Raw genomic sequence first — 72089 nt, 5'->3', positions numbered from 1 at the left:
GGCCAATCAAAATTGAGCAACACAATGTCTGTGTTGAATGGTACCTATCCAACCCAGACATGTTAACCTGTGCTCAATACCTACATACAAAAGGAAGCTTCTAGCATTCCTTGAACCCGAATTGACAAGAAATTCAGCACTGCTGGAAGGTTCAACAATCTTACAATTCAATTACTATATAAGTTTACAATTCTCTTTAATTAAAAATAAAAATATTCCTATAAATAATTCAATAATATAGGAAGCATCCTATATCCTCCCTACCTTCAATGCTAGAAGCAAGGCTTTCTAAGTAATAATACGGGCAAACTACTAACATTCAATTAGCAAGGGGCTTTATTAATAATGAGGACAAACTACTAAACATCAATTAGCAAGAGGCTTTAGTAATAATGAGGGACAAACTACTAACATCAATTAGCAAGAGGCTTTAGACCTCACCTACCTTTTACCAGAAATAAAAAAAAATTTTTTTTATACAACATTCACCTTACAAAGTTCAACCTTGAATATCCCTTAAACCAAGCAGATCAAAGAATAATTTCTTCCTACAATATGTTTACTTACAATTACTTACAATATGTTTACCTAATCACCTACAATAAAAACAAGTTAAATTCAATTTAAGTTCAGAATATTTAAATTAGTACATCATCAATTAAGTTTACAGTTTAAAACACTAAGTTACTTCTCTAAACATTATTCTATTGAAAACCAATAATTTATTCTGTTAATTTAATTACACTACATCAAAACAATCAACATTTTAGAATCACTATAATCTTGTTACCTAACAGTCTCAGCTATATATAAATCAAATATTTACATTTAATGTTTGGTTAAGTCCAAAACTGATGAACATATGTTTTACAAACAAAGTTTAAAATGTAAACAAACAAGAATTATTAATGAAAGTTAAATATATATACTATGTTTCTTAGCATTAATTAGACTACTAAAATATTATATGTTGTTACAAATTTTTTGAATTTTAAAACCTTAATTCTCAAAGTTTGTTTTTGCACATTAAAAGTACATAAAGTATAATAATCTATTTTGAAGTTATTATCATTAAGTCAGAAGTTTAAAAGATCCTTAAAACTAATTACTTACTTAAAACAAGTTTACCTTAAACAATCAATAAACATTACTCAGTACATAAACAATTGATTAATTTTGAAATGAATTTAAGCAAATACAATGATCTAATATAACAAATGATGCAAATACAATGATGTTTTATATTTATTATCATTAAATCAAAATTTTAAAAGATCTTTAGAAGTAATTATTTAATTATTACAACTTTAGTTCAACAATCAATAAAATATTAGTTCCATACATAACAATTGATTAATTTTGAAATCATTTTAAGCAAATACAAAGATTCATATTTTTACATAATTCATTAATTTAAATGTAAAGTAAGTATTCTAAAACTAACTATTTCGATGAATTTAGAAATGGAAAGTCTGTAGATAACGGTCCCTGGTTATTGATCGAGAGCAGTTAACAATCTTATCTCGGTCCTTTGTTTGCGATGCCCACTGATAATCGACAGTCCGCTTCCGAGACAGCTTGGACGGTAACGACGGTATACAGCTCCTGGCCAGGTCGCTCATCTCCTGCACCTCGTACATAAACCAATGACTTTCGTTCCCTGATGTTGCATTTGTCTCTCGTTCTCTGCAATCGTTCCATATGAAACATTTATTTAGAAACCCTTTAAAAGTATATCTGTAAAGGTTAAATTATAAAATGTCCCTTTTTATTCACTCATTACAATTCTTTGTATACCCCCAAAACGTTTAAGTTATTTCATAAATACATTTATTTCGTCAGTCAACAACTTCATCAATCCACAGCAAAAATCTTTACCATAAGGAGCTTTCTACAAGATCATCTCTTCTCATCTTTAACTGTGCAGTGCAGTGCTTTTAAAATAATGTTCTTTCTTTAAAAATTTTTGGTAATCATTGTGGTGCAAATTAATACAAGTTAAATTCTTTTTATTTTAATTTTAATCCAGTGCTAGTTACTTGTTAAGTTATTATGGATAACCAATCCAGGTAACAATTATATATATATAAGCTGTATCCTTTTTCACTAATTATTTTAATCTTAGTTTAGTGCTTAAAATGAGGTAATATCATGTTGTTCTTTCTCACTTTCACTGTGTAAACATTTACTCAGGGTTGTTGGAACATTTCATGTTATAGACCACAACCTGGGATTTTCACAACAAATACAGATTATTTTTCCATCCAAATTTGTTATTACAATAGGTAGGGTAGGATTCACATTCACCAAATATATATAGTGTGTCTGTATGCGTGAACTAAACACATGTCTCATTGTACTTTCACTCATATAGTAACATGTAGGTAGATTTCATAAAACATTAGTAATATCTATAACTAATTGGTTTGTTTATAAAATCTCACATTATTACATTACTCATTAATCGTACAAGTTTCATGTATTAAACACTCATAGTCCATGTCCAACCTTACCGCACACATGTCTCATTGTACTATCACTCATATGGTAACATGTATGTCGATTTCATAAAAACATTAGTAATATCTATAACTAATTGGTTTGTTTATAAAATCTCACATTATCACATACTCATTAATAGTACAAGTTTCATGTATTAAAGACTCACAGTCCATGTCCTACCCTGAAATTTACACCATACACTTTCTACACCTATATTCATTTTACCATCATTGTTTTACCAGCTTCATGTTCATGCTGTGAACTCGCTTATATATATTTGCATCTCTCAGATCTTGCACCACAAAACTGACATCTGAAATTATGGCAATAATTTTGTAGGGTCCTTCGTAAATGGCATCCAACTTCTTTCTCTGAAAATTAACTTTTACAATACACAATATCACCCTTCTTAAATCTAACATTGTTACCATATTTACTTAGTTTCTGATTTTTCAAACACATTGTTGCTTCAAATTTTTGACTGCACTGATTAATTTATTTTTATTCTTTCCCCGTAATTCATTATCTATTAAGTCCTTCAAATTCCACCTTCAAACCTAAACTATTATTTGGTTTATAATTAAACAACAGTTCAAACGGGGTCGATTTTCACACTTTCATTAAATGTACAATTTAGTGATAAACTGAATTTTTTGCAAATCTTTAGCCCATCCTCTTTTTATTTTCAAAATAATAAACAATTAAAACTTGAATTAAACTTCGTAGGTAGACACTCCCCTTTTAATTAAAAAATATTTTGTATTCTTCAGTAGTTAAAACAAGTTGCATTGTCATCCCAATTACACATTCAGGTAACGAGTAATTATTAAGTAATACTATTTTCTAAGGCTCTTAACACATTACCTGATGTTATTTCCCGCCGTGGAAGGCCACCAAGTTTAATTTATTTCATATCTTCTACAATCATTATATATTGATATCCCTCTAAGATCTTCCACATTGACTAATACCTTTAATTTAATAAAGTTTGTCATTAATCTTTTTCTTGACTCTACGGGCCACAGACCGGTTTACGATAAATACCCCTAAATTTAAATTCAAACAACAGTTCGTCTTTACTAAGTACGTCCACCTTTAGCGACATCGTTCACTAATCAAAGTTCAGTACTGTTCACAAAAAGTCACTTTATATTAAAGTTATTCCTCACAGAAAGATTTTTTATTAAAACAATTTTATTAATTAATTTAATCTTCCTTAAAAGTTCACACAAACACCAATCACTGTTCAAATCTCCTTCAACATCAACCGCTCAATTATACCTAGCAGAGTTGCGCAATTATGTAACGTGTCTATAGTAAGCTTATTACTATAAACTAATTACAACTATTTTTGTTTTAGTATAAGAGAGATCAATGGAATTCAATAATAACCTCAGTATAAATTAACAGTGATTTTTTAATTAAATTTTAAATCAATAATACAGCAACGCCAAGCTATCTTTTTTACTTAGAATTTATTCTCAATTATTTCATGTTTTTAACCCATCAAAAGTTCACAAGTCCAGTCTTAAAACTAACAATCAATCAATCATTCAATAATTGTGTCCTTCAAGTTCTCAGTGCTAATGTTTCAACACAAACTCAAAATAAAAATCTTCATTAAACTTCAAAATAAAATAATCTTCTTATAATATAAAATACAACAAATAATAAAATACGACTTCTTCTCAAAATAAAAATCAAACAAATTAAGATAATATTAATATTCTAATTTATGAACAAAGACAATGTCCAACCAGTTAAAGTCAAAATTGTATCAATTTCAAACTACTTATTTTCTGTAAATTTCCAAATTTACAAATTATTGAATTATCTAGAATTATCCGCTTGGCTTTGAATGTTTAAATTTAGGAACTTGTTAAAATATATATAGAATCTCAAGAAGATTAAATAAATTTTCTTTTGCAGTAGATTATTCCTGATTAAACCAAATTGAACAGGAAAAGATCATCAAGTAATTTTTCTATTTCAATATTAAATTCTAACTTTCACAGTACCTCGCACATCTGCTGAAGACTTCTCCAAGTAACTAAAATGACTATTATAGATTAATTAATTCAAACTTGAGACTTTAAATTTTGAAAAAAAATTTTAATCTTACAACTCAACCTTCATGCCGAAAAATCAATACGGCAAGAGTAGGCTAAACCTTAATACGTCTACACTCTCTGAGCACACAGCAAAAAGTCTCCTGAAAACGTGGTTGAAGCCACCGGAAGGATCTAGAAGTCCCTCCCACCATCTAATCAACCTAACATTGGCCAATCAAAATTGGAGCAACACAATGTCTGTGTTGAATGGTACCTATCCAACCAGACATGTAACCTGTGCTCAATACCTACATACAAAAGGAAGCTTCTAGCATTCCTTGAACCCGAATTGACAAGAAATTCAGCACTGCTGGAAGGTTCACAATCTTACAATTCAATTACTATATAAGTTTACAATTCTCTTAATTAAAAATAAAAATATTCCTATAAAATAATTCAATAATATAGGAAGCATCCTATAGTAGTAGTAATCAATGTAATGTTTAGTAAGGGAGGCATTATGTACTACAATTTTATAAATACTATAGTTAGTAGTATACAAAACGAAAGCGCCTAAATATATATTACTATCACCCCAGAGTCAGCAGTGGATAGAGGAATATGATATAACTTTACTGATTTCCAAGTTTGTGTAAGGATCATTGAGTTATTACCCTTTGTTCCACGTGACTGTATAACTTTATATCAGGTAAATGCAATCTGTAGTATAAATATTATCTTATAAAAATGTGATTGTTATTTCAATATTAACATGCAACTGTCCCTCACATTAGTATAAAATGTAGGACTTGTGGTAACATTAAGTTAACGTCATTAATTGGCATAAATAACGAATTAGTTCTGATAAATCTCTACATATTAACTTAAAGTTGTTATTTGATAAATATATGAGTATATAATCACATAAAAATCGTATTGCAATACATATTTATAGCTCAATAGAAAATATAAATTTGCTACTTATTTAACAAAGGTACGTATATAGTTTTTATCGCCCTATTTTTTATTCTGGATACAATTATAAAAAAAAGAATAATTTGTTAGTTAAAGAGAATTGACTATGACTTTTTCATTTCTGCCAGTAAAATCCACTGCAAGGTAGCGTAATTTGTGTTCATTTGGTTTAACTTTATACGCAGGCCTTGGTTTTTTTGTATTGTCTGTAAAGTTCAAAAAAAATCTGTAAATAGAGCTAACGATATTATAGGAACTATTATTATGGGATCTGCTTAACCATAATTTATTTAAAAAAAGTATTATTAGAATAACTTTTGTAACTTGTTTTACAACAACAGTAATAATCTTATAATAGTAATACCAAATGTAAAGTGGAAAATTATAAGTTGGTACTGTTTTGCCATCGATAATATCACGTATACAGCGAAAATGTTTTTAGGGACTAAATTACAGTTAATAAAGGTTTCCGTCGACGCAGAAGCTCACAACTACTATAAATAACAGCGACAAACAACGGTTCTCCTCTAGTTTTCCCTCTAGAATAATTACCCACTATCTGGTTCCAGCGAGTTTTGCTCCACACACTTCAACACATGGCTTCGCATTTACGTGATGTTCCGTAAATGTTCAAGAATCTAATTAATATACTTGGATTAATAATGTATTTATTTAGAACTACTGTTTTCAGTTAACTTCAGTTACACGTAATTCTGTTCCCACATAAAATTACATTATAATATATATAAAATTATATATTTTATAAAATGAATATTAAATTATAAACATATAATGAGAAAAATATATAGACAAAAAATAGTTTTTTATGACATTTCAATTTAATTTTTCGAACTTTGCTTTATATTTCTGTCCAGGCAGCTGTAAAAAGGTTTCTGCAAATAGACTGACAGTATAAAGAAATTATTAAAATATTTGTAAGCACTAGCTTTTGAAGTATCTATTTATGAAAATCAAGCTTCCTCATTTCTCTGTTCATGGGATTCTTATATACTAAAATAATATATATAATCTCTTAGAGTAGTTTCAAAAGATAACTAAAATTTTTTTACCAGTTATATTCGTCTGCCTTATAGGATAATAAAAGCTTGCAGGGAATGCAATTGCTTTCAAGCTACTCATTTATTTTCTTGTAAAAACTACCACATACATATCAACTGTGCTACTTTTTTAAAGCCGCTAACACATGCACGCATCTTTCGTTGATTATTCTTAAAGTAACTTTTAAATTAATTGTCCCTTATGATGAAGGACTTAAGGTAAAGGTTGGATTTTTCTCTTTCACCTCCGCCACTATCGATAAAACATTTTTAGTTTGGGGAAGGGGTAAATTAATTTGGTATGAAATTTTTAAACGCTATTCTGTTCTATTCTAACAAGATCAATTATATTTCTATTCCGCCGTTGTTTAGATGTCAAAATATACGGGAGTTCTCCTTAATTTAAGTTTTGATTGCGTGGTGTCACTTAGCTAAAGAAACATTCATAATTTCCTTTAATTCACCTTTCCGTCCATGAATGTTTTGTATTTATACTAATAGATTGAATTTTACAACTGGACCAAAATGCACTTCTCTAATTCTTCCCCCACTACAGCTGAGGCAGGATTGAATTTGTCAAATGAACATATACACTTACTAAACATTTTGATTATTTCTTGTGGCCTAGTGTAATTAATTATATCACATAGTTATAGATGACAACAATGGGCTAAAAAAAGTTTATGATACTTTTCTTACTAGCATCATTCTACAATTAGTAATCCATAATATAGTAGTGGTACTATTTTATGTGCATTTCAGGTACATTTTTCGTTGGACGGATTTGCCAAAACTCGGTATGTACAGGTTGTATATTTTTAAAAGGCCTAATATTGCCCTAAAATGAAGGCATTTAAAAATAAAACTTTTATTCATTCTTTAGAAATTTCAATGTCTCACTGATAATAAACGGCCTCGTAAAATTCAAATTTTAGACTATTGTCTTCTCACATAACTAATTTTTTCATGTTGTTGTTACGATATTGCTGAAGACAGCAAATATGTACCATATAAATTTCTTTATAATTAAATGTGCAAAATTATCTCACCACAACAGCATTGCTTTCATGAGGTTATCTTTAGCTACAACTAACCTATCTTACCCTAAGTTCAAATAGAAGGTTTTGTAATGTCTAAAGCTAAAGAAGGACTTAGCTTTCGCGTGATCCTGATCCTCTAAATTCATTACGCGAATCAATAACTATATTTAGGTTTCAAATACGGTTGAAACTATATGTATTTTACGAGTTTTTTGCTAATTCAGAGTTCTCTCCTAACATTATAATAACTTAAAACCACTCTTATTTTACGTAAAGCACTTTGTATCTTTCTAACAAACAACATCGTTATATTAGGGCATCAAAGTAGTTTTATATTTCAAAATTATTGTTTATAAACCTTTTAGGTCTTGATTTAAATTTGAAATTAATTCATAAGAGCCTTCTTATTTAAAATAGGAAAGTTTTAGCTTTAAGCCGTTTTTAAGTTGCGTTAGTATCATTTAACCTCAATCTTATGTTTGAGTAATTATATATGGGATATATGTACAATACAAACAAGGCACCATCACGGATGCACGAAAGAAACCAAATATGGTCATTCGAAGGGGACGAAATATAAAGAAGTGGTTTCAGCAATTTCAAAAGATGTTTAACCCCAATATAATTGAAAACGGAATTTTTACAATTTTGAAGGGATTTTAACATAATTTTAAATAAAAAATAATTAAATAAATGTTTCTTATTAAAATATGGTTTTTTAACAAAGCATGTGATGTGGAATTTCTCTTTGATGGTTATTGGGAGCAATCTAGAAACCATCGACTGATTAGGCGCAATTAATCGTCTGGAAGGTGAGAGAGAGAGAGCCTGATTGCTTGAGATTACTTGTTTGCTCCCATTTAATCGTGATTAGGCAATGTTACTGAAGGCTGTAGCATTTTTTTATATTTAAGTATTTTTATATATATATATATATATATATATATATAAAATATTTTATTTTCCATTGTATTTTATACATATAAAAGTGTAAATTATGTAATAAAAAGTGTAATACTCTAAGATTTATTATTTTATTTGTTTCTCATTAACGATTCATCTTTAGGTAAAATCCTAATTAATGTATTCAAACCCATTATTGACCTTGGTACGACCATTAAACCAAATCTAATAATACATTATTTTTACTTGTAAACTAAGTTATAATAATTCTATATACTTTCTTATATGACAAAAAACACAAGCAATGTCTAAAAAACTCTGACTGTAAAAAAGTGTTGTCTTTATATTATAAATTAAATATTATTAGAATTTTATATACTAAATACCATACGAGAATTTATGTATATGTATATACTATACTATTGATTTAAATTTAAGGAATAATGAATTGGGCACACCAACTTATATCAATCTCAAAACAGCCACATGGATTTAACATTTGCTACATTATTGTTTTCCACTTTAAATCTTAGATTCTGATATAAAAATTTACCTAAATTTAAAATTATTTAATTTTATATTTTATTTACGTTATAATTTTTAAATTAACAACTGATCAAAACTTATTTACATGTCAAAATTGTATTTACATTTAAAACATTTATGATCTGGTGTTTCATCTTTTGTTTGTTTAATTTATTTTATTCTGTGTATGTTTTACAAGTGTAGAACATAAAATTATATAAATATAAAGCAAAGTTTCGAAAAATTAAATTAAAATATCACAAAAAACTAATTTTTGTCTATATTTTCTCATTATATGTAGTTAGCAAAATTGAAATACAACGAAATATTGTACATAAAAATTGTAGTTACTTTTGAAACTGCTCTAAGAGATTTTATATATATATATATATATATATATATTATATATATATATATATATATATATATATATATATATATATTATTTTAGTATAGAAGAATCCCATAAACAGGGAAATGAGGAAGCTTGATTTTCATAAATAGATACTTCAAAAGCTAGTGCTTACAAATATTTTAATAATTTCTTTATACTGTCAGTCTATTTGCATAAACCTTTTTACAACTGCCTGGACAGAAATATAAAGCAAAGTTCGAAAAATTAAATTAAAATGTCATAAAAAACTAATTTTTTGTCTATATATTTTCTCATTATATGTTTATAAATTTAATATTCATTTTATAAAATATATAATTTTATATATACATATATTATAAAATGTAATTTTATGTGGGAACAAAATTACGTGTAACTGAAGTTAACTGAAAACAGTAGTTTTAAATAAATACATTATTAATCCAAGTATATTAATTAGATTCTTGAACATTTACGGAACATCAAGTAAATGCGAAGGCATGTGTTGAAGTGTGTGGAGCAAAAACTCGCTGGAACCAGATAGTGGGTAATTATTCTAGAGGGAAAACTAGAGTAGAACCGTTGTTTGTCGCTGTTATTTATAGTAGCTGTGAGCTTCTGCGTCGACGTAAACCTTTATTAACTGTAATTTAGTCCCTAAAAACATTTTCGCTTTATACGTGATATTATCGATGGCAAAACAGTACCAACTTATAATTTTCAACTTTACATATCGTATTACTATCATAAGATTATTACTGTTGTTGTAAAACAAGTTACACAAGTTATTCTAATAAAACTTGTATATAATAAATTATGGTTAAGCTGAACAAATAATTATAGTTCCTATAATATCGTCAACTCTATTTACCGATTTTTTTGGTAGCTTAACGACAACACACAGAAATCTAAACCAAACAAGAAAATAAATGAGTAGCTTGAAAGCAATTGCATTCCCTGCAAGCTTTTATTATCCTATAAGGAAGACGAATATAACTGGTACAGAGCAGGATAGTACTTAAGCCTGTTATTTTGACTAATTCCCGGTTTTTACCACATTAATGCGTGCGTGCGTGCATGTGCGTGCATGCAGGTGTAATTGAGATTTTATACAATTAAACTGTTTTTTATTTGTATAACTAAAACTATATTAGATATATTTTAGATAAAAATAATAAAAAAATCTCTAAAATCAAATAAGGGAAGTATAATTTTAAGGGAATATTTAATTTCGACAATTTATGCGCCTTATTCTATTTCTTTTTTATTTAATCACTGGGACAAATAGGTGGATTATGGTTAGTTGTTTAAATTAAATGTAACTTTAAAAGTTAGGCTATTGAGTAATAAGTAATAATATATTCCAATCAATTCAACATAAGTTGCATTATAAAATTCCATACATTTGTATGAAATGCAAAAATTTCAAAACTATAAGACGCTAAAGTTATATAATTAAATTTACTATGAAATAATAAATTACATAAACCTAAATTACCCAATAGAGCTGCCTTTTTATAACCTAATGTAAAGCATAAGACTTTGTAAAAAATTTACTTTGGTTTAGGTTATTTTTCTACGTCTAGCTCTGTGGATTTTATACTCTACAGAGCTAGATCATATAATAAATAGCTAGATCTGTAAAAATAAATCTGATGTATAATTGGCACTCAGGTGTATTTCCTTGTATTATTTATTAGATGAATGCACATATAAGTGATGCAATTTATTTCTAAGTATTTTTACGTTAACAATTATTTTGGGGCATAATTGACTTAAATGATTCACATAATTGGAGTATAATTGTCCATTATTTAATATATTTAAAAATCTGTTCTATATTTTGCTGTTGGTCAACACCAAACTCAAAAATTAAATTGTTTGTTTAACCAATAGAATTGGACGTTATCAGACCATACTTTTTTCATTTAGAGAGAGTTTTTATAATGTTCTATAATTGGCTTTGCTAAAGCTCATCCAACTAAAACTTAATTACAACACTAACGTAAAATGAAACAAATTCTAACCATTATACCGATAAAACAGTCTACTTAGAGACATAGAATCAATTGGGATTTCATAATAGGAAATAACAAAATTTTGGGATGCAATAATACAACTTTTAACATAGTCACAAATATTAGGAAGTGACTTTTTTATTATTCGGGAAAAATTTCGTTACGTTTAGTTCAGGTCCTTAAATAATACTAGATAACGGTTTGTTTAAAAACGTAAAGTTCCTCAGGCTTACTGTTCTGCTGAAATGATATAGTACGAGTCGCAGGGAAACGATACTCTGTGTCTATATAAATTATCTAAAAATGCATGATGGTCTCTCTCTCTCTCTCTCTCTCTCTCTCTCTCTCTCTCTCTCTCTCTCTCTCTCTCTCTCTCTCTCTCTCTCTCTCTCTCTCTCTCTCTCTCTCTCTCTCTCTCTCTCTCTCTCTCTCTCTCTCTCTATCTCTCTCTCTCTCTCCCTCTCTCTCTCTCCCTCTCTCTCTCTCTCTCTCTAACTTATTTATTTGTGGTAAAACTATTTAATTCGCATTATTCGATGTATGGCCAATATTTTACATTCCATAAGTAAATAAAATTTATGCTAATAGATTGAAATGTGAAATTAGTTTTTATTAAACCGGTCTTTTATGAATATTATATATTAGATATTTTAATTAAAACTGCCAATCACGATTTTTATTAAAATTTGACAAATTAGGTTGGCGATACAATTTATAATTTCTTTTACTTAAATCTAGAACATTATTTATAAAATAACAGATTTAATTGACTTAAAACTATAAAATATAGAGTTTTGTATTTATGTTCAAATTACGGTTCAATGATGTTTAAACGCGTAGATCAAAGAGCAGTATGCTACTGAGTCCGTTTACTTTGATAGATCAGAAGATGATCAAAGTTCAATACTAAAAGCTAATTGGCCATCCGTACCGGCCTGCTGAGTTCATGTAAAACATTTTGTGCTCTAATGTTTTAAACGTGATGAGGTTCTTATAAAACAAACTATTTTCATCAATGCAACATTTTAAAAATCATAATTTGTGTATACAAAATACAAAACAAAGAATGATATTTTAATCACTTTGTATATTTAAAGAAGTTTAAACGCACATTAAAAAAGTATGAGGAGAGCCTTCATATTAAATCGATTTAAAATGTCAACTTCTCACAACTACTGAGGCCGTTTATTAAAGCACATATGTATAAAGATTATTTAAGCTATCATGTCTAAAGCCATTTAAAACACTATACGCGAATACACTAGACATCTAGCTGTAAGGTTATGACGTTTTATCTTTGTCATAAATAAATAAAATTAAAATTTGTAGTCTAAAATGAATAATAAGTTTCGTGGACTGAAATGTATCATCTCAAAATCTAAATCTTTTTTATTGCAGCGACATTGTATGGCAAACGTCACTACGGGGTTTCTAAAATTCCACACACAATTCACATTCATACTTACAATTTTACAATCACTCCTCTTTCATTACTCGCCAATGCAACTCACTTAGTACAGCAGAGTCAGTCTTGTAATTGGGCGGTCTCCCAGTCGAATGCCAAAAACTCACCCGCATTATAGAATGCTTGAGACACCAAGAAGCGTTTGAGGCGAGTCTTTAACGCCTTAGCCGTTGGGGCATGTTTAATTGAATTGGGCAGTCTGTTGAGGAAATGCACACCCGCTTGCGAGGGTAGGCGTTCATAAACTACCGTTCTGTGTCTCCCAGTCCGGTAGTTTGCTCTGCAACGCGTCTCATACATGTGTATGTCTTGGCCTCTGGTTAAGGCACATTTACTCATACAAAACAAAGTTGTTTCCAAAATGTAGAGGCACGGCAGAGTCAACAGCTGCAATTTCTTGAAAGCTTCCCTGCACGACTCTCTAAGTTTGATTTTAGCGTTTACTCGAATTCCTTTTTTTTGGAGTCTGAATGCTCTTTGATACTGAGTGTTTGCGCAAGCTCCCCAAAGGACCACTCCGTAGGCAAGATGTGGGTAAATCAAGCCGTAATACGCCGTAATCAGTACCTGACTCGGACAGTATTTGGCTAAAGATCTCAAAACAAAAATGACTAAACAGATTTTTGCGTAAACATGGTCAATGTGCTCGTTCCAAGTCAGCCCTCGATCGAGGTGCATTCCTAGGAATTTTGAAGAGCAGACTTCTTCCAGTGTGGAGTCATGTAACAAAATGGCCGGTTCACACTGGTTGCCCGCAGTGCGCAAGGCAACATTCAAAACGTTGGTTTTTGAAAGAGTTTGTTGTCTTCATCCAGTGTCAAAAATTTAGCACAAAGAAATTTGATAGTGATTAATGTTAAACATCAAACAACAACACTACTACTTGTACTATTTTCGATGTGCAGTATAAGTTGTACGTCAACAAATTCAAACATACATCATAAGACTGCACATGCAGGTGAACTATAATATAACATACGGAAATATTTCAACACACAATATGACTTAGATAAAAAAGAAATATACGTCTTATACTGCGATTCTCTCATGGATTCTCCGGTAATTTTGTAGATAAAATTGGCAAAAGTAAAATATTACTCATTAATTTTTGTGAAGAAGTATTAGCACTGCACGGTTTCCAAATTAAAATTTATATCTTGCACATTGTAAATTTTATTAGTAGGAAATTGAGGATTGGAGTCAATTGCAGTGTTTTTCAATTGAGCTATTTACAGTTACTTATTTTTCTTTTTCTTTCTCAAATAATTTATGCTATACTTGTTTTATTACATAATCAGGCAATGACTAAGAGCCTCACTTTTGTCTACAAAACTGTAAGGAAATCAGTCAGCACCTCCTTCCCTTCAAGTTTCAAGATGTGCATGACTATTTACAGCCTTATCTTTTAGATTAGGATTAGTGTTTAGATCATATTTCACCATATCCTGAGGATCCTAATGTAAGTAATACCGCGAATTAAATTAGCACATGTAAAGCTTAGTACTTATACTAATATTAGATATCTGTAAATGACATGGTCACTAATATTAACATTTTTCTACATCCCGCATTGTAATATAATAATACTGAAATATTCATCCAATATTACTTAAAATTTTATCCACCATAAAATCTCATATAACTCAACCAATGAATATCAACATATATTTATTCATATTTTATTTGTATTTTATATCCTCATTTGTCGTAAGGTTTTGCGATCTTGTACACCTAAGTATACGTTAATAAAGTAAAGATAAGTAACACTAATTAATCCTATATTTCGTATTTTAAAACAGTAAAAAAATTCATTAGTGACATATAATGAACATTAAACAAACTAATAATTCTTAAACTGTAATACGTTATAAGCGATAAATTATGTTTTGCTAATGTAAATATTTGTTTTATACAAGAAATTTAAGAATACATAAAACACAATGTTGACTAAAACTGCAACACTTCATTAAAAAAGAATAGTAATATTTTTTGTTTGATATCTATTCCAAATTCAATAATAACTGTATCCTTAATTAAAAGATTGATTGACAACTAGATTTCGATCAAATCTGGTTAAATCATTAAAAGGTAGCCACTGTAATTGCGTTCGCTTTGTTTGACCAAAGTGTCTGCTTCCACACAGACCTTGTTATAAACAAAGGGCTGAGCCAATTACGACCTCACCTGGTTCACCAAAGTTATTTAACACGATAACAGCACTTTTGTCTACAAATAATTTATACCCTTGACCACTTTTGTTCTGTATTTGTTTGTAAGAGAACTATTTTAACTGATACCGAGCTTGTATATTAAATTAACGAGTATTTATCCCACTAGGTGAATAGCCCGTCGTGAACTTTTTTCTAACTTTTAATTTAGGTTCCTAAAAAGACACAGTTTTTACGTATCATTAAAAAATCACATTACAATTTTAGAAAATCATTACAATTATACTTGTAATTTTGTCATGTATGGTCTACAAAGAATTATACAGTTTAAATTAATATTGAGTGGCATGACACTCAGTAATATCAGGTTACAAACCAACTATGGTTATTAGCAACGTGCTACCAACCTCTCTGGAATGTGATATGTTCAGTGTAGTGTTCTCTAGCTTCAATACAAGAGGGGAAACAACACCTTCATAAAAAAGGCCAAACAACACGTACAGTGCTGCAGGTCACCATAAGTTAAGATTTATTAAGCATCTGAAAAGTCAAAAGTTGAAAGGAAACTATACCATGTACATTTTATGATCATAGCTGTGAATAATTGTTGTATACGTATGTTTTATGCATATGTGAATGTTAACTATTTCACTGTTATTTGTCTTGTAACTTATTTTAAAATCGTTGACCCTAATATTTATTTCAACGCACATTTTTCAACAATTTACATAAACTGGGTGTTCGAGTTGTTTAAAAACTTGGTTCTTTTAAATGAATACATTGAGCCCTTTTCTTTGTTCTTTGAACAGTAAACAATCTACCTTAATGCAAAGAATATTCAAACATTTGAAAAAACTAAATTGTATTATATAATAGAAGTAAAAAAAATAATATATTTAAGAATATTTATACAATAACTAACGCATATTTAAGTTGCTTTATAACTGACGTGGATTAGTATAGCATTAATATAATGAAGTAATAAATCGTTTAAAAACCAAGAATAACTAAATATATAAATGTAATTATAGTCCGGAAATTTAGACAATGACCCTTGCAAAGATTCCTAGAAAGCTGAAAATTTGCATAGATGTTAGGGACACCATTTTTATGAAATTATGAAAAGTCCCTATCGATCCCATGTCTGCAAAAATGTTTATTAAGATCAAATTTATAAAAATGGGTTTTTTGAATATTTTAACGAAACGTTTAGTTTTATGATTATGTCAGAAAAAAATTTTAGATCATGCATTTACCTAAAAAAATTGTCCTGACGCTTTTTCCATAACACTAACCATGCAAGGTCACCTCTTTTTTCGGATAAATCTACCGGACAATTACTTGTACCCTTTCTTTAGTACATATTAAAAAAATGCCTGCTACGAAATAAGTTTTAAAGTCCAAAATCATAAATCTGAATAACAAATGTTAAAATGTTTTAATTGCTTTGTTTGTTATCAATACTGCTCATAAATCGTGGTAATAGGTAAGTACTTCTAGGTTAACAAAATAATTTAAAATAAAATATTTTCTATCGACTTTATTATTAATATAACTCTGATGTTTACGGTAATAAGGTATTGAATTTTGTCTTAATCTGAGTTTACATCAACATATATAAAGAAGTTCATTCTGTAAATACTTACTAAAATACATCACATAAAATCTATGAAGTACTTTTAATAATATTACTTCAAAATGAAGGCCGTTATTGCTTTTTCCTACACTTCTACATTCGTGTTTTACCTGCCAAGATAATGAACTTGGCAGGTAAAACGAAAAATATAAATGCAAAATTAATGAATATATTCATTCAACATATACAACAGCATAGACGACATTACTCTAAACGGTTCACCGGATGCCTTTAAACACGGATGCTTTTATAAACCTAATAACTTTATAAAAGCTTATATGTTTAAAAAGGGAGATAAGAAAGATAAAATAAAAAAAAAAACTATACAAATACACATTATTTGCCTTGGTTTATTTTAAAATATAACACATATAGAATACATGTTTATATTTCTATGTCTATCGCCAATTATTATTTAAATACTAGTAAGTTTCAAAAGTATACTACAGCTATAATTCATTGTTACTTTTTCCCACGATTAATGCATCAAATTTAGCAGAATGGAAAGGCTACGAATATTTCATACGATGATTCAATATTGTTAAAATATTCACGATAACATGAATTGAAAACTTAACTTTAGGTTCACTGTAATTTGTATGTTTAATGAAAATTAAATATTCCAGATATAATATTCATTTTCACTTTGAAAGAACTAACTATATTCATACTATCTAATGTCAAATTCATATTCCGAGGCTTTATTTTATTATTTCACTTTTCTAGATTTCATATATGTATTTGACTTTTTCTGTTTATTTGGGTATCTTAATGTTAGAAAGTTCGCATTTCTAAAAAGTAGTATGTCGTTTGCATGAACGAGTTTTATAACAATTCATCATAAATACAGTTATAAGTTGAGTACGGTCTTGCATAAATATAAATAAACAATAAGACTACATTTAAAAGTTACTTTGCCTTTTGAGTTTATTATAAAACTTGTCCGATATTTAAAACTATTTTCTAATACATTCAAAATGTATAATCGTTACTTTCAATATTATTTACAATCATTAATGTCTAAAAGATAATCTTATTTTTGGGTATATAATATTGGTTTGTGCATAGGATATACGACAAAATATATATCCAAACAAAACAGCTGATTATTGATTAGCAACTATTACCTTTTAAAGACCAACAAAAGCAATGTTGCGACAAAGGTGTGGAAAACTTGTCTTGCTCGAGTGATATATGTGATTAGAAATAATTGAAACATAAATATAAATTGCTGAAAGTATCCCAAAGTGGATCTAGATATTTTCACTTTTGTTAGTTATTACTATTTACTGTCATAGCACATGTTTTTAACTATCATAACTTGAAGTAATGACTACAGCGTATGGTCTAGGGGAAAAACCAGACCGTAAATAATTTTTTATTAGTTATAAAATGATTTAGCAAAAATTTAAGGTTTTAACAAACGTTCATGAGATTTTATTGTACTTCGTTGATATATTTATTTTTATTTTATTCAGAGAGGTAGTACGTGGTATACTCAATTATGGGACATACACATAACTCTTAAATGAATACTGATACTTTTATAATCAAAATAGATAACATGACTAGCGATGCAAAGTTTTTTTTCACTCGGTTAGAGGTGCAAATGGAGCAAATCGTTTATTGAGTTAACCGTAGCCACGAGCACACAGGAATTAACTTATACACGATCGTGGCTGCATCTGATTCAATGACAAAACTATTACAGCATACATTATAGTAAGCTTACTTGATTCAGTTAGAGAGTCTTAAGCTTCAAAGTATTGCACAACTCTTTTTATTTTAAAATACACTTTGTATTTGAATTTAAAACATTTTACGAATATACGTATATATACTTTTTTGTTTCTAATATATGATATGACTTATATTATATTTAACATAATTCTACGTAACTGTAAGTAGTTAAAATCTTTTTTAAGGAAGTTTCTTAATTTTTAGAGTGTGTGTAGCATGATAGTACTGTATATGTCAATGTTATAAACTGAGCGTTAACGAAAGATATGTGGAAAAGTTTCATTGTCTGTCTGTCTGTCGGTCCGTACGATATATTGAAAACAAACTGTCCTATAGACTGAACAGCTTACACGATGCTTAATTATTATATGAGCAACATTGTGTTTAATCGTAATGCACGTCACTGAGAAGTATCGTAGCTGAGTGTCAAGTAATATTTTGATATTACGGGTAACAATTACGACAACTATAAGTTGCAGAATGAATAAATGTACACACAAACAGAGTACAATCATATAACGTTTCAACATGTAAGTTTGTTATAAAAGAGGTTATATGTGTGTGTGTGTGTGTGTGTGTGTGTGTGTGTGTGTGTGTGTGTGTGTGTGTGTGTGTGTGTGTGTGTGCGTGCGCGGGCGAGCGCGCGCGTTTGAATCACGACGTATGAAATCGATACCTGTCCGTAATCCAAAAGAAGATTCACCTCAGTACAAAAATTTATTTTATCATAGTTTCGGACAAGTTTTCTGGCCATCTTGGTATCCCATTTTTTAATAAGGCGGCCGTTTAAACTTTAAAAAAATTACAACTTCATTATTTATGATCGTATACAAAATTAAAACCTTTCTTAAATGCATGTTATATTTTCTTTTTTCTATATAAATGTTAGTATTTCGAACAATTTTCAAGATACCTAGTATATGTATATTTAATTACAATAAATAAATAATATTTCGGTTGTGTTAAAATATATGTATACCTTTCGACAAAGCCGGAAGGATCACTTTTATTTGAATAGTGCTATGAAACCTAACTGTTTTGTTATGCTTAGTTACTACCTTGCCTGTTATGCGACGTGTGGTACTCTAAACAAGTTATTACGGAATATTTGTTTATCTCATATAAACGATTGTATATTTGTGTTTTTTTATTGTATACTGCGCAGAGTGTAATACTAACACCGTTTTTAACTTTTGGGTAAAGAACATCCTATCTCCTGAAAGCTTTACAGTAGAATATTCCACAAATGTAGTTATATACCTTAGTGCAGAAACTTCCAATACATATAATACGTACTGGCTACAATTTACAATTAATTTGCTACGAATTGAAAATTCACGTGTAACAGTACAAACATTTATTATTTATTTATTTTTTTTACTTTTTTATTTATTACTTTATTTTGTATTTAATGTCTCTTAAAATTTTAACAAATGTAATCATAAACCACTAATAAAATTCTAAAATCTAAAAACCTTTTAAACAGGTTTCATTACACGGTTTTGTGTCTCCATAAAGGGCAACGTTTAAAACATTGAACTAGAAATGAACAACAGCCACAGGAAGTAAAGCAAGTAGCAGTTAACTGGCTCCAGGAGCATCGACCCTTATCATTATTTTCCCATGAGGGAAAAGTTATCTTTGCTGTTATTTCCTGTTTTTGGCGTGTCAGCTTGCGTCATTCTCAATTGAATTCACTTTGAATCTCTTTCTTTCTCAATATGTGTTAATACAATCAGCGAATTCCATAAATAATCAAAATGTGGGAATATTCTCATTTTATACTGTCTGGATTGGGTTACCTATTACCTTACTACGTACATTTTGTAGAAGGCGAATTGGATTTGTTATTACATAAGACGAGGTAATTTTCAAAATGATTTTAATAATTTGAATGTATTGTAATAATCTCATAATACTCAGATTGGGAATGTGGTTTTTACGTGATTAATAAACGTGGATTTATGCAGTACATTAAAAGTTACCATACTGCTGTTTTTTAAACATTACTTATAATTTTTTATCGTAATCGAGCGAATAGAACCCACAGGTTGACCGACAAAAAACCATCTATTTGAATTGGAATAAACTGATAGAACAGAGTATCGTCAAATCCGACTGAACTCGTAAAAACGCATACAAAAAACAAAACTGTAACTATAAAAGCAACTTAATATACATTTTATAGTACGTCGTATGATAAAATTAATATGACTGTAACTACCTTAGTTACTTCAGTTATTTATTTCCGTATATATTTCAGTATATATTGTTACTTTTATATTCGCTATGATTATGTGAGTAAAAATGTTAGGAAACTTATTATTTTACTTTCAATTTTCTCGTTACCTACAAATCAATAGAATGAGTTCTTCCTTGTAATACAAAAATCTTGTATACCAATCTCGTCTGTGAGATGTTATCAACAGACGTTTTTGCAGAAATGCACAGACAGGACTAAAATATGAACAGATTCATAATGGATTTTCGTCGCAGAGAACATTAGATCAAATATTTCAATACTTAACAGATATTTTTATTTCAATGTTAAATAGCGTTTAACTTTATTATTTTCTTCTTACCAAAATAACCACTTTTAAAAGTTTATTGAGGTTGTTATTATCAATGTTATTGGAAAACTAAGAAATTCATTTCTTAAATTAAAGTCGCAACAATTGAAACACAAGGAAAAAAATTGATTTACTGTAGTTTTTATGGTTACGTAAAAAACAGTTTGAGTCAACGTAAACAATTACAAGGCAATTACTTTCCTTTCCTCGACAGTGCGATGTTTCGTGAATTAAAATGCGTACAGGTTTGTTCGTATTTCCTGTTTGAAGCAACTTAGATTGATTCAAGCGACTTGGGTTAAAGAATCTGATTAGATCACGCATCAAGGCAATCAATATAATGTCTGCTGGGAGGATCAAAATGCTATGCCAGCTATGTTGAGAATAAGCATCTAATGGTTTTCCAGCCATTCCTGAATTGAATGCTGGACTATGAGCAATAATTTTATTATATTTGAATTTATTCTTAACCTATTCTACATAATATTTCTCTGTATCATTGGCTGAGTATAATGAAAGCATATAAATCGAAGGCTGAATAATTTTCTATTTTTGTCTATATGAAATTTTACAAAAGCTCCATTCCTACGCAAATAATGAAATAATTTCTATACCTAGGTTGGAGTAATCTTCACTGTATTACTTATAATTCTATATAAGAACAATTAAACGTATAAAGAAAAATATTCCATGAAGAAAAATAAATTAATTGCAATTAAGTGGAATAAGATATAGTCATAAAGTTTAATGGACTTTTTATTTATAATCCGACATATTATAAATAACTAAAGTAACACTTATCAGGATAGTTAACTAACAATGTATTGAGTTACTTTTATTTGTTAAATAATATCAATTAAAGTAATTTAACTCTTACAGTGATCTTGTAATAACATAAGGAAGAAATTACAAATTATTTTGCCATAAACTTCTAATAAATTACCTACACGTAGTGGTTTAATACCAACAGTAATGATAAGACAGCTTTAAATAATAGATAACATCAGAATGCTAGTACTTTATTAAATAGCGAAATAAAAGTTTGACTCATATTATAAGAGGTTTAAAATATAATGGAATAAATATAAACTTTTCTATGTAGCTATATGAATAATGTTCTTAATATCCTGAACTGGACGGGAACTTCAGAAGAAATTGAACTTTTAACACCGCTCTTTCTGCTGTAACATAAAACAAAGTATAAAATCTACAATCACACACATTTTCAGTAAATAGCTTAGCGCAAGGTATTTACTTATTTCTTAAAGAAATAATCACTTAAAAATTTATAGAGTCCAATATATATCAAGCGGAATACTGAATGTCCGGAAGTGTTTGGATAAGATATATCCTAAATTTATTTGTTGTCTTTGCGTATTAAAATTATAATTGGAAAAATGGATATAGTAGCTTAATAAACTCCAAAATTCACAACTGGTGAAAATCGATCTTCAATCTCTATTGAAGAAGTATTGTTATTCCTAGATATGATTCACAAACTAAAAGGATTTTGTTTTTCTAGAAGTAAAGTGTTATATTTTAAGGTCTAATTGAATTAATACATCATTATTCGCATCACAAATACATACTTATGATAGCTAAACACCATTAAGTGTATCTAAAATATGAAACATGACCTCGTTTAATTTTTCTGTAATGTATAACAAATTTTAAATGTTGAATATTTGAAAAAATAGAAATCACATTTGGACAACAACACTATTTACTTGGAAGATAATGATGAAGCAACTGACAAATAATAATTTATATTACTGATACATATTTTATTACCACTATCACTAATTGTAACATTAATTTGATTTAAAACCATACATTCTATGTCACAAGACACAAAACAAAAACAGACAAGTTATCTAAACATTTCTTTATACATGTTCTTTACAATATTACATTGCACTAACAGTGATTAAATAGTAAAAGTGTCTAGTAAAACTTTCATTCATGCTTTTAATTTATTATTATGAGAGGCCGATCCTCTTTCTACCTTATTCGTGTCAATCCGTATGGGCCACTGGCCAGATTAGGATCTTATCAAAGAGAATAAGGAGTGGAGTCACGTATTACTGATAAAAAATTTCAATGATCAATGGCAAGATTTTAATTTGAATACTAAACCACTATATATGTCTGACATTAATTTTTGTTTGCGCTATAGTGTCATAATAATACGGTAAAACGCCTGGTCTTATGAACACTTGTACACTTATAAAAATACCTTTTGAAGTGTATGATAAAACTTTCTGAAAAATTTTATTTTCTATAAGTACTTACGTAAATACTAACAATAAGTATTTCTATTAAATTTCATATTATTGTAATTATTCAATAAGTATGAACCTTAAGGTACGAGCCGTGATACGAACAACTTTTAAAATAAAAAAGCTGAAATGCATTTATGAATACCACTCGTAACTGCATTTATTGAAATAAACCTAAATACATTTTAATTTACATACCCGAATATATAAAAATATTCTTTAAATGCCATACTTCAACAAATATTTTACCACATTCATTAAAAATCTTTATTAACTATAAAACATAAAAACATTTATTTAACACTTGTAAATAAGTAATATTTCATTGTTATTATTTATAAGTCTTAACCTAGAGCTGCCTGTACTATTAATAAACTCTTACATTTATTTTCAAATTATAACAGTACGCCGCTTTGTTCATATTCATTTTAATAATATATTTAAATAGAAAATCCATATAATGGATTAGAATATAATAGTTATAGAAACATTTCGATGAGCTCATTACGTTTTAAGAGGATTAATGAAGGTTATTTCTCTTCATTAATTCTCTTAGCAATAGACAGGAAAGATAAAATTACGTTCCATTATTGGGCAGGAGTTGTCATTTGTTCGTGCTGAAACGGGCCATTCCTTTGACTTCTTTTATTAGATTCCCTTTATCAGTAAAAGTTTTTGTGTGCAACGAACAAAGAGAAATATTAATGATAAGTATAATAGACTAATCCAATGCGTTCTTTATTAAACAGTTCTCGATTATTGGTTTTTTGTTTGTAAACTACAATCGAAAAATTATTTCTGTACAGTTTTTCCGGGTACAAAAGAATATGTGTAAGATATAGTACTGTTTTGCTTAATGTGAAATATAGGTCGCATGGTTAAATACAGTCGATATTATAGTTAGAGTTATATGAAGAATATTTTTATTTAAAGAAATAATTACAAATAAACAAACTAAATTCTCACATAAAATATACGGTAACTATATAAACTAAGAAATGCGGTAGACTGCATTGTATAAACATGAAAGTGGACATTTAGTAGTTAAAAGACAAAAATTTCAAGTAAGTTGATTTGTTGAAAAACATAGCAGAAATTTTTAACGGAAGAAATTAGGTTTACATGGAAATACCATGAATATGAACTTATGCAGAGAAAGTACTATGAAACATTCAGCTAATATGTATTGTGTAAAACAGGATTCAGGATATTTTCTAATATAAATCTATGAGGGATTTAAATATCGCCAAATACTACCTTAGAAGAGTGATGTACTGCAGACTAGTAATTAAATAAATAATACATAATTTTCCGCGATGTTACAATTATTCTGACACATAACAATAAAATAAATTACCTAAATTAAATTACCTTGAGGAAATGAGAATGCCCTTAGATAATACATAAACGGGCATTATACAATAAGCTCGTACAGCTTGAATAGCCTACGAATATTATAGTCTATGAATAGTCGGTAACATATGTTTTTATATTGTAAATACATAGAAAATACACTACATTGTACTTGGGACTTAATTAATATTTTAACAATGCCCAGAACCATTAATTTAACAATATTTTAACTAATTTCTTTCTCATAGTGTATATCAATGCCGGCCAATCTACGTTACTTAAAATAATACACTTGAGAAACTTTGTAAAAACAGAAAATTAATACTCTAATTTACCCTAGAGAGAAAACTTTCTGAGAAACTTTCTAACTATTTCCTAAATTTCAACTCCATGACTGGCATAATTTCACGATAACCATGCTACATAAATATTAAAATACCGCAATAATACAATATATATATATATATATATATATATATATATATATATATATATATAATATATATATACTAGCTGTTTCCCGTGGCTTCGCACGCTTTTCGTAAGTTTTGCCCGCGTATGAGCATTTCTGGTTGAAGTAAATTATATTTCCAACCCCGATGTAGATTTTACCTTGATGTCACGATCAAGAAAATATGTCAAAAATGTATTGTACATGCATAATGTATTTTATTACAAAGTGGTCTACCACTCAACCTTTAAGTTCAACCAAAAATTTAGTTTGGACAATTATACATCATAACTTAGCGCCTTCAAATAGTGTTCACTGTTTAATATACGTATCTATCTCGTAATTGCAGGTTATAATGTGCAGGCGCTTTGAAAACTTTTTCTTCATTTTATTCGTTTATATTCACGACATAAGCGAATAATTCAGATAATAACTATCCTATCTTCTAAGTTAGACTAAATTACGGATACATGTGAAATTTGATTGAAATTGGTTCAGTCGTTTTGGAGTTTATTGGCAACATACATCGTGACTCAAGATTTATATATATACAATAAATTGTGAAAAAAATATAAGTATCTATTTTGATGAGAATGAAATTAAATATATCGAGGAAGTCTAACCTAAACTCATTTTATATCACTCACCACAAATTAATTCGTTTATTGCTAAGTTTTGTGTGTGTTTATAAACCTCTACGTTAATGATTATATTACACACACACACACACACACACACACACACACACACACACACACACACACACATATATATATATATATATATATATATATATATATTATATATATATATATATATATATATATATTTATTTATTTATATGTTCCATATAAAGTTCATATCATTAACTACCGACCGATATATAACTATTTCAAAATTCTGGAACCATGTTATATTCTAAAACATACTGCTATGGCGTGTCAAATACTTTCGAGAATACCATTACAACGTGTATAATGTGTAACTTAAAACTCAAGTTAATGTATTTTCTTATTACACTAAAAGTATCTCTAATTAAAAGTCGAGCACTATAAATTATACTTTTTTGATAAAAGTGTCTAGGTTAAAGTACTAGGTGCACCAGATTTAAATTATACACTTTACAAGTACCTAGACTAGGAAGGAAGTGGGAATAATGAGCCGAGGTGTTCCTGTGACCTATATTACGTTGATGTCACATGTAAATATAAAGCACTTAACCTTTAGTTAATGAACTGCTCTACAAAGTAACATAAAATCAAACTGGGATAATAACCCTTCCTTCTTTGACATTAATATAACACGGAAACTAAAAACCTTTTGTAAACCCTTATTACATTTATAAGTCACTTAACTCGCCTTTAAGCCATTGCCAGTGTTGTACATTAATAATATTAATAACCTTTACAAACAAATATACAAACATACAAGTTTATACGTACCTATAGAACATTCAAATGTATGTACAATTTTTATTATAATGACAGAGTTTTACCCTTCATTAGGGTTTTTTCTTAGTATTTTCAGATTGGGTTTTCTTGTTATACAGAACTTTATTTAGAATATGTTGAACAACTTAATATTTTTCAATATCTAATCATTATTTAGTTTTTAAATGTTTTTCTTTTCACTCAATATCCAGTTTTTCTGTGTTCTGTCGAATATTTTTTTAAAATTATACTTCTAATACACGTTTAGGTAATATTGATTTTATTTCAAACTTGTTGATTTTCAACAATAGCATTTTCTTACTCCATCGCATGGCGTTTTAATTCATAAAAAACCTGCCATGCTGACAGCCAAGTTACGGCTCTTTGATGAATGACGAGGAAAACACTTATATAATATAATGCAAGTAGATGTATGAGAATGGAAATTTATTTAAAAGCATCGTTGTAAATGTATATAATGTAAGACCTTAGAGTTTACATTTTGTTTTATTTTATTTTATAATTTGTTTCCATTTACTCATAATACAGTAAAAAATTGTTATTTTATTTGTGTAGTTGTAGCTGTAATATACATTTAAAAAAATGTTTAAACGCAGTAAATTAAAAAAACTCAAAAGATTAACCATCTATTTACAAAGACCAAAATAACAGTGTATAAAGAGTAAGCAATCACAATTTCGTACATGATAGATGGCACAGGCGTGTTGCTCACTTACATTATTCATGCTGCATATATAACACGCTGAATAATATACTTTGGACCTGAAAGGATTTACAAGAAGTACTTCCAGTCACTGAATACTGTTAATTTTTGCATCATACGTGTAAAATTTAATATTAATTACATAATTAGAGAAAGTTATGGAACAGGAGATTTATTCCATGTACAAGTATTTTTATCAACAAAATAAATTAATTATATTTTTGATTAAAACAATTATTGTAGGTATATATAAGTCTAGTAAAACGAATTAAATCTATCTGGTTTGATTTTATGCATAACAAGTAGAACCTTCTTTCTTGTTCAGTTTAATTTAGTTTTAGGCACATCTAATGTTTACAGTTTATTAGTACAGGATGCATAGTCAGGAGAGTTGCAGAAAAGCGGATAATCTAGAAATAACCAAGGACACAACTAAGTCTACCGTGTGTTTGGATTGCCAGTAATTACAAATCACCAGATACTAAGCGCTAACTCAGCGCTAGAGACTTGGCAGAGATGGGAAACAAACTTGGCATAGTGGCGAAAAGGAGATTGTCTTTAAACGATTCACAACGAACACTCCACGAAATTCGATACCTTATGAGAATGGGTTGTTGTGCTGTCTAATCAAAGTCGTTGATGGTTGTGTCATAGATTAATGCCTAGTGTAATATCCCTGCAATAGAATACACATTTATAAATAAAACTGGGAATTGTCATCTAATTTTTCCGTTCTATTTCCTATCGAAACATTGCCTACACAGTGCATTTTTGAAACCGGTCGGTTAATTATCAGATAACACCAAAATAGCAGTAGCGTTAAGGATTGGAACAGCACAATAATAAGTGTTGTCAACATTGCTACTATTATATTAAAATCTAATTGTGTGCGTGCGTGCGTGCGTGTGCGTGTGTGTGTGTGTGTGTGAGTGTGTGTGTGTACGTTGTACTCGATGCCGTAAACCACTACTGGAATGATTCTAATTAAAATTTATATGGACATTATTGGTGTGTCTCGTTCATATAGCTTTATTTGTATTAAAAAAATAACGAATATACAATATCCAGTGCTTGGTTAGTACTTTAATGATATCAAAACAAAATTACTGTGGTAGGTTGCCTTCGTTTGCCCAGTGGGAGGCGAAAGATCTTCACTTGGGTTCGTGGCGAGGAAGGTTGTATAAACTTTTCAAAATAAAACAACGGAGTCGAACTAATATATGATTTATTAAAATTGGCACACTCTTTGGATTAGATTAATAAAATAATTAGGTTTGATTAATACATAATTAAGAATTTAGAATTTGGCTTCCGAAAATTTAAAATATGGATAGCGAGAGAGAGAGAGAGAGGGGGAGAGGGCCTAAGTTAACGTCTGTCGCGTTCCGCACAAGTTAGCCGACTCCCCGAGCATCACCTCAACATCGCCCGATCCTCCCGCTGCCAGGGCTCCAGACCAATCAGAGCGCGTTTCGTCTTAGGATGGTACTCTGAGAGGTGCTGCCGCCTAGGCGATTCATTTAGTAATTAACAAAGTACATGGTGCTTTTAGACTGCTCAAGGCCTGCGTACAACACAACTATTGCTGATTTCAGCGCATTCCGTACACGTGGCTGCGACAACACCGGCGTTGTCGCATCACCGCGGGCTTCAATTTAATGCATATACAGGCTGTGGCAGAACTCCTGTCCCTTTCTTCTGAAGTTCTGAAGTGGCCTTAACGCCTATATTTTCCTATATTAACCCGGATGGCACTTGATGAGTACGGCAGCATTGTTACATATTGGGGAGGTCTTACCAGTATAAAGGTGGTTAAAATAATCACTAAAGTAACAATAAGACATTTTCGTAGTATTAGGTTACACTTATTTATTTGTTGAAATTTTGGGGCGTTAACACCGAGGTGTCACATTACTATCAATTTTTACTATAATTTTGAAGACCCATCTTTGTTACCGTTTGACAAAAGAAGGCATATCAGACTTTTGCACGTACATATACATTATTAGCTTTTACCCTTGGTATCTCATACAATTTTAAACTTATTAAAAGGACTTATAGTGTAATAAGATGGAGCTCTTTGTTATTTTACCATCTTACTAGGCATAAATTAGGTAAAATTTATTTTTGAGTTTATGGTTAAGATTATCATGTTAAAGGTAATTTTGACTGACTCCATTACATGGTTTTGGGAGTTAATGAGCATTACTTATTCGAATCAACGAATCGCATTATATATCTAACGTCACAGCTAAGTTTGCTTTGTTCCTATAAAGAATATATTTAAAAGGGTCTAGTAAAACTACTTAAGTCTGAAAGTGTTTACTTCGGACCCTCTTAATTTTGTTTGGATCTAGTATGGATCGGTGAAATAGTAGGGTTCGCCTTCTTACCGCGATAAAAAAATATCTACACATACGTAGGATTGAGACGTTTACTTTATTCAAAACGTGCCTCCTCCTGGCTGTTTAAGTTCACCTCCGGTCTAATCTATTTACGGTGTCACAGTTTTTATTCCCTCATTATCCCAATAAAAAACATATATACATATTTTACCTCTCATGAACCTACTTACGTCAAAAATCGTCAAATTCTAGTTAGTATTATAAATTTTATATAAGTTATTTTTAGTGTCATTTTTCAGTTTGCCTTTTTGTGAAGATAAAGAAAATATTCATGTGTATGTAAGGTTAAGTTTTGCTAAGTGAAAAAATCTGTTTTTTCCCATTATTAGGGAGAAATTCTGATTAAGATCATGTAACATATTTAAAATAATTGTTTATGATAGGTTTTTCGTTAAAGGAGTAGTTTTACTGACTCTACCCTGGAAAATAATAGCATGTTAAGGAATGTTGATTTTCATTTTTATTTTTCGTTCAGCTCCAGTAAAATGCCTCATCACAATACCTAGAAATACATTTGAGTAACTAAATAATAAAGGTTTTACTTTTCACTGGCACAATCAGCAGTATTAGTTATTTAGTAACTGTTACTATGCTATATCCATCATAGTACTTATCCATTACTGTATATTTAATATTTTCTAATATTTTTACGTTAACAAATATTTCGGTCTTCTAGACGAACTAACATGAGCTGAAAGTGCCAAAAATTTCTCAATTTAGTTACATTTAGGTTATAAAACATAATGATTTCATATATCAATTTAAACAAACTCTCCAATAATATAAAGTTTTTATTTTTGTGAGGCCTTTCGTACTCATTGAGTTCAAAAGGCCTCACAAAAATAAAAACTTTATATTATTGGAGAGTTTGTTTAAATTAATATATAATTTCCAATAAGACCAGAGCTTCAAGAATGTATAATGATTTCATTGCTTTTTCAAAATTTTAACGTTTCTCGGGACACTTGTTCCATGTTTCCTTCATATAAACCATGCTAGAATTCCACAAATATTATTAAAAGGAATAATCCTGAGTGGTTTAGTCGTTATCGAGACGCACAAAAAATGCTAAGACCAAATTAAATTTATAATTCACTCTAACCAGAAGTGTTCATACTCGCGTAAATCCTATGAAATTGCATTCGACGCAGTAAGTAACTGATAGTAGCTATGTATTTCAATCTTCAAATCAGAAACTACCTTTTATAGCCTAATTATCATAATTTTGCTAAAAAAACATGCACCAAAGTAACATTATATTTTATATGTAACAATATTGCGTAACAGTGTAAGTAACGATTGACTTATTATTCAGATTATATAATCAAACTAACAGAATGAATCAGTTATCGTTAATAAAAAATTAATTTTTATGTAGTAATGGTTATGTACAACAAGAAATTATTCAATACATTTAAGTAATAAATTACGGGTGGGAATATAGTATATTTCTTTTATCAAAATCTTTATATTTCCCTCTTTTTATTTAGGTATAAATATAGTAATGTTATTTTAAAATAGTGTAAAGTAAAATCAATATTTTTAGTTAATAGAGAAGATGGTAATTGCATTTTCTGAATAGGTTCTTAGTAAATTACCTGTTATCTTATCCGTTTTGTGTCTTTATATCCAGCGAAAACGACTATAACAACTAATGAGAATAGTCATTCCGCTATGCCGTCGGTGTCAGAAGCACGTTTGAAAATATAAATCATTATATACATAATTTTATTATTCATTGAAACAAATATTACTTATAAAACCGTCTTTATTCAAAGACACAACCGTCACTAAATAATTCAACCAAACACTCATAATATAAATTACTATCTGCTTAATTTTTATGTACCAAAACTATTTTTTATTCAACAGTTGAGCTGGAAATTTAAAAGAAAAATTGGTAATTTATTGAAATTAATTATAAAAACTCAATTTGATTTCCTAATAAATAATTAACGAGCTAAAGTAAAGTACTTTATGATCTAAATGTTTCCAGTCTGCATTATAATATAATATGACGCATGATGTTAAAAATTTGTCACCTGCTCCACTTTGTCAATGATCGATTGCGTGTCGCAGGGTAATATATTACCTCTAGTCCCAAGTCGGCCAGGGAGGAGGATAAGATATATCTTGAGTAATGTTCACATTTGACGACAAGACATATACGAGACGGCCAGTTATTGCTCTTAACTTACGTGCTTGTGTAAACCGATAGCTGGTTACTGCAACCTTTATTGCACCTGTAACACTCCAATTTGGAATGATCGTTATACTTAATGAGTTATTGTATAGATAATACGCGTATGAAACTCACAGCATGTTTTATTGAGACAGTAATTCATTAGTGAATTGTTAGAAATGAAATATTCAAAATTTAAAATAATGTTTTTTTAGGAATATGACACTCCTTAATAGTCCAACTGAAAAATTAGGCTATATTAAAGAGAATCAGTTGATTAAAATAAAGTGTATTAAAATTTGTTTTCAAAAAAATTTTAAAAAATTTATTAATTTAAAAAAATATCGAATGTTTATTTAACTTCATGAAGAAGTAGTTTCATGGCCATTTTAAAAAACACGGTATGCAATCATTTTCTATTGACAGTGATAGTTTTTGATGATTTTTACATTCTAAATGGCACTTTTGTACATTATTATAATGCTAATAAAAATTAAAAAAATATTATTTCTGCAGAACATGAATAGTATTTTTGATTATTTGTCTCGTGTAAACATATCAAATAAAATATTAAAACTATGTGAAGTTATATCTCATAGTTTATTATTACTTTCGTTACAGTGATACCTGGTACACTGGCTTGGAGTCCTCGAAGTGATAATCATCTCGGTGACTATGTTTTAGACCTCGATTGTAACAGAATATGTATAGACTGTTCTTGATCAAAAGGACTAGATAGATCAATTTGGTGAATAATAAAGAGTTGTAAAAAGTGACCTGTTGCTAGTATAGTATATACAAATTTCTTATACAAGATTTATTTCTAAATTTTATTTTCTGTAATGACTTAAAACATTGGAATTAAGTCAGCTATAACACTTTTCTTGGACGATAATAATTGACATATTTTAATAGTATGAACGTGTATAGTTCATCTGGATACCTATTTACAATATGTTGATCATTAATTCCGACGTAACGTAAAGTAAAATAAATCAACTGAAGGAAAATAAAAGTTGTTTTTATTTGATTCATTACTAATTTAGAAGTTTATCTCGCATGAACCAATAATAACGAAAGGTCCATTCCTGTCCCCCTTCCTTTTTATTTCCGCCATCTTGTTTTTGTCTGCCGTGACGATTACCATTGGCTAGTGCCCTCTGGTCAGTCGTAGGTGGTTAGTAGACGAATGAAGACGTATTGTGACCTGTATTCCGTAGTTCAGTTTAATGATTAGTGTTGTGAATAGTTTTTTATTAAGTGCATGTTTATAGAGTTAGTGGAGTTGACAAACAACATGATGGTTTTAATGAACCATGGTTCTTTGATTTTAATGAACAAGTGAAACTGATGTGCAATAATTTTGATGTTATTTTTGTTGAGGCTAATTGTTGGGTGAAGAGGCATCATCTAGCAAAGGATGGAAGACATCTTAAAAAACAGGGAACTAACCAGCTGGGGGAAGTTGTTTTTGAGTGTTTTTACTGCAATTGGTGACCGGATTCAGGGGTTTCTCACTGTTGATGCAAACTTGGACATTAATGAAAGTATTTTGGTCAGTGATAAAACTATTTTATCTAAGACGGCCCAATCTAAAACCCTCTGTTTGTGCCTCCCACTGCCAATAGTTCTTTTTTAGAGGCGATGTCTCGGGAAACTGTGTAGATAATAATCGATCAAATCGCAATCTTAAGATAATTCATCACAACGTGCAGGGTCTCTCTGGAAAAATAGACAGTTTTCAAATATTTATTGATTCCGAAGATCCAGATATTGATTGTTTTATCTGAACACCACCATTTAAGAGATTATCAGTTTGAAGTAACATCTTTGCAGGGTTTTAATGGCATCACAGCTTTCTGTCGTATATCTCTTCAAAAAGGAGGGGTTTGTATATTTAGTAAACCTTCTATAAAATCTGAGGTCTAGATGTCTCACGTTACTGTCTAGAGGGTAAGTGTGAACTTGCTGCAGCAAGGTTTCAGTTTGGGTAACAATCAAACCCTCCTTATTGTCGCTGCTTAAAAACCACAGCCATTTTCTTCCCTCAATGCAGGAGCACGACATTTTTTTATGCACGTCTATCGGATTGTCTTGCAAAAGTGATGAGTTCAGAGGGTAAAACAATTGTTTGTAAGGTGATTTTAATGTCGATTTATCTGTTTCTGATATTAAAGCTGACAACTTGTTGTACATGATGACCTCTCATGGGTTGGGAAATAAATTCACATCATACACTAGAGAATTTAAAAACTCAAAGTCTTTGATAGACCATGTCTACACTGATCTTCCTGATGCCACTTGTATGCCTCTGTTTTAATCACGGCATTGTCTGATCACCATGCTCAGGTGTGGTAATTGTTAAGTTATCACTTCCTGGGAACACTAACCACCCCAGGTTTTTACTTAGGCGATCATTTTCGGAGGATAATATCCGTATTTTCAGTATTTACTCATGAGAGAAACTTGGTCCACGGTCTATGAGGCAGATAAAATGGACGATAAAATGCGTATTTTTGGATCATCCATAGCGTATTATTTTGATCAAGTATTTCCTGAGAAGAAAATTAGAATTCGTAAGAATGTCTCTAAAGGAAAAGTGTCTCTAAGTGTTGATCAACCTGAAACTTCGTGACGAGGTCATCCAGTGGTATCACTTGACTAAAGATTTGGATTCTTCTGATGTGAGAAGACAGCATTATTTATCATTAAAAACGGCAATACAAGTTTAAAAATTAGAATTGCAAAATCAGCCAAAGTGCTGGAGGAGATCCAGAACTCTTCAAATAAAGCAAAAACTGTATGGAATATAGTGAACGAAAATAGGGGTAAGAAAAAGCACCAATGCTTCATTCCTCAAACCATTAAGGATGAAGAGGGCGTTGATGTGAGTGATCCAAAGCGGGTCTCAAATATTATTAATAATTTCTTTATAAATGTTTCCCATAATGGTTTCACTTCTACTGGGGGATTTTTTTCTGATTATCTTCCCCTGCTATAACAACCTATTCTTTATTTTTTACTCCTGTTTGTAGGAGGGAAATGTCAGACATTATAAAATCTTTAAAAGCAAAGCCATCCTCAGGCTATGACAACATGTCATCTAAACTGCTTAAGTCATGTTGGGAATCCCTTGCTGAACCACTTGTGCATCTCGTTAACTGTTCTTTTGAAAGTGGAATCTTTCCAGATGTGTTAAAACTAGCTATCGTAAAGCCATTGCACAAAAGAGGAAAAGTTGATGATCTCGATAACTTTAGACCGATCTCCATTGTTTCAACGTTCTCTAAGGTTTTTGAAAAGGCAGCTTTAAGTAGATTATGGTCTTTTCTGATTCAAAATAACATTTTTGTTCAGCAATCAGTTTGGATTTGTCAAAGGGGGGTTCAACTGTCAATGCTATGTTTACTTTCATTGATAAAGTCATTCAAGGCTCTGGATAGAGGCAAGTCTGCTTCTGGTGTATTTTTCGATTTGCGTAAGGCATTCGACATGGTTCCTCATGAGCATCTACTAAAGAAGCTTGAGAGCATTGGTATACGTGGTGTCGCAAAGCAGTGGTTTTCTTCGTACTTGAAAGAACGTCGACAAGTTGTAGAATTGCCTTTTGTGGATGGAAACACTTTGAAGCATTGGCATTCTGATGTGCAAACTGTTAAGGCGGGTGTACCCCAGGGTTCCATTCTGGGTCCTCTTTTGTTTTATTTTATATATTAATGATCTAAGATAATGTATCTCAGATGCCCACTTGTGCTTGTTTGCGGACGACACATCAATTGTGATAGAGAGGCCAATGTCGTGTTGAAATCATGGATGGTCAAAACCTTTGTAGAATCTAACCGGATAGTCCAATGGTTCCAAGAAAATGGATTAGTTATCAACACTAATAAAACCACATTACTTGAATTTGCTATCACAAGAAAGCACAATGATGACCTTAGTGTTTGGGTTGATGATGTAGAAGTCTTTTCTGAACAAAGCGTTAAGTTTTTGGGCTTATCTATTGACAGGAAATTTAAGTTTTTCCTGTCATATAAGCGACGTGGCGCAGAGGATAAGTTCTGGAATATTTGTACTGCGTAGGCTTTCTCATTTTGTAAACACTGATGTTCTACTTACAACATATTATGCACTTAATTTTTCCTTTCCTTTCTTATGCGGTAACCATCTGGGTTCCGAGAGATGCAATACGCATTGTATCTTTGCCTTGCAGAAGAGGGCAATGCGAATTGTTTTCTGGCATTCGTCAAAGAGTGTCTTGTAAATCTGTTTTTAAAAAGCTTGAAGTTCTGACATTTCCTTGTGTTTACATTTTTTACACTTTGATGTTTTTTAAGCAAGAACCATGGTATTTTTCAATCTCTTGTCCCTCAATCTGGATATAACCTGCGAAACAAACAAAAAACTGATTATTCCTTATCATACTTTATTCCACTACCTTCTTTAAGCATCACACCTATTACAGTGCCATATCATTGTTTAAAGCTCTCCCTGATCACCTTAAATCTAACTTGGATCTAAACTATTTTAAAAGAAAGCTCAAGTCATTTCTAATTGAAAATTGTTTTTTATTCTATAGAAGAGTATATTAAAGGTAGATAGAGTACCATACATAGATTGCTAGTAGTTTTTAGTTATATTTACTTTGACGCAAGCCAATGCATGTACTTATGTTATTATAGCAAATAAAGAAATTTTGACTTTGACTTTGACTTTGACTATAGTTGTGATTCCTGACTTAGGCGTGCCACAACGCTTTGATGAGATTTGTTTATTTTAACCTAGTTTGTAATTATGTATTAGGTTAGTTCTTTTACCTGAAGAAGAGATCAGATTGCAGATCTCGAAACGTAGTGTTATTGATTTCTTGTTTCACTGAACGATGGCAAATGTCCGGAAAAAAAATCCTGTTTCCTTCAACAATCCTTCCATCGTCAAAAATAACCTTCAAACAAATCAAAATACATTGTACTAAGATAGGTAAATTCTATAAAATTCGATAATTCTATACTTAAAAAAACATGGATAAAATGTAGAGCTAACAGTACGTTATAAACATGTCACCATTTACCTACAAACCAGAGGGTGGTAGGATGATGTCTGGACGATTTTAGACAAATTTTACTTAGAACTAGAAAAGTTATAAAAACGAGTGTAATCTTTAAGTAGTGAAAATCTTTGTTTAATATAATAATAGGCTTTTCGCATAGACCCCTGATGTTTTCGAGATTAAAATCTTTGATTTAGAAGTATGATTAGTCTATATGGAGGCCATCTAAATGAAGACAATGTTTAAAGCAAATGCTAGTTCTATTTTTCAGGAAATCAATCTCGAATCATCGAAAACGAATAATTACCAAATATTCAAATTCAAGAAGTCAATCAACTTCCAGGATGAATTAAATGCAATTGATAGAAAACAAAAAAATATGAACCTACCACGATCAAGGAATTAAATTTAAATGGATCCCCTTCATATATCGTATAAATGAAATAAAGTACCATGAAATTTAAAAGCTAACGTCCAAAAAAAATTGTTTTCCTAATAAATGCCATAGTCCTATTATGGATGTATAATTTACTCTGCATGATACACAAATTACGACATATTACAACTACTACACTACTGCATTACATTCTCTCTATAATATATATATATATATATATATATGTATATTATATTATGTATACGTATCTATATCACAGATTTACAGTGATGACGTATACATTTATAAAGAGTATCGTATGACACTTAAAATTATACAATGAAGATAATTTAAACGATTTAAAGATTTCAAATGTTGTTTATACTGGATTAATTAGTCAGTTTTGAAATTTCTATTAAAAAAACTATTAATTTGTTTAATTTACTGGATAGTATTGTGCGAAGCTATACAGACGATATATAAATGACCACTTAACACTCGCTATAATTATTTTCTGGCGATATATTGTAAACAAACGCTTATATAAAGTATCCAAACCGTACCAGTCAAAATGTGCTTTCTTCTCTGCGTACAGTCGATTTTAAACCACGTTTGGAGTTTTTTAATAGTAATCAGAAAATGTAAGTACTTAAACTTTTTCATCATTAAAAATAAATTATGATGTAATAAACCAATCGGGCTACGCCATGTCTCATGTTTTTAAGGATCAAATTACAATTAAGGACCTGCCATCAGTGTGTAATGTCAGAGCGACGATAAATAACAGCCACAAACACTGGTTTCCGGTTTCCTCCCGGGAATAATTGCACCCTTTCGTACCAGCGAGTATTCTGAAGGAAATGTGATTCCTCCCGGAAAGTTTCCGTTACTCATTGTATAAGAATCAAGTAATAATGTGAAGAATTATAGCCAGAATTGGTGGCTCCAAGCAAATAAATACAATAAATTTTGATTAACTTTAAATATAATTGTGAACTGAGAGGCTTAACATGTTTAACTTATTTCCTCAGTACAAAGACGGTATAAAATAATTTATTCCAAATAATATTGTAGCTTGCAGAGGAAGGGAGAGTAGGCTTCATAAATTCATACGTCTTACACATAGGCACAGACTTAAGGAGTGTGCGAAATATATTTTTTAAATGGTTACATTTTTTATTTCTGGAACTAATTTAACTTTGCATTGGGATTTATAAAGTGTTAAATTAATTTTTTTTTAATGTAAACATTTCTTTTTTTTAAGTATTATTTTTCATAGAGTATTCAAAACTTTATTCTGTCATTATAAAAGCAGAAGATGTACTGTTCCTCCCCAAGTGTTCACGTAATTATTGAAAATTTACTGATAAATGTTTATTGAGTTGAATGATTTGATTTTTAAACGGGCTTTTAGCATAATTCAGTATAGTTGTTTTTTTACATATATTTTTATTACGAGTTTTGGAGTTAGTGTTATTATTCTATTGTAATGGCTTAACCAATGTAGTATTAATTTTTTACGACTCCTGATTAAATATTAGTCATAAAGTGAGAATATTAGGATTTAATTTAAATGAGCAACATTCTTTACGAGCTTTACAGAAACCCTTCGAAAGGAAAGTTCGAACGTTCAGATTTTGTAACTCATTCTGGCAGAGAGATTGCTATTTCTTAAATATTTAACCAACTTCACTATTTAAATAAGATTCCTCCTTTAAAGCGATAAATAACCCAACATATAACGAAAACTTGTAGTATGATCTTTTATTTAACCTAAATTATACTTATTTGTTAGTTTAGGTTACCTATCTGAGAAAGAGATCATATTGTAGATCTCAAAAAACGTAGTGTTTCTGAATTTTTAACACTGAACTATAACATGCGTCTGGAAAAATCAAGTTTTTTCACACTCCAACAATTAATAATTTGTGTCTCGTATAATCGTACGAATAATAGGAATGGATTGGAACATTTTGAAAATGTACAAGTGTAAAAATCCCTTTTGAAATATCCATAAACGTCTATATAATCGTTTAACTAAACTGTTATTTGTTTAAACATACACATGAATGTAGTTGATTTGTGTATTTAAGGTTAACACATGTTGCGGAATATTCACACAGTTTCAATACCGCCACTTTACTACATACGTATATGTGAGATTTTTATGGTTTTGTTATAAAATTATATTAAAATCATTTGGAACACATGTAGACTTATTTTTCATTCTTCTTCTCTTTCTGGAGCAGATGTGGTTAACATGCGTATATTTTAATAATAAGAGGTCTGAGCTCTTACGTACAAGTATTGTTACATGTTGTATTGTGAATAATAATCGACACGAGATATTGGTTGTTTTTCTACATATCTAAATATATTGGATATATAAAGTATATTGAAATATATATTTTTTATGTTTCAGGTACAGACCGTTATGAAGTCTTTCGTAACAATAATTTATACGAGTTGCTCAACAAAAGTCGTAAGTACCATTATAAGTTCTAGTGGTAGTATAGTAGAAGTGCTGTGTGTGCCTTGCCAATTTATGTTTCCAACGTCTGATATTTTGTAGATAAATATTTGGAATGGTTCTAGCAGTAAAAAACGGTCATTTATGCTATATCCTTAAAGTTTTATGAATCATTTCCATATAATTTACCTGTTACCGTTAAAAGTTCGTGGTTTAAAATCGCTAATATTTCATTGTTTAGTAAAGAATCTGTAACAAAATAATAAACATATATTAAAGATCTAATAATCTTTCTCGGAATATTAGAACATTAGTAGATTCAAATTAGACGGTACTGCACGAATATTTAGTATTTAGTTGGTTTCCGATTCATGCAATGAAATATATAATCTAAACGTATTTTTTCAAACAAGAAACGTTTTACTTTTGTTACAGATACAGTTACACAAATGATTAACTGTGTTATTTCTAGTGAGGGTCTATAACATTTTTCTATTATAACTGTCTGTTCTATAATAACTGCACATCTGAACTTTAATCAAATGACTGAAACTTTAATCATGAATAATATAAAGTATAATAAGTAAAAATAGCTTACTTCAAAATATAATCAAGGCTTATTCATAATAATACACTTCTCGTACAGTTTGTAATTTTGTTTGCTAATGGATGCGAATGTTGAATTCAGCTCAATTTAACCTTCCGCTTAGTAGAGCGTCTGAAATTGACAATGTCACAGATAAAACTCCTCCAATATGGAGTTCACGTCCGCCCGAATAGATCCTAAAATGAATTAAAAACTCAACATTCAGATTGAACCAACCCTACCCACCTAATGTTTAAAACGATTACTCAGTTGTGCTTTTGGCTTGGGCCTAACCCACCGCACACAACTGTGCACCAGTTAAGACGATAATACGTCTTCATCATGCAAAGATTTAGTTTTAGTATTCTATGATACTAGCTTTTGTCATGGATGTGAACATCAGATTCAAGGGTTAAGCCCGTGACAGGGTCAAATATCAGACGCTCTTAATGAATGTAAAGTAGAGCTGAACTAAGTGTTTGCATTGAATAAAAATGCCTGCAATTGCTGCAGTTTTTGTTTAGAAAAGTATGCTAAAAAGTTTTTTGTTACACTGAAGAACTAAATATAATATGTATTCGAGCATGCTTAAAGTGTTAGATAGGAATACAGATAACAAATGAGGTGCTTGCTGTTTTATACTTCTTTTTTTTAATATTCAATAAATAAGTTTTGTTTTGAACTATGATATTTGTTTTAACTACACTCGTCTGATTGAAGTAATTATTTTTTATTGCAACTGTAACTACTGTCTTTGCTATAACGAAGTAGTAAGACTAGTAACAATACAACACTGGAAGATTTCGTCACGGATTCTAACACAAGGCCATTGTCATGTCAAATATTAAAACTGTTATTTTATTAAACACAGAAAACATGTAACTTTGCTCTTTTCAAAACACCGGGATTCCTTCTCTCTGAAAATGTAGTTTAAAACTAGTCTAGAAATGGTAGTGCATGATATCATTACTTTTATATGCTTTGTATTATGACATTCCAATATTTTTAATCCATAAAATTTGAGCGCCTACACATTACAAAGACATAACATAAAATCTGTTTCAACAGCATATTGACTTCATGATTTAACTTAATATTATTTATATGTTAAAAAAATAACTATGCTGTGCATATAATACCCATAAAACCCTTTAAATGAAAATAATAAAAAATATATATCGACATTTGAATACGTTTTTAATTGTAGATGTTCTAAAGACTTGAGAATTAAAAAAAAATAGCAGTCGTGGGACTGCCGATAGAAGTGAAAACGGAACTATTAAGTTGAAAGTAATTAAAACTATATGCAAAAATTATATGAAATGTTTTATGTTTTATTTATTAGTTAGATATGATGGGTTAAACAAATCATGAACAAATTATAAATACAAAGTGTTTGAAAAAATAATTAATATACAATTATCTTAATTATACATAGTATTTATATTTACACGAATTTCAATGAATTCAAGTTTGAACATTATTTTCATTATTTACATCATTGTCATCATTAATTTCGACAATACTTAGATTATCTGTTCGTTCAATCATTTCATTGTATTGTAAAAAAGATACAATAGGTTTATGGTAACTGAAATAAGAAATAAAAATGTTTGATTGAAATTTATCTAAATATCGTATAAAAACAGCATCGATAGTCGTTTTATACTTTGTTGTACTGACTTTTCGATCATTAGACATAGTCAAACCTAATGTTTCATTCAAAAATTCAATTAATGATAAATTTTTGTCATCTGCGAAGTTAATATTAAAGTCTCCGCTTAATATCAATGTTTAAAAATATATTCGTTGTTTTCATTATTCATTTATCTGTATAAAAATATTAATATGTTTCATACTCACTTTTATACTGAAGTCAATGAATTTAAATTCAATAAATAAACAGTAATCCTTCAATTAAATAATTACAATAATAGTCAAATTAAAAATTCACTTAAATAAACAAAATCCAGTACACACAAATTGAACTTCCCACGTGGTCAATTTAACTTTACTTATGTATTCTACACTCTAATACTTAATGTACAACGCGTCACATTTACAACATTACAGATGTACTGCTACTATAACGTATTGTTGACGTGACTCACAAAATTATACTTATCCAAAAAGCGTCCAACGCGCACATAATACAGTCAGAAATAGTCGATGTATTAGTGTATACGTGTACACAGGCTACTGCGCGTGCGCTAGTCTGGCTCTCCATAGCTATAGATATACTATTATCATTAGCATATTACATTGCGTAGATTTAGTATTAGGCGTTTAATATATCATAAATAGCACAAAGTGACTAAAATAGAATAAACAAATTTTCCAAAGATTATTAACGTTTCCATGGAAACCACTTTAGCATGTCGGTGACGCGAACCGAGGATTTTACCCTCTACCAAAACGCTCAACGCGCCTAAAGAAGTTTTCACTTCAACAAATATTAATTATTGAATAAACACATATTACTGTTATTGTTAAACTATGGGATTATATTTATTCACAAAGTACTTTATGCCCTCCCCCCCACCAAAAAAGTATTATCTTTGCGTTTAAATTACTGGAGTACCTAAATTGCAAATTGTAGTTTATAAAATCCACCCGGTTATTACGATTGTTTTATTTTTTCATAACTAATAGTCAATATCAAATTGAACTGTAACAAGACAATTAACCCAGGTAAGAAGTGTAACCAGCCTCAACAATCTAGCCAAGATTACGCACAAGCTTTCAATCCATCCGGGCAGATTAGTCTCGGGAGGGTCTGCTGACTGAACTTATTGGTCCACAAATAACTAACTTACCTGGTTATAGTGGAAATGAAACACATCAATATTCATCCATTAAAAATTATGACACTTAATTGAAAAGCATAGTATGTATTTATAAATACTAAAAAAGGAGATAAATAACAAATAAATATACATTAAAAATATATTCCTTCAGAAGAAATTTGATTAAAAAACAGATATAAATGAAGTAACTGTATGGTGAATTACATTCCCTAATTTGATCAATTCAATAAATGTTGGGACAAACAACAATAATAATACATTTTTTTTGTAAAAAGGTACTGCGTATTTTGTATAAGAAGGCACTTTCAAATATTGAAATTTACTACACCACTTTATAAATTGAGTTTCTAAAGAAAAGAAAGATATCTTGGAAACACAGCTTAAACAAGCTAAACAACCAAAAGGTGTTTTTAAAACCTAGTAACATTAAAATATAAAAAATTATAATAGCAATAAACAAAATACAACATTTATTTGATTAATTGGTATAATCTGATGAGAAAGAGGTTAAAACTGGCACGCAGCGTCCAACACTTCCCAAAAATACAGATAGGTTCAAATACCATATTTTGAATACTGTAGCATAGCTTAGCTTACAGCTGGCTACTAGATGACATAGCATAGTTTGAAAAAAAAATGCTTTTATAAACCCTGATTAGAAATTGGATTTCACTTTTCGTATATTCATGTTATAATTACACCACTGAGCTACTTAGTGTTTAGCTGTTTGTGTCTCAAGTAGGCCTAAATAGTTACACTATTGTAACTAAACTTGTGATTTTATCGAGATTGGGTAATATAAAACCTTTTTTAAATAGCTAATTTGCACTTACACTTACATTTCAATATCATAGTCAACATCCAAACATGGTAAGTTAGTTACGTAGTATGTGTACTGTACTCCTTGAACAACATATAACTAAAGGGGTATTAGATCAAGGAAACTTTCATTCTCAGCGGACTACTTGATACTTCTTAACTGTGTCGTTATCTTCCGGCAAAATCGGCTCTGAAAGTTCGACAACAACTTTGGAGTGTTTTGTATTGCTTAAAATCACAAATCGGACTATTTATAAAAAAAATCTTAACTGTACTGCAATTTGCTATACAGTATTTTTAAGTATTTTTATTTATTGCGTATTTAGAGTTGAAAATATAAAATGACATAGAAATCTTTCTCTTAACTTAAAAAGTGCGTAACAGATATATCTCTCAACTTTGCATTAAATGAATACACTAGTCTTGTCGGTTCTAGTCATACGTATTGTGGGACAATTTATAATTTAAGATAGATCCTTACAGTAGATCTACGAGATTCCTTATGGTTCTTGCAATGGGAAAAATGTTACGTTTAGAATAAATAATTATAAAATTAAATAATTGAATGATTTATAAACTAAAACAATCATAATAATTATATATTATTGTTATAGTTAAAATAAGATTATTTGGTACCTTAGAGGCAATTTAATCATTCTCTATTTTGTTACATTGTCATAGTTTTCTGGGAAATAATAAAACGCAGTATAATACAAGGTTAAAATTGCCATGTCGGTGGTTTTGTCTAAAAGTTATAGAAAGACCGTTTCAAATCCTATCTTTGACTGAAAAACTTTTACAAAATGTGGATGATCGATACTTATTTCTGGAGATTTATTAGTTTATTTTTAAGGTTCTTAGGGAAAAGAAGGGAAATAATAGCAAATTTAAATATGCCTACTCTAAATATCTCTTAGCACTAATTTAAGACGAATCTGATAGAAAATATATATATATATATATATATATATATATATATATATATATATATATATATATATATATGTATATTATTTTAAACTTTGATTAATCTGTAAACAATCTGGGCTTTTTTGATTATATACTAGCAAATGTAGAGGATGTTTTAAATGACCCGACAGACGTTGTCCTGTACACACGTCTTTAATTCAAAAATTTTAAAACTTTGATTAATCTATAACAATCTGGGCTGTTTTGATAAAAATGTCTATTAAAAAGTTATTACAATATATAACTTCATCACATGTACATTTAATCACACTTCGACCAACCGATAGTATGTGAGTATAACATGAGTTATGTGAAATGTAGAGGATGTTTTAAATGAAAACTTTACTTAATCTGAAGGTAAAAAAGTTGAAACAAACTATTTTATAACAGGTATATTTTTTCAATTTACAAACTTAATTTATCGTAATGCCATTGAAAGTACAATATTTTTGTTAATCCTTTAGGAGTATACACAAACAAATTAGATGATTTTCCGATAAGGCTGAAGTGTAATAAGTGACCTCCATCACAATCGAATTATTGATATTTCTGAATAGCCTATATAACTACTATCCGAATTAGATTATAGGTTATGTAAAGGCTGAAGTATAATAAGCGGCCACCATCACAATCGAATTATTGATATTCTGAATAGTCTATCTAAAATTACTGAATTTCATTATAGCTATTTAAAAATTACAGTATAGTATAGGAAACTGGACAACCAGAATTTTATTTATCCAAAATACTAAAGAAGTATTCCGTATAGGGCTGAAGTATAATAAGTGGCCACCATCACAATCGAATTATAGATATTTCCGAATAGCCTATCTAAACTACTAAAATGACGAACTGAATTAGATTATAGTTATTTAAAGGCTGAATTATAATAAGCGGCCAACATCGCAATCAAATTATTGATATTTCTAATTAGCCTATCTAAACTACCGCATTTCATTATCTTTATATTAATATTTCTTGTGTGCGTGTGTATGGAGCTGAACTCCTCCTAAATGGGTGGACCATCTTGGAATGTTTTATATTGTATTCAGCAGAATGCGCTACGATCACAGTTTCAAATGTTTTCTATTTTAATTCCAGGTTTTCCTGACAGTTTGTGCTGCTATCAAATATGTGTGTTGTTTTGTAACATCGTGTAATTATTGTGTGAGTGATAATTATAATATTACATTAATAGAGATTGAAGATGTTTGAAGTACATAAAAAAACTATAGATATTTATTGAAGTTATTGAACTAATTTTGAAAATTTATTGAACGAAGTGAGTATATTGGTTGCATAACCTAAGTACCATACAAATCAAAAGGTTGTGTTTCCATGTGTGAATAACTATTGTTAACAGTTTGGTCACATAAGTTCAAATTAAGTAGCATATTAATCACATGATTGAATAACTATTCGTCCTCTTCCACGAAGACGTGGCATTTTTCTGTAAAAATAAATGTCTGTATAATATAATATAAATGTACACAATAAATATGAGTAACATATTGAATATGTAATTTTAATTAAGTAACTTCTAGATAAAAATGTATAACAACGTAGACTACGGTATCTAAAATACTAAATAAGTATTCCCTATAGGTCTGAAGTACAATAAGTGGCCACCATCACAATTGAATTATTGATATATCTGAATAGCCTATCTAAACTACTAAATGACGATCCAAATTGGATTATAGTTATTTAAAGGCTGAAGTATAATAAGCAGGCCACCATCACAATCAACTTATCAATATTTCTGATTAGTCTATCAAAACTACTGAATTACATTAAAGTTTTTTAAAATTACAGTATACTATCGAAACTGGCCAACAGAATTTAATTTATCTAATATAGGTACTAAATAAGTATTCCCTATACGGTCTGAAGTACAATAAGTTGGCCACCATCACAATCAAATTATTGATATATCTGATTAAGCCTATCTAAACTACTAAAATGACGATCCAAATTATAGTTTATTTAAAGGCTGAAGTATAATAAGCAGCCACCACCTCAATCGAATTATTGATATTTCTGATTAGCCTATCTAAAACTACTGAATTTCATTATAGTTATTTAAAATTACAGTATAGTAACAGAACTGGCCAACAGAATTTAACCCTTTCAGTGCCAACGTCCGACTACACGGACGTATACATAACAATGTTATTGAAGAAGTGCAGCGTCCGATTCTCTATTACGGATTTAATATTAACAATATTAGCACTCACACAATAATTACAAAAAACGATGATACTAAAACAACACACAAATGTTGTTATAGCAGCACAAACTGTCGGGAAAACCTGGAATTAAAATAGAAAACATTCAGTTTGAAACTGCGATTTCCATTACATTAGCTGGATCCAATAAAACAAAATCCAAGATGAACGTCGCTAGTCTGAGTCAGCTGTTGTTTATAAACCAAAAAATTACGCAGTTTCGCCCGATTGCTGCTAACTTGTTGTTTCGTTTAATTGTTGTAAAATTTTTTACTAAAAACTGCCAATTTTATATCTGCATCAACCTCTTAGTGATATTCCTGTACGGAGAGTGTTAGAATACCGAATTGTTGTTGTGAGTTATAGTGAAACGGAGTATAGTATCAGAACTGCCAACAGAATTTGGGATTTATACCGACCACATCCTACACTATTACAATGATTCGTTATTCACACATGTGATTTGTATGCTACTGAATTACTAGATTAGCTGAACAATATTTGACTGCACATTAAAAATGTAAATTATCGCAAATTATTTTAAATCAGGGTCAAAACTTGACTCTAGTAGATAACGTGCCGTTAACATCGGAGTTATTCACAATAGAAACACGACCTTTTGATTTGGGATTCTACTTAGAAAGATAAGATAACAGCGACAATAATCTCTATTCACCTGTACTTGTTGATAAATGGAATTTAGTTCTGTTACAATAATTACACGATGTTTTTATTTTTTATTTTCATTGAAAAACGTTTAAGCCTGTTGGGGGCTTTTATAAACTTATAACGCGCCATTAACGTATTGATAATCGTTGTTAAGTGTGTAATTCATTCTATTAAATATGTTTTTTAATCGTTCTATAATGTTTATTTCTTAAAATTTTTACTTTTTGTGAAACATGAACTGGTGGACAAAATCCCAAAGTACACACACAAGATTGATAGCGAAAAATCCACAATACGCGTTATTTCAGTTAAAAACAATGATAAAACCTTTATTTTACCTGAAGATAGATGTAAAACTTTTTTGTGCTATGTGTCAAAAGTATATAGGTTCAAATACATACACAATTTAGTGAATAAGGATTATTTTTACTGTTATATGCTTACACCAAACTGAAAAAGACTGATTAAAAATTTTATGGCTAAGTAAAAGTTGTAATATTATATTTTTACATAGCACAATTGTAGTAAATTTAACTTTGCAATCTGCATTTAAAGCACATTGTTTATCAAGCAAAACAAAACAAAAAGTAATAATTTAATCATAAATGTAAAACAAAAACTGTTTCTGCCAGTCTTTTGCAACTGCTGAAAATTGGCAATTCACAGCCTGGCTAAGTATCAGTTCTACGCGCACTAGTTTACGTGTTGGCACTGAAAGTCTGTCGAAACCAATATCCTACATATTAACATAGTTATGACACAGTGTGATTCTCTATTAATTTAATAATTAAAATTTAATTAAATAATTACACGATGATACAATAACAACACACAATTTGATAGCACACAAACTGTTTGGATAGGAATTAAAATAGAATATCAACATTCGAAACTGCGATGGTAGCTGCTTATTCTTCAGGATCCAATTTAAAAACTATAAATCCAAGGATAGTTTAGTTTGGATAATCAAAAAATTAATATCAATTGCTGCACAATTCGAATATGTGAGGAATTTCAGTTAAAAGTGTATTTTACTAAAACTGCCAATTTTATATCGGATAAACCTCTAATTGTTTATGTACACTCCTGATTAGCCTATTAAACACCGAATTTCATTAGTAGTTATTTAAAATTACCATGTGATTTGTATCAGAACTACATTAATTTGAACTTAGTGACCAATATTCTGACTGCAGATTAACAATAGTAAATTACAACAAATTATTTGTATGCTACTTAATTTGAAAACTTGATTATCTAAACTGTTAACAATATTTCAACACATGAACACAACCTTTTGATTTGTATGCAACAAATTATTTTAAGGTATCCATTAGTTTAAACTTGATTATCTAATAATGTTGCAACATGAGTTCAATTCACACATAGATAACACAACCTATAGTTGATTTGTATGCTACTTTCAAACATCTTCAATCTCTATTAATGTAATCTCTATTCAATGTATATTACAATTTTAGCACTCACACAATAATTACACGATGTTTTATTTTTTATTTTCTTCTTTTTTGCCTGTTGGCTTTTATAAACTTATAACGCGCCCACGTAGTACACTTTTTATAACTTCATTCTATTATATTTTAATGTTATTTGCCATATTTACTTTTGAAACATGAACCTTACAAAACAACACACACACATTGATAGCAGCACAAACTGTCAATTTCAGTTAAAAGCTAAAAACTTCCAATTTTTATACCTGGATAATCTCTATCCTCCAAAGTGAGTACAGAATATATTTGAAATAAGAAGTGGTGTTATTTTATATGTTTATGCTTACTCTATGCTTTCAAGACTATTATTGATTAAACGTATGGCTGTGTTGTAATATTATATATAATGTTTACATAGCACAATTGGTGAAAATTTAACTTTGCAATCTGCATTAGACTACTGATCAAGCACTTTATAATAATGTAATCTAAATGTAAACAAATGTTTCTGCCTCTTTGGTGAACTTCAGCTGAAAATATTCACAGCTGTTAAGTATCAGTTCACTTTGTATTACGTGTCGTAGCGCAGTCTGTCGGATCCAATATAAAACACTCCAACATCAACAACAATTTATAATTAAAAATTTAATTTAAATTTTGACCGAATAAATAACTATAATGAAATTCAGTTGTTTGGATAGGCTATTCAGAAATATCAATAATTCGATTGTGATGGTGGCTGCTTATTATACTTCAGTCCATTAAATAACTATAATCCAATTTGGATAGTAGTTTGGATAGGCTATTCAGAAATATCAATAATTCGATTGTGATGGAGGCCACTTATTATACTTCAGCCCTATCGGAAAACCATCTAATTTGTTTATGTACACTCCTGAAGGATTAAAACACAATAAGTAGTTATTCACACATGTGATTTGTATGCTACTTAATTTGAACTTAGTGACCAATTCTGACTGCAGATTAAAAAATGTAAATTACAACAAATTATTTTAAATCCAATTAGTTTTAAAACTTGATTATCTAAACTGTTAACAATATTCACACATAGAAACACAACCTTTGATTTGTATGCTACTTAGGTTATTTGAGGTATGCGACCAATATACTCACTTCAATAAATTTGCAAAATGAGTTCAATAACTTTAATAAATAACTATAGTTTTTTATGCATTTCAAAAAATCTTCAATCTCTATTAAATGTATTAATAGTATTAATGTATAACAATTAGCACTCACACAATAATTACAGAATGTTACAAAACAACGCACAAATTTGATAGCAGCACAAACTGTCGGGAAAACCTGGAATTAAAATAGAAAAACTTATGGCTGTGTTGTAATATTATAATGTTTACGTAGACAATTGATGAAAATTCATCTTTGCAATATGCATTACACTACTGATCAAGCACTTTTTAAAATATGAACTTTCTAAATTTTAATGTGAACAAATGTTTCTGCCTCTTTGATGAACTTCAGCTGAAAATATTCACACAGTTGTTAAGTAACAGTTCACTTTGTATTACGTGTCATGGCGCAGTCTGGCGGATCCAATGTAAAACACTCCACCATCAACAACAATTTATTATTAAAAAATTAATTAAATAAAACTATTAAAATTGGACCGAATTATGAATCTAAACCATTCTCGGATCCAACTGAAGACACACAAAAAGTTTCATTAAAATCGGTCCACCCGTTTAGAGGAGTTCAGTACCATACACACGCACACAAGAAATATATATATAAAGATATATATATATATATATATATATAAAACTTTCTGTGTCATCACTTTTTATTTAAAATTATGTCAATGTAGTTATAATTAAAAGACAGATATGAAAATTGTGTTTCCTTGTATGTGCTGCTTATAATTTAAATTGTATCGTAAGATTTCATAGTAGTAAAATTAAATAGCCTGTATCAAAGCGACCTTTTATATTGTTATTGCAGATGAAACTATGCTAATACTTCCGATTTCTAGGAACAATTATCAGTGGACTATAATGGATAAAGTGGCAATTGATTTTCCTGGCATTGGAACTTCTGCTAAATCCCTAAGGGTAGAAAATACAGTTTTGTACTCTAGTCACGCCTGGAGTAAATTAAGTGGTGTATGCTCAGTCTCTGTGAAAATGGGATTCTTTCTTGGAAAGGGATGAAATAGAGATATGGGTAAAGGGGTTAAATTAATGTTCTGGATTGACAATCAGAAATAGAGTACTTGTCAGAAGAGAAACGTAATGCAATAAAGTAAGACTATATATTTTAATATATGTGTTTACTATTATATGGGGGAAACAGCTATGTGTGAGCGTTGTGTTTTGTGTACCGTCAAATCATATTGCTGAGTTCAACTGTCATGTATTTGGTTGCCTTAAGTACGCGTATGGTTAAAAAATTGTAATCACAATATTGTTTTTATGTTAAAAAGGGATCACATACTGTTTTTTCTTATTTTAATCACTATATTGAAAAATTATAATAACCACTATTCTAAAAAAAATTTTTCATACTTAATATTGTCAACTTTTTAATGGTAAGTTATTTATATTGGATAGTGTAACATTTGAAGTTTTTAAATGTCATTAAAAGTAGCTATTATCTGCAGCTATGTACTCAATTCAAAATGTCATTGAAACTAGCTATTACCCACAGCTTTGTACGCAATTTTGAAACTGGAGCACGTAGCCTACTTAGTAAAATTATTTATGATGTAATATGATGGTTTGAGCTTGGTTTGATATTTTTCCAACATAAATGTTCCTTTCCATTTATATGTTGAATCTATTTATTTATATGCTTAAATTAAATAGGCTTTAGTTATCTCTCTTATCCCTTTCCCCGCACTCATCCCTTTTGCTCCAGCAGATGACACCTCATTACCCCACTCTTCTGCGACTTTCCCACTTCCTCTCACATAATATTCCTCAACAAGCTATTTTCTATCTCCATCTCTTGCAGAAGTCATGATATGTCTTATTTTTCAGTTATAAACTCTCTCCTAATTAATTCTGACGACTGTTTGTCTTGTTTTTATATTTTCTGTTGCGGTTTCAATACTCTCTCCTTATCTTCGTCTGTTTGGTCAATTTTGAGATGGACCAAAAGCATCGTTTTTACATTTCACAGAGTGTCTTCCACTACTCTTTTATGATCTTTTATGTCCTGCATCTTCTCGGCCTCTACCTTCTTTCTCTCTCCTGGCGGGGTCTTTTTCCCTTGTCTCGTCATATTCCTTCTCTCAACTTCGGACCCAAATTCTAAGGGACTTATTGAGGCAGATATATTTCTATGTTCTTTTTTCTGAGATTCTTCCTCTCAAATGTTTCTTTAGGATTTCCCTTTCTCTGTTCATCTCATTTCCAACATTACCTGTCCAATCTTTTTTCATCTGCCACGGCCTGTTTTGTTTTAGCGCTAGTTAACTTTTTAAATTTGTACTGTAAACAAGGCTTACTCATTTTATGTATTAAAGTTTGTATTTTATTGTATTGAAATATCTAATTTAGGCAGTACAATTCTTACAAAAAATATTAATATTATAATGTTACGAGACCTTTCACAAACATCTGGAGGACAATTCACTACGACTCTATGGTTGGTGAGTGAAATGTTTTCTACTTCACAGAACATAATTAAAATGTAGTGAATTTCTCAGTTAGTTAAGTTTTAGTTTGTACCTGGTTGAGAAGCTAAAAATATTTTACGATTTTCCATTGTACTTACAACCTTCACTGAACCCAGTTTCCTATTCGGAGTTAATACTTTTTACACTTAATATATTGAAATCATGACTTTTGGATTTAATTTCAAATGAAAGTACACTAATTTGCTTATATAACTGAGATAATTAAGAATTACTATTGAATATTCTTTTTTGCCTAATTATAAATCACTAATAAATTTTATTATTAATACTCTTGATTTTTAGAAAACTACAAGCTGTTTTCAATTACGTACTAAGGGATACATGTTTCGTATTCCCACCCTCAACGAGTTCTGGAATGTCTAACTTATAAATCCATATGTTAGATAAGTTACAATTTATATTTTCCGATTATTCACATTAGAGTAATTATATTGTGTAATGTTCTGGTTGGCCTTTTAATAATGTTTGAGTCCTAAAACATGATAGTTATTATCAAGAGTTATAAATTAGATTTTTGAGTTGAAATCGGCATATTGCGGTTTTACTTTATAAATTCTAGAATTGAACCTTACAATTATTATGACGCACAATTTAGTCTTGTGAAAGTAATTTATAAGTTACAAAACTTATAAGAACTAATAAAATTATATCCGTGTTAAAATAAGAGCAAACTTATTTCTTGAATCATCGATATTTTTTACGTTTTAAGCAACGTTCCCCTCTCATAGGTTTACCTATTCTCTCACCTGAAGACTGAAGATCAACAACTACGTTTTGTAAACTTGTGCATTCTAAACCACGATTCAACATTTAGTAATTTTAATAATAACCAATAACTTACCAAGGTGGAACAATTTGGTTGTATATTTGACCACATATCATATTGCAAGGTTTTTACAAAGAGAAAATTACAGCTAAGGAAAGGATCCTGTCGGCGAGGAAAGCCCAGAGCGACGATAAATATCAAGGACAAACAATGCTCTGCGCGCCCCCCTCCACCAAAGAGTAATTACAAACTATCTGGTGCCAACGGGTTTTGCTTGACAACAAACGATATACGTATGTTCGTATAAAGAAGAATATAGTTCAATAGTAAAGTACTTTACTATTGATAACTATAAATGATTATACATACATGTAGAAAAATAAAATCTCAGGTCAAATCTATAAAAAAACAATGTAAGTCGTTGAGGAAGTGTCAGAGTTCATTTACCGCAAGTAACGCACAGTTAAAAGTCTTTAAGTGGTCCTTGGAGAATCAAAGTTTCTCCTACATAATACTCCGATGGACGGTACGTTTATACTGTTAAATCCGAACAGGAATATTGTCCTTCGTAACAAATCAATCTGGTTTGGGTCTTTAATGAACTTAGAGACTATTTTAAAATATGTTACAAAATATATTTTAGTAAATAACCAGTTTATAAACCACAAAACCTTCATGCGTTCTAAAAATTAAAAAACTCAATCCCTCAATGAATTTACTAAAAAGTAATAACTTTGATCCTTGCTTGGGAAAGATCTTGGTATCTACAATCTGATGGACTGCGGAATCTAGTGATGCATTGAATTATCCCTTATTTATAAATTTATTACAATTTTAAGCAATTAAGTAATTCAACATTCTACTACTACTAACACTTTCGTACATTTTGGTACAGTTAGGTTTTTAGTGGTATTTAAATTTTGAAAATAAAGCTTTGGACATCAATGCAGAATCTAAAAACCATCCTCTTCCAGGTGAATGAAATTGTATGTTGGTACCTTTAGCCAAATTACATTATCTATGTAGGGATTTGATAAATCATAATGCAATGATGGAGGCTGGAACATGCATGTAATCCCTTCAACTTTACAGACTGTTTGGAATTGAATAAAATTGTTATTATTTTTACTACGTGTTAAATAATATTCAGAAGCTACGAAAAAATAAAAGATTTTACAAATAACCACAAATATATTGGATGTTGAATCGAAAAAAGTACTTAGAATTATCTGGAATTAGAAAGACTCTCAAGTGAAGTTCAAGACAGAATATCGGGTTCCATGTAAACTCAACTATGGCTATTTTCTGCAACAGATCTATTGGTGTCCTGACGGAATTTTATGTTTGGGATCTATGAGGATGTACTTCCATAGAATGTTTCACTTCCGCCTGCATCAAGCCCTTATGCACTACAAGTAGAGACCAGAGTATAGGGTTTAGCATCTTTTTCACGCCTTTTATTCAAAATATTATAGAATTAGCTGACCTCCATGTAGATTTGTTTATTCAATTTGTATAAATTTCAGTTCTTTTCATCAAGCGTAAAATCGCCAGTATCACTCATTTGGTAGTAAGGCATAATCATCAAATTATAGCTGTATGTTATCTCACTAAAAGTGTGATTGCAGTTGGGTCAGCCTCATGCTGAAAACACATATAAAACTAGGATTTATTATTATGCGCTACTTTGTTTAATTTTGAAAACTTTTAGTGTAAAATTTGGTTTGATAGTATGTAGCAAGCTTAAAAAATTACTTTAACAGTATTGAAATGGATAATTCGAATTTTTAGAATTCGAATACCTCAGTCAATCTTAATTGGTACAACGTTAATAAATACACGATACCAAATATCATTGTTCCATAAGAAAATGAGACGCAAAAATGATAGTTTATTAACTTTTTATAACTTTAGAACTTTTATAACTTTATAATTATATATTTCCTTTGATGTCACCTATTCCACTGAGAAATAGTAGGATGTTCTGTGACGTCACGTATTCCACTGAGAGATAGTAGGAAGTTCTGTGACGTCACGTATTCCATTGAATGTGGAACAAAGCTTTCCTTTTTGTTCGTGCGTGCCCTTATATGTGAGAAAGTAAGGAGAATTGAAGCTTTGATGTTTTAGTTTTTGGTACTGATAAATTACAGGCATGTTTTTGGCACGTTATCCCACATATCGAAAGAATTTAATTTAAAGTAAATATCATTGAACGTATAATGAAATAAATTCTAAAAATGCTGTGTAATCAAAGAATACTGTTTTAAATTGGCATACATAGATAAGATTTACTAAATAACGCCTACTGGTTACGCAGCTTGTGTACATTTAATGGCCGTAGTTATTTTATATATCCAATAGTCACAAAGCCTTACTCCTACAACAGTACTCTTAGGTAGATAATAATAGAAATAGTTAAATACAGAAACTTACTGGAATCAAATAAGGATGATTTCAGAGGATAAAGCATATCAGAGCGACGTTAATCCAAAACGTGTGCCCTGTTAGACGGATTTTCAAACTAAAGTCGTATATAAGCAAGTAAAACAAGTTTAGAGAGCTGCAGCTATCTGGACCCATCTAGAGATCATTCAACCTAAAATATTAAACATTCTCTAATTAGGTTGAAATAAACCAAAACTTTGCACCAATTTAGATTAATTCAGTGTTTGGTGAATTCTTAGGTACCAGAGAGTTTCAAAAGCCACATAGGTCAACTATATCCCTAAACCACTACTATGTATGTATAAAAAAATGGTAAGTGGGCCATAATGAATAATGTGCTTATTAATGCTTAAGTTCAATGACACTGTAATAGTTATTTATCTTTTCCCATTAACTATACAAGTTAGGAGGACGCTACATTACGTTTTAAGTAAGCTGAGGTTGCATTAAAAACTTGAAGTTTACAACTACATGTGTTTCTATGTCTCCAGGTAAAATGTAATATGGTTAAACACGCTTATTTATAATGCGATTTTCGCCATGCCATTGTGGTTACGCATAAGATCACTAAAGCTCAGCCAATTGACACAGCATGGGTCATTTCTGGCTGTTTACACCTTCCAATGCAAGGGTAATTCGATAGGTCTAGTCTACTGCGGGAGATGACTGTTGGAGTTAGTGAGGTTCGTTTGCTAAGTATCAGATGTTCTTGCTAAACTCCACAACGGTGACCAACCCCAGAAAATGAGACCCAAAAATGATAGTTTATTTTCTTTTTATAACCTTAGAACTTTTATAACTTTATAATTATATATTTCCTTTGATGTCACCTACTCCACTGAGAGATAGTAGGATGTTCTGTGACGTTACGTATTTCACTGAGAGATAGTAGGAAGTTCTGTGACGTCACGTATTCCATTGAATGTGGAACAAAGCTTTCCTTTTTGTTCGTGCGTGCCCTTATACGTGAGAAAGTAAGGAGAATTGAAGCTTTGATGTTTTAGTTTTTGGTACTGATAAAAGGCATTTTTTGGCACGTTATCCCAGATTTCGAAAGAATTAAATTTAAAGTAAATATCATTGAAAGTATAATGAAATAAATTCTAAAAATGCTGTAATAAAAGAATACTATTTTAAATTTGCATAAATAGATAAGATTTACTAAATAACGCCTACTGGTTACGCAGCTTGTGTACATTTACTGTACATGGCTGTAGTTATTTTATATATCCAATAGTCACAAAGCCTTACTCCTACAACAGTACTCTTAGGTAGATAATAATAGAAATAGTTAAATACAGAAACGTACTGGAATCAAATAAGGATGATTTCAGAGGATAAAGCATATCAGAGCGACGTTAATCCAAACTGCTGTGACTGGGGAGATTGGTTCAGAGCTGGTCTCCCCTTCTTCCGGGGGGACATGACTTTGAGGTCAGTGCCCTAATTCTTCCTCATGGATCTCGATAGGAGGCGGCCCCTACCCTCTAACCTAAAGCTACGTTTTCCTAGCTCCGCGACTGGGCTTTGTGCGCTGCGTGCTCCGTAACTGACGAAACCACTGGTTCTCTGTAAACTAATGGAGGTGTTCGCCTAGCTACGCGTTGCGTGCTTAAGCCTTAACCGCGCTGCGCGGTCTTTGCTGCGCAACTGGGAGCACTGCCTCGAGAGCAGTCAATCACGCACTGAGGGCAGGGCTGACGACTGTTTATTGTTTGGTAGCTTGAAGTTGATCAGTTTGTGTGCTTAACATGTGCGACAATCATAGTAATAGTTCTAGTACTAATAACATTAGTAAGTTTTCGGCTGACGATGACAGTGCATTAATTGATCTTGTCTCCGTAGATGACATACTATGGAAGATGAGCTACCCCGATTTCAAGAATGACCTGAAAAAGGACAAATTATGGAATGGGATCGGCCAAAAACTTAACAAAACAGGCAAGAAAATAAAAACTATAAATATAAATATATAGCACCAGCCTCCTTTGAATATGATCAATCTCGGGACAGTATATCACAGCAGTATGTGTGGATGGACAAATTTGTGATTTAAAAGGTATTGCTGATATTTTTTAAGTACAGGCCGTTTTGAATTATACTAAATATATCATATTATTAAATATATTTTGAATTATATAAATATATTTTTCTTTCACAATTAAAAGTTTTTTGGGCCTAAATTCATTTATTGTTCAAAGTTTTTAGTACAGGCCGTTCTGAGTAATAAACATTCTTTTCCTTCATCATCAATATTTGTAGGGGCCTAAATGTATTAGTTTACTTGTTTTCAAATATAAGCTGTTCTATAAGCATAAGTAATTATCATTACTAACCTTTTCTTTTTCCAACTCCTGAATACTGTAATATATACCTAATTATGTTTAGCTGCATTATTTGTAAAATTTCAACTTACCTTAGGGTGACGGCAAGTTTCATTTCTGCTGTTATGGGTTCAAATACCCTTATACGGCTATCATATTAAATTATACGGCTTCACAGTTATTTCCTCTCTCACCAATCCCAGAAGAGTGAAGAACTGGTCCCATGTGAATCTAAAATACTCCTTAAATTTTACCTCATTGTCTATTAGGTGTTTCTTTATCAAAACATTATAAGCACCTTCACTTCCGCCATTTAAACAATTCACTACAGGAACCGCGAGTAGAAAGAAGAGTAACAGTAATGTCAACGTCCTCGTCCATTTCCTCGTCTGTGAAGAGCTATATCTTTGCCAAAACATTCCTTTTCCGGTCCATATCAATGAAAACTGTAAATTTCTTCAAAAGATGAAACTGGACGAGGAGAGAGTCGCGCGTTACGCTGCGTAAAATGACAAATCCTAGGAAAACACTTTTACGCTGCGCAGTATTGAAGTGCGTTTCAACTAAACACGCTGCGCACTTGGCCTTAATTACGTAGCACGCAGCAAGCCCAGGGACGCAGCAAGGTTTTTATAGGACTAAGTTCAATTTAAAAGCTTCTTGTCTTAAAAGAACAAACAAAAAACAAAAAACTCAGACAAATCCAATGGAGAGACACACACCATACTGGAAGTCGGTATTGCTCATTCCGACATGACGCTATATGAAGCTGATGCTTATATAAACATTCTAAAGTTTATAGATCCCTTTATTCCCGAGATATTGAGTGGAAAGACAGATAAATAGATAGATAGTCATACATAAAGACGGAGAGACAAAAATTATGTCCAGTCTTTTAGGTGGTAGCTTTCGCTAACACTAAGCCAATAATAAATAAATAATACTTACCAAATCAATATTAGATCTTAATTTTTGCATCATATATTATGTTTATTACTAAATTGCAAAAGCAATATACAGCGCCATGTAAAAGCGATGGACGTGTCTGGTATTAGATTTAGTGCTAAATCCACAACGGGATAGAATCCAGTTTTACACTCTAGTCACGCTTGAAGTAAATTAAGTTGGTCTGCGCTCAGTGTCTGTGAAAATAGGATTCCTATGTTAACAGGGGATGAAACATACGGCTGCATTGCATTAAATGTTGTTATTGACAGTAGTTTGGAAGTTTTGATTGTTAGAGTTTGTTAGTGAAAGATACTCGATATACATAATGTGTGTTTTTAGGATAGAATGAACAAACATGTGTGTAGCTACTGTGAACAACTACTGTGTAGCAAGCGAAATATACTTAAAGAAATCTTTAGCTAATAATGCAATATTATGCTCTGTATTAATTAAGTTGAGTAACTAGAGTAAAATTGTCCTTTTTAGTTTAATAAAAAAAATATTTATTAAATGTTAATGGATGTATTTTTTTATTGTGGTTAGTAGTAAGAACAATCGATGTAATGGTATTAATTGATACATATCATAAATATAACAGACCCCTTAGGTCAAGAGGAACTTTTGTACCAAGTTTCAATTCTTCAGAACCTTCCCATGAAGGTCCTTCCCGGAAAAACATATGGAAGGACTATTGGACTATAAGAAGTCCCTGCCAGGTGTTAAAAAAAGTAATTGCATGTATAAACGAATTATTTTAATATGATAATCAACTGCTTCTGCTTACGATATACTCGTATTATAACGTATTATTTACAAAAATAAGTAAACACTAATATACACGTGTGATATATGAGTATTATTAACAGTTTGATGGAGGTTTGTTATTATAAAAAATAAGTTCATAATATTTCATTTCTAGATTTGGAATAAAACCAAAACTTTTTTGGTTTTGATACGCATTAATTTTATCTTTAAAACGACGCGTAACACAAAACCTCACAAAACATTTACGGTGCAAAGGATGCCTTGAAAATGATGAAAACCGCCATTAAAGCAAGCTCGCGAGTAATAAAAATAATAACATTACCAGTTCCAGCGGTGAGGAAATTAAACAAATGTCTGAGAGACAATTCAGCCAGACAATTTGGTTGAGGACTAAGGAGTTTTCAGTGTTCACGGAAGATAAATAAAACGTGGAGAACATCTTAGTTAGTTACGTCTTAATTTACACCTGACTCACAGGCTGAAAATATTCCAACTTCTTTCAGCGCACTAATCACTTTCATTGCACTCAGTGTTTTAAGTTAACTGTATGCTTAATGGAATACATTAAAAAGGTGTGTATACATTAATAGTATTTGACTCTCGAAACATATTTACTATCAAGAATGATATTGGGAGCATAAAGCATACCACTTTCAAATTTAAGTAACGCATTTTTCTCTTTTATCTCCATGACATGTGTGCGATTTTAAAGTTATAATTACATTGAAGACACAAATTGAGTCTTTTAACAAATAATCACTCACATTCGATTATTGCTTATAGGAACACTAAAATGTTATAGCTCATAAAAACGTATTAATACTTCCTAATCAATTGATATTGTCTCATATTGAAGCCAAAAATTTGGCAATCTTGTTGAAAGTGCAATTCCCAAATGTAAAATAATTTAAACACAAAAAAAGTACTAATAATTTTTTATACATAACTCAAAAAAATATTTTTTTACCTTTTAAATTCGTAAAGTGACTCATTACAGTTACTATTTAGGCATTGAAATGTAATTATTTTACAATATTTTGTCTATAACTACCTTCATATTGAATTGTACATGAATTTATTTTCATTATCAGAGTTAAGATTTTTGATTTGGTATATATTATCACAATCCCTCAAAATATCTTCTTTGATAACATTATAATCAAAGAAATTTAGTGTCTTTACAATGAGTTTTAGACATGAAAAGTAGTTTGTAATGTGGGATTTGTTCCACTATAGATAAAATAAGTAGGGTGTATTCTATAATTTAAACGAAGGTGTCGGCTATATTGTAAAATTAGGGTTATTTATAACAACCACATATTTCTCTAAAACAAACAAGGGGTGGTTGCCCATACAAGATTTGATGGTACATGTATAATTAAGGAAATGATGTATCTTGTGTACGGTAGGCATTGTAAAAAGTAAGAAAAAAATAAAATTCCATAGAATAATTATTCGATAATTACCATGATATTCAGTTTCCTACGAGAAAATGTCTACTATTTGCTCTAAACTCTTTCAAATTAACAAGGGGTTCCAAAAAGGGTGTAGTCGGTGAAAGTTACGAGATTCTAATCCCAGAAAACTAGTAAATATCCTGTATTTATATTAAAAAGATATAATTTTGTATTTAGCAATCGAAATTCCAGCCGGATATGTTGGAATTACGACAAAATTTAGTTTCCAGTATAACTTAGTGTCTGTAAGAATAACTTAGTAGTTTTAAGTTTCAATCAAAAGATAGAAGTATATCAAGAGAAAGAGAAATTCAAAACATTAAGGCTCCAGCTTTATTACAGGTTGATGTGGAACTAACTATAGAATAATACGATTGTCAATAACCCCCGGAAAGGTTTTGACACCAAAGTTGATTACAATCCCTCCAATAAACAAGGACAAGCGAAAAAAACATTTTTATAATCGTGTTTGTTACCACCAATATAACTATTGAGAATAGAAAATATTTACAAAATACAAATTTCATTTAAACTTCAGGAAACAGTAAAATGTTGTAAATAAGTTAGTGCAATATGTATTGTATTAAGAGTTTAATATGTATATATTTTATTTGTCCATTTGTATGTGATATGTAAGGGCTGTAAGAGTAATAAAGAGAAATATAAGTTTTGTCGTGATTTTCTCATTTTCCTGCAAGTTCTACATTACACCATGGTAAAGTACTCCGTTAATAAGGGAGTTATGGGGAGATTGTTTTTAATAAAATCCACAACACTACAACATACACTGAAAAATTCTCAAGACTACATGAAAAATGAATGGAAGAACTAATAGGAATTGAACACTGTTTAAATTAATTTCACTGTTTTTAATAATACACCAAGACCATACAAAAGGACCCCGCACAGTATGGACTCCACCAGGGATCAATATTTGGACAAGTGATGCTTTTAACATTTATGACAGGTTTTTATTGAATATTAAAAAAAATCTAACGGCGTTTTTAATTACGGATTATATACATAAACAATAATATCAGAAGATTCCTGTATTGACAAAGAAACTTCTTATTTTACTTATCTACCTAATACAGTGTGCATTAATGAAATATATCTCCAACACAAACAATGTTAAACATGTTAGTTTCTCATGTCAAACACAAAAAATAAAATTATATACTAACGGTTTTATGGGTGAATAATTGTTAAATAAATTATATAATGTATAATTTCTCTAAAACTCGGACAATTTAGTTGGGACAGTTACATGAATTCGACTTAGAAACTAATATCTTTAGGCCTACATACATTAAGATAAATGTATAAATTAAGTAGCCTTTTCTTTTCAAGTCCAATTGACTATTCAAAAATTAATAGTATCGTTAGACTTATTGTAAGACAACCAGAATTAACAAATAATACGCCTTAGATAATATTTCAGATGCACTTTACCATTACCATTATCAGATTACAAAGTGGCCTGCAGCAACAATGCAGGTTTACAGAGCATAGTAAGCTTTCAACTAATCAGGTTCCATTTGCCCTGCAGACAATCTATTGCACCAAATCAGCTGATGGCTCCTTGGGTCACCGCAAATAAAATAAATTAACTGATAATGAAGATAAATATTAAAAACAACCTTAATTCTACGCTTGAAATAATAATGGGGATGAAATACTTATTTAAAAATAGTTATAATTTATTAATATCCAATAAACTGCTTTCAAAATTTAATTTCATTTTATGAAAAGAATTTTTTTAAGTGAGAGGTGTAAGTTTTACATCGTAGACCTGTAGTTTTTAAACTTATTACATCTAATACGAAGATATTGTAGGACTATGTTTTGTAGATAAATGATGAAGCGTATCGGCAACAATTATCCGAACCATTTTACAATTATGGTTTTGACACAAAATAAAAAACGTGCTTTGTACAGGCGAGACATTTATTTTAAAAATGTATTATTAAATTTTTAAACGGAATAATAATTCAGTTTTTATGAGCGTTTCCAAAGTAAGTTCCATTTTATAATATACATAATAATATTAATGTTACAATTTGAATTTTTAAATCTCCATTGTTTTATATATTGCTTTTTAGTCATTTGTTGCTTAAATATAATTGTTAAAATCTAAAAATTTAAACGTCATTATTTATCTTATTCAGTTTTCTGCATTTTATTTACCAAAAAAAGTCTTTCTGAGAAGTGATTACAGTTGTATACCAGTTTTTATGGCTTAGATAAAGGAATGTTTTATAAGAATATATTTTTTTTATTTAATTCCTTTGTTTGTCATGAACTGTATTCATACATTGGAGAAACTTAATTAATTCCATGAACATTATAATTCATGTATGTCACGGATTCTAATATTCTTTTCTATAATTTAAAAGAATTAAAAAAATAATGTCGCTAAAAGTAATGTTATACATTAATAATAAGCTAAAACATATGTACGTGGTTATTAAAGTTTTTAAACGATTAAATTTTGATCTTATTGTATTTATTGCATAAAGCTGTTAGTGCCAAATAAGTCTTAATTCCGGGCTAATCAGTATGCAAGCGTTTCTCACATATCCATTTCACTGCTTTTGTGTTAGTATTATTATTTTTAATAAAATATTAGTTGCCATAATAAGATAGTGCAATTGATTATGGATTTAAAAAATATATTTTTGTTTAATACTTAATCCTTTAAAACCATTTCCCTAAATACAAGGGGAAAATAAATTCATTACTCAGAGAGAAATTAGAAGTATTTAAATTAGGCAGCTCAAGTAAGTCTGTTTATATGCTATAAAATGGAAATAAATTTCACTTTCTTATATAAATTAGTTTTAGCCGCTAATTAATTAATTTGCTGCTAATGAGTTTTGATGCCACACCTCAAGTCTACAGATATTTCATTGTAGAGAACTCTACGTGCCGACAGGCAAACAGATATGGTATAAACTTTACGAAGCAATAGGCTACATGAGTTATTACGAGAATAAACAATGAGCATAGAGCATTGGTTACCTTACATTGAGCTCTGCTACAAAATTATATTACATGCGTACTCCATGGTATATGCAAAATATTTATTTTTCCTGTCTCTCCTTTTTTATATGCCTTCTATTACTCGTACTTTATGGAAAAATTATGTTGGATTATTATTGTTAGATTTAAATTTTTAGCGGGTTTTAAAGTAATATTTTTATATATGTATATATGATTTGATTCTACCAAAATAAAAACAGAAATCAGTACAATGGTTCAAGTTTATGACCCCAATGCCTGAACAACACTCCAAAGCGTGGAACTGTCAGGGTCGATCGTTGACGGAAGATAACGACGCTGTTAGCAGACCTCGAGTATTGTGCTGTAAAATAAAGTCCTGCTAACCTATAACACTAGTTCTGCAAAAAAAACAAGAAAATAAATATAACTTTACTTCGAACTAAGCATGACTATTATTTAATATATAACTATAAGTAATACCGGTATTTACAAATTGGTTTTATGTATCTTAAATGGCTATCACAATATTTAATATCCTGTGATGCAACACTTAACCTTCATTAATTATAGGTAACTTAAGATTCCAACTAATTTTTTAAACGAAATTTAAATAGACGTGGTTGGTTTGCAAAACATTTAAATTGTTAATTTTAAAGTAACAACACTTACATTACTGCTATTTACAGTATTCAATGTATAAGTTGTATGGTCGTAGCAAAATTTTAAAAGATTTAATAAGAATTGTCTTCTGTAGTGTTGACATAACGTTATTGTTGTGAACAATGACTTTATATATTTCTTATTACCAATTGTCATTAGAACACACCAATATTTATTTTTGTGTCTCTGAAATACAAGTGAAAATTGTTAATACACAATGTTGCTTAACAGGCTGCTCCGAGGTTATATGCAAAATTTCAAATTTATAGTTCCTTTTATTAGATCACATGTCAAGATATCATATAATTATACTAAGTTTCATTACAAATTTATTTATTCTGTAATATTTTCGTAGGCGCCTTGGTAACCCATAAGACCAGTGAACAATTAGGGAGGCCTGAGAATGTTGTGACCTTCGTGCCCCAATCCGCACACACTCACACGCTCAGTCCAGCCTATAACCGTCAATTTTGTTACGAAGAGGTACATACTAGGCTTTAGTCTGCAAAACTGCTATTTTTACATTTTTAAGTTGGGTTAATATTCTTGTAATATTTTAATCCTGCATCTAATTTCAAGAAAATAGGGTCCAAACTCGAAATGTCTACTACACTTCTGATGTATCTTCACAAAAATGGTCCACAAATCAAGTCTACTTTTAATATAAGTTGTAATATAAAACTTTAATAAACACCTGTTAATAGCGCTAATAAATAAATTATATATATATATATATATATATATATATATGTGTGTGTGTGTGTGTGTGTGTGTGTGTGTGTGTGTGTGTGTGTGTGTGTGTGTATGTACATGTGAGAGATCCGGGTTCGGCTCCCGGCGGAGCAAGTACTTTTTGCGATTCAATGTTTATTGAAATTAAATAAGGCTATTGCCATTTATACAATTTAACACACACACACACATATATATATATATATATATATATATATATATATATATATATATATATAATTTGTATAAATGGCAATAGCCGAATTTAATTTAAATAAACATTGAATCACAAAAATTACTTGCTCTGCCGGAACTCGAACCCGGATCTTCACTTGCCGGGTGAAATTGCTACCATTACACCACAGAACCCTTACTTCTTACGATTCAATTATTTTGTATTTGGAAGTATATGTTACACATATGTTAAAATAACCAAACTAACATATGATCCGAGGACCAAATACCTGTCAAACGACTTTTGTTTACATATATGTTTATAATGTGTTTACAATTAACTGAGTTTACTTTTGCCTTCTAAATAATATGTTATTAATATACCTTATAATTTATTTAATCCATATATATAGCGCAAACATTTTTCTTTACTATAATATACTATGAGAAATTATTTTTTTTATGGGTCACATTACATTCTCGCTAAGTCCTATCTAATGAGTAGCAGTTCTATCCGAGTCGGACAGATGTTACATTAAATGATTTATTAAAAATGGCAGTTATATGGAATAGTTTTAAATGAACATCACTCATTCTAGAATACATATAAAATAAATCTACTAGTTCCATATTTTCTTATTACTATTTTGTATGCAAACTTGCGTGCTTTAGAGAGAGAAAGAGAGAGAGTGGAAGAATGGCAGATAGAGAGAGATTGCTTTCAAGGACAATGACTTTTAAAGATTCTAATTTCAATAATGTTAACATACAGTATAAGGTTGAAATAATTTCATATTATTGTAGATGTACTGAGAAATATAATCATTTAAAGTTGTTAAAATGTAACAATTTCATGTAAAAAAACAAAAGATATACTTAGTATTGTGTTAAGCAAAAATAAAGATGGGTAGAGAATGTGGCTTTATATTCTGGTCACGCATTGCGTAAATTAAGTTTGTCTGCACTCAGTCTGTGTGAGATGTGGATGGTGAGCTTAAAGGGTGCGAGGGAAAAGAACTGCTTGTAAAGCAGAAAGGAATATTCCTTACATTCTTAGAATCTTTCAGCAACACATATCCCATAGGTTACGCAACGTTTATATTTGTGTGCTTGCATGAATTCTAAATAATACCTACTAGTTAACAGTCTTTATAATCTACCGTTTATTTATTACAGATTCAGTACCAATAGCAGTATTTAGTCATATCTGTGGTTGTGTATCATTTATTATAAGCAAATAGGTGCTATCAACCTTTTTATTATTATTTACGAAATAAATAGAGAGTGTAAAATGGTATTGATTAAACTGATTCAAAAAATTCCTCAGCTTTCCTCTTGAATATTAAACTGTAAAAATTTTAAAATAGTTTAGTGCAGTTAAAGAAATAATTGACTGATAAAATCATTCTGATTTAACAATACTTATTCTTTTCATCACAACACGAAAGTCTTACAACTTGCCAATCTCCATTGTTTTAATTAAAGGGTACATCCATTCTTGCGACTTCAATTTTAGAGATCTGTGTCTGAGACATCACTAAAGCTTCAAAATAACACTAACCTGATCTTTGAGATTTTCAACACAAGTAATAAGTGTTCCAATGTAAAGACATATGCAAATTAAAAGGTCGTGAACTTTTTTCAGAGCTGTGATCTTAGGTATTGAAGTAAATAATATTTCTTTTCATTAATGCAAGCCTGTTTATTTATATCCTTGACGAATATCGCTGACTAACATCACTTACAAATAAGAGCAGTTTAGATCTTGAAGTATAGTTAATGGGACGTATTGATTGCTTATTCAATAGGTCGCCTATTTTTTTGTCCTAATTCAGTTGACGCAAAAATTTTGTGCAAAATATACACATATCAAGAAAATAGTAATTCAACATTTCCTTAAATTATCAAACAGAAAGTTTTAGACATTTAAATATACGACAATTGCATACAATTGTTTTAGCATACAAATAAACATTTTTTTATTATGTATCCCCTTGTATAATAAAAAATCTACGTTCAGCTGTGATCTGGAAATGTAAAATTAAATACACGAAAGCAATTTTGAAATTTAATTTCTATCCATTTAATTGTTATTTATTGCAAATTTGGTGTTAATATGACTTTTAATGGATTTAATTTGGAAGATGATTTCATGCCAATTTATACATCTACGAATTGAAATAGTAAATTACGGAAATGTATATGAGCCTAAAGATTTTTTATTTTAAATATTAATTTCTTAGTAATTTTAGTAACTTGTTATATTCCTCCTTACTGTATAATATTGGTTATAAAAAGGTTTCTGCAAACTCTGTATCGAAAAAAGTTATATATGGGTATTTATATCTATTGGCTAACATGGTTTATTGAGCTGAGCATTAGTGAAGCTGTCAGCGTAATATCTGTAGAACGGAATTAACTATAGACTTGAAATTTTGCACGAAACTTTATTTATATTCAACACCGAGTTAGATGGTTTTGTACGTCAGTTCAAGGAATTCGCCTGAGTGTTCACAAAAACTGAATATTGGTCTTATACTGTATGTAACCAATAATTAAATCGTAAGTTAAGAAATTTTAAGGCAAACAGTCACTCGAAATGTTTAATTGTTAAATAACACACGTAATGATATTACGTTATTACATTTGTAAGAAAGAAGTTCGATAATCTGTTTCAATACTCTGTATTATCGGTTTATTGAGTTGAGCATTAGTGAAGCTGTCAGCGTAATATCTGTAGAACGAAATTAACTATAGACATGAAATTTTGAACGAAACTTTATTTATATACAACACCGAGTTAGATGATTTTGCACGTCAGTCTAAGGAATTCGGCTTAGTGTTCGCAAACATTGTGTATTGGTCGTATAGTTAACCGATGAGAAAATCGTAGATTAGACATTTTAAGGCAAACATTAACATAACAGTGTTACTAGTAATATCATAACACATTTAAAGAGATTACGTTATTAGATTTGGGAGAAAGAAATTATTTCAGTTTTGTCTGGTGCTTCAATACTCTGTAATATCGGTTTTTTGAGTTGAGTATTAGTGAAGCTGTTCACATGATATCTGTAAAACGAACTTAACTATAGACTTGAAATTTTACATGAAACATTACATGAGATTATTGTAAGAGAAACAATGAGATCGATGATTGCGTGTTAAAACAATGATTGTTTTTTCTTAATGTAGAACATGTCCTTAGTGCGTTTGGTAAACATTGAAATGTAGAGGTTTCTTTAGTTAAACTGATCTTAATAAATAGTGTTGCTTACTCATTTTCTTATTGCTTGAACTTTTAAATATTATAGCCAAAACTACAGGCTACCAGTATTTGTCTAATCAACATTCAATACAACAGTTTACGCGTTTAAAGGTTTGCATATTTTATATATTTTCTTTTGATACATAGATAAATGTATTAGGTTGGAATTTATTATAAACTTATTGTTAAACTGTTTAATTGTGACTTTATACAAGCCTTAAATGTTTACGTACGACAAATATAATGTACATTTATACTACGCTTATCCTATCAATACTAAAACTAGGTCTCAATAAAGGTACATTCATTTATACCTAAATAACATAAGCCAAAAATACAAAGGGTGAATGTAACTTTATTACCTTAACTTAATATAGATTTCATTTTACTCTCAACGTTACTTAACAACACTATTTAATGATTTTCAAACGGTTTTAAAAACATGCATCCTTACATGCTTAATAATTTACACGTGACATATGGTTTTATAATTAATTGTATATGTGCAGAATGTGTGATAATGTTATTTAAAACAGATATTATTTTTTACGTGAAGAAACGAGTAAAAAGTCTGATGCTAGTAAATGTAACGTAACAACAGTGTAGTACTGATTACCAATGGGAGAACTTGGTAAACCCTCGCGCAAGTAACAAAATTTGAAGCTGTTAAAGAGCACACTGCTGGTAACAAAACCCCTGTGTAGTCCGATAACGAAGGTAAATTAGGTTTTGTTGTGAACTTTGTTTATTGTCTGGTCTACCGTCCACTATACTTTGTTCTACATGCTTTTGAAAATAGCATCCATTGTGTAGTGTCAATATCCAAAGAATCCTGACAATTTCCTTCTTTACCAGCATGTAATTTCAAACTTATTCTAGGCGTTGTGTAACCTGGGTATCATACACGTACACCTCTCTGTTTATATACAAAAAGTATTATGTGTTATATGTTATATATTTAAATATATATACACACACATAATATATATATATATATATATATAAAAGTTATTGAAATTTATCTACATTGTTCTGAAAGTTCAAAACAGTTAAATTTGATTAGTTAATTTCCAAACACCATAATAACAATCGCAATCATACGATTATAGAGTTTTTATTCTAAATATGCAACAAGATAGTCAATCTTAGACAAACTTTACCTTCGTGATACATTTAAAAAAAAGCTGCCTATTTTGGTCGATTATGAATCTTTAAACAATTTTTTTTATGGCGGATCAATTACTTATAATATAGGCCTATAAACACAACGTAATTGTTACAAGACTAAGAGCTAAGGATTACTCAAATATTAACTATAGTTTTTACGTAAACTATTTAAAAACATGATAATACGCGAAATACTTGGCTAAGAGGCTTGGCTTTCGTGCAGGAGAGGATAACTTCTCACCCCAGATCGATCTGATGTTAGCCAATAGATATAAATACCCATATATAACTTTTTTCGTACAGAGTTTACAGAACATTTTTTATAACCAATATTATACAGTAAGGAGGAATATTAACAAGAAATTAATATTTTAAGTAAGAAAATCTTTGAGCGTAGGTTCCATATGTATAATAAAATCGTTTTCTGATATTTATAGTCTATTATCGAATAAGCATGAGTCGACCGTTTAAACTTATCAAGTTATGTTACATAGCATTATATTACTACGTAGACTAAAATTTTCTCTGGCGCAAAATATAACTAGTTATTTGGTCTAACTGATAAGACGTATCATATTACAAAATCATTTAGAGACCAACATTAACTATTAAAACTCTAATTGTGTTAGTAAAAAAGTAAAATTGATTTTCAGTTTGATTATTTTTGAATGTAACATCTTGGTCTGTATAGTGTTTTTCTAAATCTAAGAATGTTCAAACAATTTGCAACAAGAAATTGCTAGTATTTGAAGAAGTGATTTGTGTCATTTTGAAACCAAGTTTACATACAAATGGCTTCAAAAAAGGATACAAATTTTTTTCCGTATGCCTGTGAGATTATATTAAAAATATTAAACCGCCTAAAAGACAATAGCACTAATTTCTGTATATTAAGTTATCCATACTTCAATGATATTCATATTTTGCTTCCTTTTCGCTGTATTTAATTATGAATTATGGGTTTTATTAATTTATGAGTTATAAATAAGGTACTTTCTATACTTTATTCAAATCATTCATGCTATTAAACTATACAATTATCCCTACAATAAAGAGTAAGTTTTAATTAGGATATTTACAGATTGTTATAGAACTACTCTATAAGAATATTTAGAACTAAATAAAAGAAATTGTTATTGAACAGTAACACTAATCAATTCATTGACAATATATTACACAAATAAATTTAACGAAAAGCTAGAATAGCTAGAACACCATTAAAACCATTTCAAAGCCCAAAAACCAGAAGTAATGTCTTTAACATACAACAACGTTTATACCAGTTTCATACAACAATTAAAGTTTACAAATATATCATTTTACTTAAAAATAAAATACATTATCAAAAATATTAATCCTAAATAAAGACTTACACGAAATAAAACACAGCAATTAGATGCAACGATTGTAATAACTTTTGCT

The sequence above is a fragment of the Homalodisca vitripennis genome, chromosome 2 (assembly GCF_021130785.1).
Source record: "Homalodisca vitripennis isolate AUS2020 chromosome 2, UT_GWSS_2.1, whole genome shotgun sequence".
In the NCBI taxonomy this organism is placed as follows: Eukaryota; Metazoa; Arthropoda; class Insecta; order Hemiptera; family Cicadellidae; genus Homalodisca; species Homalodisca vitripennis.
Note: the sequence above shows the minus strand (reverse complement) of the source record.